The 72089-nt window shown below is 46.6% G+C and overlaps 1 protein-coding gene and 1 pseudogene across 2 annotated transcripts; one reads left to right on the top strand and one right to left on the bottom strand.

The window, feature by feature from the left end:
* Positions 1 to 21632: 21632 nt before the first annotated feature.
* On the bottom strand, positions 21633 to 55149 carry GALK1 (galactokinase 1; the record flags this gene model as incomplete). Its single annotated transcript, XM_082272386.1, is given in 9 exon segments — positions 21633 to 21756; positions 25456 to 25618; positions 34839 to 34989; positions 36918 to 37099; positions 38853 to 38988; positions 39370 to 39489; positions 48656 to 48845; positions 55010 to 55107; positions 55110 to 55149. Coding segments are annotated over 9 exon segments (1146 nt in total). The 3' UTR covers positions 21633 to 21690.
* LOC309566917 lies at positions 49435 to 52261 on the top strand (annotated as a pseudogene). Its single transcript has 3 exons — positions 49435 to 49460; positions 49744 to 49927; positions 50961 to 52261. The product of its transcript is annotated as an uncharacterized misc_RNA (transcript).
* Positions 55150 to 72089: the final 16940 nt, after the last annotated feature.

Raw genomic sequence — 72089 nt, 5'->3', positions numbered from 1 at the left:
TCTCACGCCATCTAGTGGAGAAAAACAGAAAACACTTTGCATCATCAAAAAAAACTTTTCAGTCCATGAGTTCCAAAAAAAATGCAGGTGAGAGACTTGCTGGTTTCCTATAGCACAGCATACCTGACTAACTAACTTATATTACAAGGTCTCTGTGACCCCAGAGTCCCAATAGTCTGCGCAGTTGTTTTGCTAGCGAAAATCAGTTCTTGCTGGCTCTGTTACATCAAAGTCCAGCAGGCACTTAACTTATTACATTTGTTTCAAAAATAGGAAAACACACTCCTTTCTAGGAAAGTTTGAGTCCAGTAGTTGTACCAAACTGATGATAGTGTTGCAAACAGGCAACACCAATAACTGAAAGATAGCATCAGCCATTTTCTCCAGGAGGCTGAGGCTAGTTTTCTTCGCACCTGGATGAGAAGCATGCTGGCCATTCAAAAGCATAAGCCAGCAGGTATTTAACTTGAGCTTGTTTGCATGGCTACTTCCAGGAGCAACACAGCCACACAAAATTGCAGAGGACTATCATCATCATGAACTTTGCTGATTCACTTCCATAGCAACAAAGTCCCACTGCACTTGTAATTACATCTCACCTTTTCCATAGCAAGACACACTGACAATGAAGAGCAACAGGTCAGCATGTCACTTTTCAGGGCACCTCCTGTAACTGCTGGCAATTCAGAGCACAGCCCAGCAGTAACATAGCACAGACAGGAGTGTCCCCAAAGCAACTTTTCAAAAGAGGAACAGCTTCTGGTGAGACAGATACAGCTTCAAACTTGACATCACACAGCTGTATTCCATAGGATTTTGACACAGAAATTCAAGCTTTATACATCACCAGTAGTATCGTGGATCAGGCAGTTGAATAGGCTTCCCAGAAGATCCAATAGTGGTGATGTACTTTATCTGGTCTTTGAGAAACACTTGCAGGACCAGATTCATGACTTGCAGGCAAAGGCAAGGTAGGCCTAATACTGGAGGTAATATTGGGTGAATGGACATCCTCCTTTGTAGGCTCAACTTGCGGTTCAGTCTCACTATCAGACCAATTTTCACATAATGACACAGTGTCAGAGAACAGTTCTGAGATTCGGTCAGACATTATATCAGAGTCTGACTCTGCGGAGAACTCTTCAGCTGGGAGCAGGTTAGGCCGGGAAATTATAGCAACAGACTCTCCTGACTCTGCTCCCAAGGAAGACACTGGTCTCACAGTCCCAACCGGTACGCCACCCTCACCCATATCAGGCTTACCAGGTTCAGGCGATTTCTTTTCCGGTGATCCCATCATTAAAGCAAGCAGGCGACCTCGACCGCGACCACGGCGGGAGGTCACTGGGATGTCCGGCATTGCAGCGGTCACTGTAGCTGAAGAAGTAGAAAGAACAGGAGCTTCAGCAAGCAGAGCAACAGTAGTAGTGACCACTGCAGCCGGTCCGGAATCGGCAGCTGCAACACATTTGAGCCAGTCCACTTGCAGCACCCGGGGTGATAAGGCCAGTGAGACTACCTCCAACAGCGATTCCCCGCAACTTCCGCAGGTGATCCAGGGCCGAATACTAGTAGCCAGTCCAGAACATTTCACACATGTCAGCCCGATCGCTTCGTAGCCTCCAGCCGTGTACAGCACCAGGTTCCCTTTAGGTGTGTACCGCACCCCGGTGTCAGTGATGACTTCCTTCAGCCCAGCGGGGCTAGAACCGATGCCGCGCACACAAGCGCGGTTTAATTTCCTCCGCGTGGGAACAGCGACCCCTCCCCCTGCCAAGGGATTGGTCCAGCCGTTCAGCAATATCTTCAGCGCCCGCCTCTTTTCCTTTGCGGCGCCAAAAATCTTCTGGAGTCTGCCTTAACCCCTTCAGCCCTGGCGTAAAGTGACAAAAGACCAGGCTGACACTCTCCCCAGAGCAAAGAGACAGTTAGGTTCTTCCCACGTTGTTAAAAGGACAAAACACAGTCTTTGAGGTACAAAAGATGTTACTTGCCACTCTCCCACGGAGCCAAACGGTGATTCCTGCGCGGTTGCTATAGGCGACCACCACAAAAATACCGCTTCGCCCCACGTTGGGCGCCAGATGTAGCGGACCCCCAGAACCCCCTAGGGCCTAGTGATGACCTTCAGAGGCAGAGAGGGCTACATACCTCCTGTGGGTGTGGATTGTCAGGCATGGTGGGTAGTGATGCAGGTAAAATAAATGCTGAGCGCCAGTCACTTTTATGCTGAAGTAAAGGAATAGTTTATTTCTTCTCAACAGGACAAGAATAAACCGGGGGAGAGAGGGGTAGGGTCCAGGACACCCTTTAAGAACAGTCTATTAGGCAGACTCCTATTGCAAAAGACAGGTTACTCAGACAGCGGTACAGGATAGCAGACCTTGAGAATTATTAGGTATCATTGAGCTTCAGATTGATCTGGGAGACATCTTCTCTTCACTAGACACAATCCCTTTTTGGTGGTCTGTACTGTCTGGACAGCTGTCCTCCATAAGATACAAGCAGGTTACTCACACAGGTTACTGGATGTCTGTGGATGATCTTTCCCTTGTGGGTCGCTGGCTCTCCTCAGCAGAATCCCAGGTATCTGACCAGGCCTCAGGCTTCAGGCCTAGTCAGCAGCAAACAGCAGCACACACCCTCCCCCAAGGGGGGTCCGGGCGGGAAGAGACCGATCATTGGACCTCCCATCCTTTAAATAAGATCCCCCACAATGCCGTAGTGACACTGTGATTGGCTGAGGGACACATGGACATTAACAGTTTGTTTAACTGTAATTCTCACTCTAGTGCCAGAGGCTACAGTGCCACCTACTGACGGAAGGGAGAAACACAGTCAAACCAGGTCAAGAAGGGAAGTCCAATTAATCACAGAATAATTACAACCAAGCTAGTTAAGGCTCAGCAAACTAAATTTAACAGCAACCTTGCATAAAGACAAGGGTGCTACAGTAGTAAGATTGTGGCCGGGCAGGGGCAGCAAATGTGCAGGTGCAGCATTGAGAGCAAAGTCTCCTGACTCCAGCCCCCTCATCATACCATACAGGGTTAATGTTCCTGCATGGTATGTGATGAGGCTGAGGTTTTGGTGGAGGAAGAGAGCAGTGAAGCTGGCTGGAGCATGGAAACAGGTAGGTTAAAGAGGCTATTCTCCCCCCATCCTCCCCTATCCCCCGCACACACACACATACATTGCAAGATTGGACTTTATTTTCATTTCCTGGAGTTGGGCTGTATTATGGCACCACATCCTTTGCTGGTAATGCTCAAATTACTGAATGTGTTAGGAATAGACTGGGATTTTTCAAGTGCTACATGGATATATTCTACATACACATGTGATATTAAAAAGAATGATTTTGTGAAATGCATTTCTGTAGCATATGAAATGTCCCAGTATATTCCTAACACATTCAGTCATTTTACTTTCACCTTCACCATACCTGTCCTGCTGAGGTACAGGGCAAGTTTACAGCACAGATTTGTACATTGTGAAAGGCAGAACAAGTGTGACTCCCAGGAGAAGAATGCAGTCTGCCATCGTCCTGTTATCTTCCTTAAGCCTTGAGGAGAGCTCTGATGATCAGGATTACACAAGCCTGGTGGAGATTGAGTTCTGGACATTCCTCTGCACATGGACCCGAGGGATGTCTTATCTGAACAGTGCTGCACTCCTCCTCCCTCCCTCAGTCAGTCCTGTGACATCTCAGTGTCCAATCCCGTGGTTGTCAGCGCTGACATTTCCCCCTGCTCACTCCTCCCCCTGCCAGCTCCTCTCCAGCTCAGGACTCAGAAATGGCGCCAAGATGCAGAGCTTCTCCAGGGCCAATGAGAGAGGAGGGGGTGTGGATTGGTGCGGATCAGTATGCCACAGAGAAGAGCGGCTGAACACAGACACAGTGAGTGACAGGCTCACCATCGCACAGGCACACACACTGAATAAATAAACACACAGGACTTTAATGGGAAAGGAAGTTGAGATTCCAGGGGGGGGGGGAAGTGTCCCCCCTTGTGGACGCCCATGCCCCACCCATTCCTATCCTCTCCCTTCATACCCCGCCCATTCCTATCCTCTCCCTTCATACCCCTCCCATTCCTATCCTCTCCCTTCATACCCCACCCACCCCATCATTCATACCCCATCCACCCCCTCTATTCCTACCCCACCCATTCCTATCCTCTCCCTTCATACCCCACCCACCCCATCATTCATACCCCATCCACCCCCTCTATTCCTACCCCACCCATTCCTATCCTCTCCCTTCATACCCCACCCATTCCTATCCTCTCCCTTCATACCCCGCCCATTCCTATCCTCTCCCTTCATACCCCGCCCATTCCTATCCTCTCCCTTCATACCCCACCCACCCCCTCCCCTTCATTCAAACCCCATCCATCCCCTCCATTCCTAACCCAGCCACTCCCATCCCCTTCATTCCTACCCCATCTATCCCCTCTATTCCTACCCCACCCTTTCCTATCCTCTCCCTTCATACCCCACCCATTCCTATCCTCTCCCTTCATACCCCACCCATTCCTATCCTCTCCCTTCATACCCCGCCCATTCCTATCCTCTCCCTTCATACCCCACCCATTCCTATCCTCTCCCTTCATACCCCACCCATCCCCATCATTCATACCCCATCCACCCCCTTTATTCCTACCCCACCCTTTCCTATCCTCTCCCTTCATACCCCACCCATTCCTATCCTCTCCCTTCATACCCCACCCATCCCCATCATTCATACCCCATCCACCCCCTCTATTCCTACCCCACCCTTTCCTATCCTCTCCCTTCATACCCCACCCATTCCTATCCTCTCCCTTCATACCCCACCCATTCCTATCCTCTCCCTTCATACCCCACCCATCCCCATCATTCATACCCCATCCACCCCCTCTATTCCTACCCCACCCATTCCTATCCTCTCCCTTCATACCCCACCCATTCCTATCCTCTCGCTTCATACCCCACCCATTCCTATCCTCTCCCTTCATACCCCACCCATCCCCTTCATTAATACCCCATCCACCCCCTCTATTCCTACCCCACCCATTCCTATCCTCTCCCTTCATACCCCACCCATCCCCTTCATTCATACCCCATCCACCCCCTCTATTCCTACCCCACCCATTCCTATCCTCTCCCTTCATACCCCGCCCATTCCTATCCTCTCCCTTCATACCCCACCCACCCCCCTCCCCTTCATTCAAACCCCATCCATCCCCTCCATTCCTAACCCAGCCACTCCCATCCCCTTCATTCCTACCCCATCTATCCCCTCTATTCCTACCTCACCCAGAGTTATGATCTCCACAATACCACAGCGGACCAATTATCAAAAACCCCAGGAAACCAAAGAAATCGTACAATGTCCTATTCTTTATACAACCTGTATGACCTTTGTGACATGTGTGTGACCTCTGTGTGTCTGTGACATGTTCTATGCCGTGTATTCAGCTTTTTCTAAATAAAAGAACTTACAATACAAATTTTGTATTTTGAGTTTCATCCAGCAGGTGGCGGTGCTGGCTCTCTGTACATGTATGTGTCCTGTACGTGTCATGTATGTGTCCTGTACGTGTCCTGTACATGTCCTGAATGTGTCCTGTATGTGGAATCTGAGTGCATTCAATGCATTGCAGCCCCAGAGAGACGCACATGACAAGGACATGAAGATTCCTCGGTTATGTCTCCGAAGAGAATAGACGCCATAAATGAGCTCTTATCGGGCCTTCCTCTCCATATAGGAGGGGGGAGGAGAGCGGTTAGTCTGGGCAGTCTGTATAGGAGGGGGGAGGAGAGTGGTGTGTCTGGGCAGCCTGTACAGGAGGGGGGAGGAGAACGGTGTGTCTGGGCAGTCTGTATAGGAGGGGGCAGGAGAGCGGTGTGTCCGGGCAGCCTGTATAGGAGGGGGGGGGGGAAGGAGAGCGGAGTGTTCGGGCAGCCTGTATAGGAGGGGGGGAGGAGAGCAGAGTGTCCAGGCAGCCTGTATAGGCGGCGTGGCATGGAGGCGATCAGCCTGTGGCACTGCTGAGGCTGATCGCCTAGCAGTGCACTAGCAGATGACACAACTCCCCAAATCATCACTGACTGGAAACTTCACATTGGACCTCATGTAACTTGGATTCTGTGCCTCTCCACTCCTCCTCCAGACTCTGGGACCATGAGATCTAGTGTGACGTCAGTGATGATTTGGGGAGTCATGTCATCTGCTGGTGTTGGTCCACCAAAGTCAGCACAGCCCTCTAGCCGTGAATTCTAGACTACTTCATGCTTCCCTCTGCTGACCAGCTTTATGGAGAAGCTGATTTCATTTTCCAGCAGGACTTGGCACCGCCCACACTGCCAAACCTACCAACACCTGATCACATGAACATGGGATCCCTGTGCTTAATTGGCCAGCAAACTCGCCTGACCTAAACCCCATAGAGAATCTGTGGGGGATTGTCAGGAGGAAGATGAGAGACACCAGACCCAACAATGCAGAGGAGCTGAAGGCCGCTATCGAAGAAACCTGGGCTTCCATAACACCTCAGCAGTGCCACAGGCTGATCGCCTCCATGCCACACCACATTGATGCAGTAATTCATGGAGAAGGACCCCCCCGACCAAGTATTGAGTGCATCCTATACTGTACATGGACAGACTTTTCACTAAGACAACATTTCTCTATTATAAATCCTATTTTTATTGGTTTTATGTAATATTCTAATTTTCTGAGATACTGGATTTTGGGTTGTCACTCGCTGGAAGCCATAATCATCAAAATTAAACAAAGAATTGTGTGAAATCTCTTACTCTGTGTGTAACATCTATAGAAAATATAGGAGATTACATTTCTGAATTCATTTACTGAAATAAATTCACTTTTTGATGATATTCTAATTTTATGAGATGCTCCTGTATATACCCCTCCCCCCTGTATATACACCGTACACAACACATACCATACAGACACACTATATATACACACACTCACATATATATATAGCAAAAAGAAGAAGGGCGCCAGGTCACAAAGGGTAGATGAACAGATAAAACTTAATGTAGCAACTTACATGTTAAAACAGATCTTCCAGTAGACAACCAATGTGGTGTGAATCGGTAATTCCCACAGTGAAGTCAGTGGGGAATGGTCAAATCAGGAGCCAGAATGGCGGTCCTGTGCTGGATGATGGTAAACAGTTCCAGATGCTGGGCTGTGCTGCAGATAGCGTAGGTTCCCTGGATGGGCAGCCTCACTGGTGTACGCCGTGCAGCAGGGAGATGGTGACCCGGAAGTGATGTGTGTAACCTGTCGGTTTCTCCACGGAATCCGACATGGATCGAGGCACTGGACCAAACGTGGAGGGCGGGCCGCAACGTCATTTCGGAGGTCCTCCTCCTTCCTTTGTGACCTGGCGCCCTTGTTCTTTTTTGCTGTACAATTGGAGGGATCCCCTACCTCTTGAGGAGCTGCCTGTCAAATATACATCTCAAGCACCCTGATTTGGACTTTAGGACTCTTCCATCAGAAGCATCTGTCACCTTCGTGATTATCACGACTTGAAAAAGGATTTCTTCACAGTCGAGGTTCATGCATTTATGTTTGCCCTGTTTTACCTTGATTTCTTCACATCATTGAGTTCATTTCTATTTTCATTTCTTTCATTTAATTTGATTTTAATTTTATTGTCAATTTATTTTGTTACCACCGTCCATGTGGTTCCTCTCATTGTGGAAAAGTGAGCGCTGACTGAGCCCCGGTTCACACTACTGCGTGTGCGGGGTTCGCATGTCATGTCGGAGCGCACTGCTCCGACATGACATGCGATCAGCTGTGCGGTGCGAGTTTAGCCATACAGTTTGTATGGCTAAATTCGCATCGCACCCGCAGCAAACACGCACAGGAGGCATTTTTGCTGCCGCATCAGGATCGGATCGCACAGCGGTTCACACTTGTGCGATCCGATCCTGTGCGAACTGCACGATCGCACTGCGATATGCGATCAAACTGGGGGTGTCGTTAAGATTACATTGACACCCCCAGCGGATCGCATATGGCAGTGTGAACTGCCGGGGGTGCGTGTGCGATGCGGGAACAGGCTGCGAATTCGCAGCCTTCCCGCATCGCATCAGTGTGAACCGAGCCTCACTGATTTAGGTCAGTATTTGTATATATATACACACACACATATATACATACACTCTCTCTCTATCTATATACAGTGCCTTGCGAAAGTATTCGGCCCCCTTGAACTTTTCAACCTTTTGTCACATTTCAGGCTTCAAACATAAAGATATAAAACTGTATAGAAAAAATATTTCAAAGAGTATCCACGAGGCGGGCGCGGACAGGATACCCTATGTCCATTGGTGGGAGACGCCAATCCACCATACGAAGGTGGGTAATCGCACTCGTAACGTGGAAAGTCAAAGAAATAGATAGGAGGGCTTGCAGGATGGAGGTGAGGAACAGAGGATTGATATATGGAATACTATGGGAATATACATCTATAGCACTGTCCCCGTAGGGCTTGATGGGTGATGACTTCTTGGGCCTCCTCTGATTACCTGCAGACAGCCACTTAGGGAAAGTTCAAACATCCATCCCTACTCCAGCGCTATGTAAGTACCTGAAATAATAATAATAATACTCCCAATGGCTCGTTACTCAATAAACTGTCCAGGGAATTTGGGTTTCTAGTATTTATTTAGGAACTTGGATGGGAGAAGGGAATAGCGGGATACTCCAACATGAACTATTTACAGTAGATAAGAACAACTCTCACTTGGCCTCACCAGGTTACCTGTGGAAGCAGTCACACTGCTTTGACCATACTGCCACTTGTATGGAGGAATTAAGTCCTCTTGCTTTCTCTACCAGCAGACTTGATGCAACTACTTTAGGACACTCTAGCATCCCCTTGACTGACACCAATCCACTGACAGGATGGCCCTCACAGGACTGGCCCCATGACACAGATCTGTACTCACTGTAGGCAGAATCAGATCCTTTCCAGTGTCTCCCTTCCAGTCAGCTCTGCAGGACTTCCGGGTTCAGCTCCTCTCTGACTTTCAGGCCCTCAGGTCAACTACCTGAGGCCGCATGGTAGCTTCTACAGAGGAGGGGCAGCCACCTCTCCCTCCGGGACCCCGCTCTTCAGCCGAACACCCCGAAACACATGTGCCCTTGGCCTATATACAGTCACCCAGCATGCACAAGGCACATTCCTCTGTCAATCACTAGGGCTGTAACAATGCGTGTGCCCTCACTTGTCAGGTTTCCTTCCACTGTCCAATATGCCTCCCTATTGGACCAGTGTGAAACATTCAGACAAGCTGAGCTGCACCTGAGCACCATGAGCAGACCCTACCAATAGATCCTGCTCTCTGGTAGGCAGAGAACACTATGAATTTACCTGGCAATCTTCTTGGTAAGCAGAAAGACCCAAAAACTATACTCTCTTCTAGCACCTACCTAGGAGGTGCTACACATCAGTTCACATGTCCTTATACCTTTCACGGGGGGCTGCCATTGCCAATCTCCTCCTGAAGATGCTAGTTCTCTGCACGGGAACTACCTCTGCTTCTCTTACAGCACTGCTGATAGGATCTGTTTTAAAGGACAGTACAGAGAGCAATGGTGATGTGCTAATAGTAGCAACTAACAGCCATCAGAAAGAGTGGTTACATCTTAAAAAAATTCTCATTGGTTGCTATGGGTTAATACACAATGCACTCATTGAATATAGTGGTTTTATTCAGATGTGTGTCCTCTGTTCATTAGTATTGAACACCCTGGTATTGCTGCTGTTTAACAAATCTAATAGAGAATGTGAGTAAAGAACAGCACACATGAGATTTAGCTTAGAGTTCACAGTACAATGTACATAGGGTGATGTATGCTGCCATCTTGTGGTGATAAAGGGTGGTGCATGTTTTTATCTAGTGATAAAAAGGCATTGCATGCTGCCATCTAGTGATGATAAATTGGTATACTTTTATTTACAGTGGGTACGGAAAGTATTCAGACCCCCTTAAATTTTTCACTCTTTGTTATATTGCAGCCATTTGCTAAAATCATTTAAGTTCATTCTTCTTCCTCATGAATGTACACATAGCACCCCATACTGACAGAAAAACACAGAATTGTTGACATTGTTGCAGATTTATTAAAAAAGAAAAACTGAAATATCACATGGTCCTAAGTATTCAGACCCTTTGCTCAGTATTTAGTAGAAGCCCCCTTTTGATCTAATACAGCCAGGAGTCTTTTTGGGAAAGATGCAACAAGTCTTTCACACCTGGATTTGGGGATCCTCTGCCATTCCTCCTTGCAGATCCTCTCCAGTTCTGTCAGGTTGGATGGTAAACGTTGGTGGACAGCCATTCTTAGGTCTCTCCAGAGATGCTCAATTGGGTTTAAGTCAGGGCTCTGGCTGGGCCATTCAAGAACAGTCACGGAGTTGTTGTGAAGCCACTCCTTCATTATTTTAGCTGTGTGCTTAGGGTCATTGTCTTGTTGGAAGGTAAACCTTCGGCCCAGTCTGAGGTCCAGAGCATTCTGGAGAAGGTTTTTGTCCAGGATATCTCTGTACTTGGCCGCATTCATCTTTCCCTCGATTGCAACCAGTCGTCCTGTCCCTGCAGCTGAAAAACACCCCCACAGCATGATGCTGCCACCACCATGCTTCACTGTTGGGACTGTATTGGACAGGTGATGAGCAGTGCCTGGTTTTCTCCACACATACCACTTAGAATTAAGGCCAAAAAGTTCTATTTTGGTCTCATCAGACCAGAGAATCTTATTTCTCACCATCTTGGAGTCCTTCAGGTGTTTTTTAGCAAACTCCATGCGGGCTTTCATGTGTCTTACACTGAGGAGAGGCTTCCGTCGGGCCACTCTGCCATAAAGCCCCGACTGGTGGAGGGCTGCAGTGATGGTTGACTTTCTACAACTTTCTCCCATCTCCTGACTGCATCTCTGGAGCTCAGCCACAGTGATCTTTGGGTTCTTCTTTACCTCTCTCACCAAGGCTCTTCTCTCCCGATAGCTCAGTTTGGCCGGACGGCCAGCTCTAGGAAGGGTTCTGGTCGTCCCAAACGTCTTCCATTTGAGGATTATGGAGGCCGCTGTGCTCTTAGGAACCTTAAGTGCAGCAGAAATCTTTTTGTAACCTTGCCACAATTCTGTCTCTGAGCTCTTCAGGCAGTTCCTTTGACCTCATGATTCTCATTTGCTCTGACATGCATTGTGATCTTGAAGGTCTTATATAGACAGGTGTGTGGCTTTCCTAATCAAGTCCAATCAGTATAATCAAACACAGCTGGACTCAAATGAAGGTGTAGAACCATCTCAAGGATGATCAGAAGAAATGGAAAGCACCTGAGTTAAATATATGAGTGTCACAGCAAAGGGTCTGAATACTTAGGACCATGTGATATTTCAGTTTTTCTTTTTTAATAAATCTGCAACAATGTCAACAATTTTGTGCTTTTCTGTCAGTATGGGGTGCTATGTGTACATTCATGAGGAAGAAGAATGAACTTAAATGATTTTAGCAAATGGCTGCAATATAACAAAGAGTGAAAAATGTAAGGGGGTCTGAATACTTTCCGTACCCACTGTATATAAAAATGTAATATGTTTGGTATAGCAATGTAGAATAATTACAGAAACCTTTTTTTGCTAATTTTTTTCTACTTTTGTATAACACTGCTAAAAGTTCTAGGTATTTACCATTTAATATATAGTATATACAAGGTACCATATAACACTGTCTACTGCTAACTCATGTTTTTTTTTTTTTAATTGCGGTTTCATACAGGAAACTTCTCTCAGTTTGGTACACAGCAGATCACACGGCGAGAGGTTTTCAATCTCCCATCAGAATTCAGTCAAACCAATGTCACTCACTCTACAATGTCAGAGCCTTTCTTCAAAGGTAAAATCTCATAGAACGGTGCATATCTAGGATGTTTCATTAAAAATACTAACATATCAGTGCTGTAGAGCAAGGTTTCTCAACTCCAGTCCTCAAGTACCCTCAACAGGTCATGTTTTCAGGATTTCCCTCCGATTAAACAACTGTGGTAATTACTAAGGCAGTGAAACTGATCAAATCACCTGTTCAAAATAATGGAAAACCTGAAAACATGACCTGTTGGGGGTACTTGAGGACTGGAGTTGAGAAACAATGCTGTAGAGAATATGTACATAATGAGAAAACCTAAAAGAAAATAGGACCTCCAATAACAGAGGATTAAATCACTAAAGTGTAAAACATGTAATCAATAACTGTGAATTATTTTATCATTTGATATATAAAAAAAAAAAAAGAAAAAAAACTGGTTAAGGCCTCATTCACATGAGCATATCTAGACAGCAAAGGGCTGCCTTCACCCGCACAGGATGCACAGGAGTTTAGTGCATTCTCATGCAGGCAGTCCCATCCACGTCCGTTGGGGACATTTCTGTGAATATGACCTTACTAAAGGTTTTGTTTTAAACAGGTGCCAAAAAATGCTGTAAATGAAGAATGCTTTGAGAAAATGTTAATAGTTTATTTTTATCAATTAACAAAATGGAAAATAAATGAACAGAAGAGAAACCCAAATCAAATCAACATTTGGTGTGATCGCCCCTTGCCTTCAAAACAGCACCAATTCTTCTAGGTACACTTGTGCACAGTTTTGAAGGAACTCAAGGTAGGAAGTTCCAAAATTTTTGAAGAACTGTAATCCAAGTTGGTGTAGTGCAACTCTCCTACAAATGCTGTATCTTGGCCTAGGCCAACAAGGCCCAGGCCTAGGGCAGCACTTTGCAGGGGGCAGCAAAAAAGCTGATGGGACTGCACTGATATGCTGCCCTGATGGGCACTGATATGTTGCACTGATGGGCACTAATAGACTGCACTGATGGCCACTGATGAGGCAGGACTGATAAGCTGCACTGATAGGGCTGCACTGATATGATGCACTGAGAGGCTGCACTGGTGGGGTTGTACTGATGGCCACTAATGAGGTTGCACTGATGGGCAGTAATGAGGCTGAACTGATGAGCACTGATAAGGCTGCACTGATGGGCACTGGTGAAGCTGAACTTATGGGAACTGATGAGGCTGCACTGATAGACTGTGGTTGTGGTCTATGGTTTACAGATGACAGGGCAGGTCATAAACAAGAAAGGGTGTGGCCTTTACAGGAAGGGGTGGGTCATATTTAAATTAGGGGTGCCCAAGTTTAGTCAGGCCTAGGGCAGCACAAAACCTAAATACACCACTGCACAGACATGACTAGGCTTGATGGGAATTGTAGTTCCTGAACAACTAGAGGGCAGTAGTTTGGGAATCCCTGCTTTAAATCAACAGTGTGAAATTACAAAACGTACTGTATGTAATAAAATGACCATCAAAAGCCATATTATAAGAAATCTCTTCCAAAATTATAGTCCAGCAAAAGTCCACTTGTGCAACTGATTTATGCAAAATCGATGAATCTTATCCAACTTCAGCCAACAAAAATCACAAATAAAGTGAATCTGCCACCCGTGTAGATTAGCCTCTCACTTCACTGTCATGACCCCTTCATTACCAGTAGGGCTCACCATGCAGTTTTCTTCCTCTGAAGTATTAGAAACACTAGCTGTTTGCTTCATCCCCAATGCCTCCTATTCAGATGGATGGATGGATCTCATATCCCAACAGCATACATGCAGGAAAAAAGCACACAACCCTATTGCTCTCTGTTTAAAACTCATTTTAATAAAAAAGGGTAAATATTGCACCTACAAGAAATAGCACTATAGGCAGTGCTGACCATGAATCGCTCGTCTCTCATAAGACATTGACAAGACAGCTTAATGCAGAGATGGCCCCGGGATGACGCCATATACAGGGTTCCTCATCCTATACGTTACGTCCAATAATCGGGAGAACCCCGTACATGACGTCATTCCGCGGCCATCTTTGCATTAAAGAGGTTGTAACTCTCCCCAAAAAAAAAAATGAAAAAAAATAAAAACCTGAAAGACGAAGGCATAATGAGCTAGTATATCCAAAATACAAAACAAACTTGCACTAAATAACTAATATGAAAATAGCAGCTAGCACAGGTCAATAGACAAACCTATACACATTATAAAAAACAAAGTGCAGCGCTAAAAATCAATGAACATAATTATACAGTGCAGAATGCATGTGTAAAAATAAATCAATGCACATTAATTAAATTCAAAAAGTGCATAATAATGTACAAATATGTGAATAAGTACATATAGAATAAATTCATATATCTAATTTGATCATAAAATTCAAAAAGGAAGTCCAGAAAAAAAGGAGAAAATGCCAAATAAAAGGCATATAGTATCCAAAGAATGATGTGAATAAGTACAGTATTTTGAACGGACAGATTCCATGACAAACGCCACCATGGATCCCAGATGTGCATGAAGAGAATTGGTGTTCACTGGTCCACCCACCTACTGTGCAACCACCAACATTCAATAGAAGAACCAGAAGAACTGTGGCCTCCAAATTAATGGAAAGGCCCACAGCGCAGCAGGGCCCGTTCCTGCGCCCAGTAAGAGTAACTGTGAGGGGTTATGGGGTTCAGGCACAACCAACAACCAAGGCCCAATTTTTCTGCACCTGGTGGAGAAGCCTGAAGTGATGCGGATGGCCTCTTCTGCTCCTCCAGCTCAGGGTTTCTGGTGAAGTGAATAGGTGGCACCAGGGCACAGAGTGGCACAAGTGCCGTGAAGGTCTTGCCAACAGCTGATATTGGTAGATAAGCTAAACATCATCAGAGTCAGGTCGAGTGGCAGGCAGAAAGATCAGCAGAGCTGGAGGAGCAAAAAACCCCCACAGTGTTGGAAATTCAGCAAAAGGAAGAGGTCAGGGCAGCCCTTTAGTCTAGGTTCACATCTATGCGGCTGCGCTTGATGCATTTTTCCAGTACCTTTTGCATTTTTAAACCCACGTTTTTTATGAATTTTTGCATGCAGTTTTCATGCATTTTGTGTTTTTTTCTCTTTAACAGTGAATAACTAATTGTTAAGGAGCATGATGAGAAGCCGGCCATCACATTCTTAACAACTGAGGAGCCGTCAGCTGTCAGCAGGCTTCCCTGCTGACAGCGGAATGTGAAAAAAAAAAAGAATTGCCAGGAAAAAACTGATCTGTAGCCCTTTGGGTCTGGTTTGGATTTGGAGGGGGACCCCATGCTAAAATGTGATAAAAAAAATGGTTTTGGGTCCCCCCAAAAAACATAATTTACCCTTATCTGAGCATGCAGCCCATGAGGGGCGAGGGATGCTTTGGGGCAGGTGTCCCTCCCACCCCAAAGTACCTTTTTCCCATGTTGATAGGGACAAGGGCCTCTTCCCCACAACCCTGGGCTGTGGTGGTCTGCAGGCAGGAGGCTTATCGGAATAAGAGCCCCCCCCCCATTTTGAGGATATTTTGCCTGGTATGGTTCAGAAGGAGGGGGGCTCTCGATGGTCCTCTCCCTTTCCTGACCTGCCGGGCTGCATGCTCAGATAAGGGTCTGGTATGGATTTTGGGGGAGACCCCACGCTATTTTTTTAAAAAAAGGGCCTGGTATGGATTGGGGGGGGAGCCCAACATCATTTTTCACTATCTTTTTTTTTTTTATATCAATTCTTTATGATCATCTTGATAAACAAGCCATTCAGTTTAAAACAGAAATGAAAGGCACAACATTTTTGTATAAACATAAAAATACATTATAAATACCTTTTTGCCTTTATTTTTAATAAGTGATCACACTCCTGTTCTCAGCTGCATAGGGGCTGGGGGGAGGAGAGGCAGCATCACACTGAGCTTCCCAGTGAATGGCTGTGCAGCGGGGGCGAGTCAGGACAAGTCTGATCCTTGGAGGAGAGAGCACACTGAATTCCCAGCACAGCTAGAGAACTGACCACGGTGTGCTCTCCTGGATAGTGTGGTCAGTATTTAATAGTAAAGCAGAGGGACTGGCAGGAACAGCAGAGATTTCACATAAAGGAAGCAATACGAAGAGAACAGGATATTTTCTCATACAAGTACATGGTACAGCAGCCACATATCAGGAATATGAAGTGTTGGGGTAACGAACGCTTTAAGGCAGCCCCTTCACTTCACTTGACTGGGCTGCCTAATCCACCAAAGGTACATGAAGCATTTTTGGCAGCACACTGCACATCCTTAGGCATGGTGCATTGGGGTATCATTCAGAATGAATAGCAATGCATTGCACAAACAAGCGTTACTGTGCAGTATAGTGAATGGGCCCTAAAAGAGGATATTATTCTAGGGATTTCTGTGGGTTCTTCATGCAGAGTCCAGACTCAAGTGATCAGCTGCGCACAGCAGAGGATTAACAATAAACTTTCTTTTACATTGTTTGTAAACTCTCCAACATCAAGGGCCATGCAAACAAGAGGTGAGAGCAGAAAGTTTACCTAATCAGTCTGTTGCTGCTCCTTCACTTGCCAGTCACAGGTTGGGGGCAGGGAGGTGATCTAGCGGTATTGCTAAAGCACAGTGGCAGGGCTGTATGAATTCCAGAAAAGAATGGACAGAAATCAATGTCATTGTAGAGGTAAAGCGGCTCTCTTTTTTTTTATACATCACCTTTCACTCAGCTATTCACGTTCAACAACTTTATATCATGACCTTAGTAAATCACATGTACCTCTGTGTTGTTGACCTGCATATCAGGTTTGGCCAATGATATTTACTCTTCCCATTTCCACCTGCAGATGGCATGTCTGTTGCCACCCACCGCACGGAAAGCTCCGGCACGGTCACACAACAGGTCACCAAAGAGTACGTCACACGAACAATGATGTCAGGAGGATCCCTCAGCAGACAGGTGGAGCGCCAGTTCTATGAAGCCTAAAAGATACGCCATGCTGGCTTCACCGGACAATATGCCGCGCTTGGGTGCCATTTATAAATGGCGCGTCGCTATGACTCCCTCTTTACGTCATGGGAGTTGCTTTCGTGCTTCTATGTGTAATCCTGTTTGGGAGATTCTGAACATTTTCCTTAGAAGTCAAAACTAAGCCAGGACAATGTAGAGGATGGAGAGATGACAGGTGTATTCTGACGCAGGTGCTAGCCAAGGTACCAAAGGGGTGACAATTTAATTTGCCCGAACTCTGCTTCATAACACAATGCTAAAATGACGGGGAGGAATCCATTGTAAAATGTCGTCCCAGCATCCTGCGCTCCATGGTATGCGTTAACCAAACTTTATTTAATTATCTTTTTTATGATTTGTATATAACTTTTTTTATTACAAAATATGCAGCAGAAAGGGAATCTATGTCTGTGTGACGTGTAATGGATGCTGGTGATGAACCTTTGTACTGGCCCACTATGGGTAATGGGCTAGGTGTATGGGGATGGATGAGGCTGTATTGTCCGGTGTACTGGATGGTGTAGAGGACCTTAGTACTGGCCCACTATGGGTAATACGCTAGGTGTTTGGGGATGGATGAGGCTGTAATGTCAGATGTACTGGATGGTGTAGAGGAACTTAGTACTGTTCTGGGGTCGGTAATGAGCTAGGTGTATGGGGATGGATAAAACTGTAATGTCAGGTGTACTGGATGCTGTAGAGGGGACCTTTGTACTGGCCCACTATAGGTAATGGGGGTCAGTAATGGGATAAGTGTATGGGGTTGCCTGAAGCAGTAATGTGAGGACAGTATTACAAAGTGGAAACCTTTTGGAAGGAAAAGGGAGTTATTCAACTGAGAGCATCCAAAATGTCTAGAAACCTCACTGGGGATCCTTAAAGAACTCAGACAAAAACTCTTGCAAATAGAGCGAGACCAATAAATATAACCTATTAAAGCTGAACTCCAGCCTTCCCTTCATTCTTGCAGTTGGACAGGCGCCTCCTTTGTACTGATATAGCTTACACAAATTTCACTGCACACTGTGAGCTTCAGTGTGCATTAGTAGTTGCATTATGTCACATATAGCCCCCCTCATTTCTTGGCTGCAGGATATCCAGCCTCATCTGTCCCTTTCCTCTTCAGCCTGGCTGCCCCTTTCATTCTTTGGATTTCAGTTCTTTCATTTATTGAGGCTCAGCATCCAAATGCAGCCAGCCTAGGTTTATTACCGATTCCTCCAGACTGAAACCCGTTTATCAGTGCATTTTGATATTTGAACAACTCCCCCCAGGAGCCAGCCAAAAGACTTGTGAGATAAGTACACGCACAGGTGGTAGTAATGTTTTTCGGAAGCTATGTACTGCACCCTGCCAAACCTATTAGCCATGATCTGCTTCCATCGCATGGAGAAGCCCAGAGATCTGGTTTGTAATAAAAATTGGAAAACTTTATCTGAAAATGTGATTGGTATGGTGATGGAGGTAAATTATAAACAGGTTGAACTTCAGATTTAACATATTTGTCCCAGCTTTTAGAGTGAATAGCTACTAATACATATTAATAGGCTGAAATCCTCAGACTACCACCTAAAGGATTATCAGGGGTCACTGGAAGTCATGTTGTATCCGTGCAAACCCTCCCCCATTGACAGCTATGATGCTCTTATAATAGAACTTCTGTGCACACACATCCTGATATCTATTAATTCTTCCACATATGCCTGACTGTTAGAGCTGTGGGGACCCCATTACCTGTATGCAAAGCGAAGCTACAGTGCTACTACCCATACAACTCACCGATGAAAGCGCTCCCGGGTGCCTGATTCACAGCCGTTCCACTGAGTGCATATATAGAAAGATGATCGCACACAGGTAGTTGCTCTTAAAAAAATCTTCATCTTTATTCAGAAATCACAGAACACAACTGCTGATAAGATCAGTTGACACGTTTCAGCCTATAAGGCCTTAGTCATAAATTATGACTAAGGCCTTATAGGCTGAAACACATCAACTGGTCTGATCAGCAGTTGTGTTCTGTGGTTTTTGAATAAAAATTAAGATGAAGATAACTACCAGTGTTCGGATCATCTTTTCTACCCATTAAATGTATGTCTTCTTCCTCATAGATCATTAGGTACTCTGGCCTCCTCCTATAACCCAAAACTATCCTAGTAACTGGCATTTGACTACTTACCTGCTGTGCCCATGCTGAGCATAGAAGGCCTGGGTATAGAGATAGAAATTCAGTACTACAAAAAAACTGCACATTACAATTAGATTGTGCAATCTTCTATAGATCTAGCAGCAAAGGAGGGTCCTGACTGACTAGATATGCACGTTGAATGAATGGTTTTGGTAGGTCCTCATTAGATTTTGGTAAGTGTATATGAAATTTTCTGTACAGTCAGACTGTTAAAAGTAAAAGAGATCCTAACCAGCTAAAAGCAGCCACCCTGATGTCCCTAGTAGTACAGAAAGGACCTGTGTAGTAGTATGTGATGTTACAATAGGGGGGTAAATAGCCCCAATGAAAATTCCTTAATAAGTGATGTTGTAGGAAACACGTTTCATTAGATTACTACAGACATAACAATCAGATACCTGCAGACTGGTCACTCTGATCTCTGTTTACTCCCATCAAACATATTATACTGTATCATTTAATAAAATCTGTACATGTAAAAATGTCCTCTTGATTTTCAACGTCAAACCCAAAATGTTTTATATTGTATCTTACCAATCATTACATGTGGTGGCTGCATTACTTTACCTTTTTCAGGATTACTTTCCTTTTATTCCACCTGGTGATCCGGCCAGTAACTCACCTCCCATCTTAAATCCAGTACACACGATGAGATTATCGGATAAATGATCGGCCATTTTTTTTTTTTTGCATGCTAGTCTCATATTGAAAACGAAGAGATTAGTAAAGTACGAAAATTTTCATACGACAAACTAAAAATCTGGAAATGATTTAATATATTGTGTGTGTGTGTATATAAATAAATAAAACTGTACTATCTGGTATTGTAGGAGGAAAATTTTCAGGTTTGTCCCTTCGGAAAAATTTCAGACGAAAGCTATATGTGAACGATCAGATTAGCGTATGATCGCTTCAAAAGCGTTATTTTTGATACAATGTTCTGATCGTGTGTACGGGGCTTTAGGTTGTCTGCACTCTGTACAAAGTACTAAAGAAGACAAATTGAAGTTGAAATCCATCTAACACTTTGGGCTTTATTTACTAAAGGCAAAATCCACTGTGCACTACAACTGCACCCGCTAGATCTGAAATAAGGGGAAGTTCTGCTGATTTATATCATCCAATCATGTGCAAGCTAAAAGGCAGTTTTTTATTTTTCTTGCATGTCCCCCTCAGATCTACAGCGACTGCACTTCTAACTGCACTTGCAGTGCACAGTGGATTTGCCTTTAAGAAATTAGCCCTTTTATATGCAGTTACAGCAAACTATTTCTAGCCTTTGGAATAAAGGTTTTACTTAACCCTCTGACACTTTTCCTGGGCAGCTTGGTCTGTTTATGGGCATGTTCACACTAGGGATCGACCGATATAGTTTTTTCATTGCCGATATTGATATTTTGGTCATCGCGTATCGGTATCGGGCAATATTTTCGTACATTGAAAAAAAATTATTTATTTATTTTATTGGACAGGTACTCTTGTGGAGGGATCTGGGGGTCTAAAAGACCTCAAACCCCTCCTCTGCACTTAAAAGCATTCAAAAACGCCAAGTTTGGCTGTTTTGAATGCTGTAATTTTTTTGAATTTGGCGCCGAGTACCCAGAAGTGATGTCATGACATCACTTCCGGGTTTTTGCATGGAGACCAAATCAAAGCCGAATGCGGCATTGATCGGGCCTTCGGGGGCCGTGCAGGCTGGTTGCCTGGGTCTCCCCGTGGGACGGGAGACCCGGGTGAGCCGCAACAGGCGGCGGGAGGGTGGGGATCCTTGTAATGACAGCCGAGTGGCTTCTCAGCCACATCGGTTGTCATTACAAGTCAGCTGACCGTCGGCCATGGACGCCGGTACCGGGGGGATGCCTCTAGCTGCAGGCATCGCTCCGGTACAGCACTTTCCCGAAATATCGGCAACCTCAGGGGCCGATTCCAATATATTGGCTTTGCCGATAATCGGTCAATCTCTAGTTCACACCATGGTGCAGAGACGTCAATTTTTTTTTCTACACGCGTTCTGCAAGCGCTCAAAGAAAACAATGGTTCGCTATGTGCCCTGTTCACACCACAATGTGCAGATTTTTTCTGCGCAGGAATCTGCAACGTGTATGTAGTTTCCTGTACAGGAGAAAAAAAACTGACATTACATCAACATTGGTGTGAACACGGCACATAACTGAATAGCATGAAATTAAAAATGGATGTCAACGAGCATAAAAAAATGACTGAAACGCACATTAAAAACTGATGTCTCTGCAAGTGAAATCTGCACGGTTTTCCCATCAGTTTTCATGCATGCATGGAGTGAACGAGCTCTAAAAGAAGTATAAAAATAACAGACTTACTGGCCAGATCACCAGGTGAAAATAAAGGGGAAAAAAAACCCCCAAAAAAAAGAAACTAATGCAGCCACCACTAAAAACTGGTAAGCTGCAATGTATAATTTTTCTTTTCATTTTTGGGTTCAATACTCCATTAAAGAGAGAGAACTAAAGCCCTCCACTTGGCCAAAAATGATACATTAATAAGAGAATGCAGATAAAAATAAAAATTGCTTTATTAAAGTAGAAAGGTATATTCACTACACTCCCGTAAGGTTACAAGACGCCGCATCCGGCAGATGGCTTGGTGATATAGAAGGTCGGTGTTCCTTGGAATTTCTCCTGAGAAAAGAAATAAAAGACAGTGACCCATCTCATACACACATTTACACATTTTACATAACCCTTGTATGCTAAGCTGCTTCATACTAACCAATCACAATTTCCTGCCATGTGGTCAACAAAAAAGGTGCAGCATGCAAATCCCATCCCTGTATGCACACTAGGATGACCTCTTCACAAGGAAATACATGAAGAGTTGGAAGCAACCCAATTCTAAGCTAAGGAGACCCTGTCACCAACCTTAAAATGAAGGGAAAAGCACTGAAAAATGACCTATTTAAAGGCTTACTTGTAATATTTTCCCTTGACTTCTGCCATTTTATAGCCCTCTCCTTTTCTGGGGGTGTCTAATTATTGTCTGTGCTGGCCCAGCACCTCCATCCCTCACCTACCTACATAAGCTTTTATGTAAGTGCTGGGGGGTGACTAAGGAGAATATTACAATGTGACAACTCTAAGACTGCTGGCATCACATTCTAGATGGTGGCACCCATCAGCAGTCTTGTGCTTCTAGATGTCTACACTAGGGGGCTTTTTATCAGCAAAGAACATGCATAACCTTATGGGAAGCTGGCTATTAAAATGAAAAGTCTGGCAACAGAGTCTCATTAAGGTACAAATTACTTTTGGGACTCATTCTGCAGCCCTTGCTGCCCCTCTGAAAAGCGATCGTTGGTGGTGAAAAAAACTATAGGACAGCCATGTCCCGTTTTAATCCTGAAAATGCCAACCCACCACAAACATGTGCCCTGCACGCAGTTGTGGGCGCTGCTCAATTCACTTGAATGGGTTGTGTGCTGCGGAGGTAGCGCATGCTGTATGCGACATACTGTTTATATTTTGCTGCAATCATGGCAAGTGTGCAGTCCTCAGGGGTTGTAGCTAGTTGTTCAGGTGGGTGGTTGAGGGATGATAAAACTGGCTCAACCACCTGCTTTTACCAACCCCCAGGGCTGCAAGTCCAAACAATCCCTTAGGGAGGCATCAGCAACAGATAAGAAAGCACTGCCCAGATGGCTTAGTTTTAGATGGGTAGGACCCTTGGTGTGGAGCTCATGGTCTGCTAGGGTGAGGATCATTCCTTGCTTTGATGAATCCCCATTGGCTACTAATTCGGGGCCTGTGATGTCCAAAAAGGGAAGACAAAGACAGCAATAAAAACCATTGTCAAAAAGTTCTAACCCTTCCCCCACATTATTAAATGCGTTTTTTTTGGCTGATTCCCCATTGGAGATGGCCTGACAGGAAATGAGGGTGAATCGCCCCAACAATGACCTAGACGGCAATAAAGTCCTGACAACGGTTCCAAGTCTTCTTTCCCATCAGAAGAAAATGGTATGTATTGGCCAGGGCTGGGATTGAACTATGATGGCACACCATATGTCCTACTCTCCCATCAACTACAACTAAGGCAATACATTTACAATGAAGTCCTTTAAATATGTTACCGAAATAGACAAGTATTTCTCAGTTCATAGGAATTCTATTATCCCTGTGAATGAATGGAAGCAGCATCTGGGAGATGGGAATATAGAATGTATAGACAGCTGTCCGAACAGCAACACGTTCTGCTTTGTTTTGTACTGTTATCTTCAAAGCTGGTTTAACTTTTGTGATAATAAAGTCATTTTTTCATAAAACGCATCAATTTGCACAATTTGTATATTTTTTGTTCTGCTGGTCGAAGAAAACTGCAATAAACCCCAACCCTCCCTCCTCTCCACTTCTATAGAGTCTTCAGGGGTTTCATTTTTTTTTTTTCTTACATTCTTCAGGGATATATCTCTTAGTCCTTGTAATTTCACATGGCTGAAAACTCTTATGGTTGCTATAGGTGGAAGAAGGGATCCTCAGAGTGCGCGACATGACTTCCTACTGACATTCAGTGTTCTACAGAACTACCTTTATTATTAGAACTCCCTCTCCTCATTGGGATCCACATGGCCACACTATCGATGCACTATCGCTTTATATATATATATATATATATATATATATATATTCTGTCGGTGAGAACGAGTACCAATACTTTTGGTCAAGTACTTGCTGATACCGAGTACTGACACTGATGCAATTTGCGTCCAAACAAAATGAAAGGGCGTAAATTTCACTGTGTGTGTGAACCCAGTAAAGAAAGCAAAGCGCCATGTAGTGAAGCAATAATGGGATTTTTTCATCGACGGACGCAGCACTCCATAAATCATAACTACTGGGTTATATTGCCTCCTCCAGCAGTAGGACTAGGCAGAATAAAAGACACCTGGCTATGCCCATGGGCCATCCCCAGCTGGTGTATAACCCCCCCTCTCTGCTCTAGGTAATCAGTTTAGTAGCAAGCAATATCAGAACTCCATAGAGGGGTGGGTGCTGTGTTCGTCGATGAACTCAGAGAAATTGATTTTACGGTAAGTAAAAAAAAAAAAAAATCCTATCTTCTCTTTGGTTCATTGACGGACACAGCACTCCATAAATCATAACTAGTGGGACGTCCAAAAGCAGCGTCAAAAAGAAAATGAAGGGTGGTGAAAATAACCCAAGGCTAAACATAAGAGCCCTTAACTAGGTCACAGGACCCCCTGTCTGAAAAATAAAGGTTTATAGAAAAAAAACAAACAGCCCCTCTTAAACAGCAGCCTGCAAAACTTTGCGGCCAAAAGAACCATCCGCAGATGCCAAAGTATCCATCTTATAGAATTTTGTGAAGGTATGCACCGACGACCAAGTGGCCGCCTTGCAAACTTGCGATATTGAAGCCTGATAATGGAAGGCCCAAGAAGCACTCAGTGCCGGAGAAGAATGGGCCATGACAGGGAAAGTTGGAACCTGACCTTTAATGGAATAGGCCTGAGTCACCGTCTGTCTGTTCATCTAGAGATGGTAGCCAAAGAAGCGGCCAGCCCTGTTCTTGGTCCGTCCGTAACCATAGAAAGCGAGTCTGATCTCCAAAAAGACTCAGTAACTGCCAGGTACAGCCGAATCGCACAAACCACATCCAAGGTATGCAAAGCAAATTCCTTGGGATGAGCCAGCTTGGGACTGGAAGGAAGGCAACACATTATCCTCATTCAAATGGAAGCCAGAGACAACTTTGGAATGATGGAGAGGGACAAAGAACTACTTTATCCCTATAGACCACTAAATAGGAACTGGGACAGGATAATGCCGCAAATTCCGATACCCTGCAGGTGATACTAGCAGTATGGTTTCATAGCTGCCACCAGTATAGGGATCCCCACTGGAAGACCCCCCCCCCCCAGTTCCAATGATAACTGGAACACTTTGGATTTCCATTACTTTCAGTGCTGGTCAGCTGAACAAATAGAGGGGGTGAATCTCCCTAGCAGGGACACCATAATAAAAACCTGACAGGGGCTGTAATCTTTCCTTGCTTGATCACAAACTAAAAATCAGATTTGGATGTGCTTTAATTACATGCAGGATTAGTAACACTTGTATTACTCAGCGTCACATGCTAATTTAACTGTGGAATGCAACACTGAGCGTTTATTACAGCCTTACTTTAACGCTGACATTAGTGCAAAAGGCTAAGAAGAGGAGAGATCTTGGCCTTCTCACATCATTGATAAGGATGGATGCTGTATGATGTGTACACAGGTGACTGCAGCATGCTGCCATGACAGGTTGGTACCCTGTATAGGGGGATGACAGAAATGATCATCTCTTGGTGTGACCTCTTACCTGAATTCTCCGCTTGGCTTGCTCAGCAGCTGAAGTCTCTAACAAGGTCACTGTGCATCCTCCGAAACCACCTCCTGTCATCCTACTGCCATACACGCCAGGAACCTCCAGGGCGATTGAAACCAGTTCATCCAATTCCGGACAGCTAACTTCATAGTCATCCCTGGGAAGAAAGAGATGGAAGACAGAATGAGTCATCATAGAGGGAGAACCCCAAAATCTGTCCTTTCATTCCCAGTGCAGGATTGATCCCCCTCAGTCAAGCATCTGAATCCACCTCTGAAATACATTTATGGTTACAGTTTACATTCCAAATATAGTCGTTTTGTACAGCTAGTGTTGCGATTTATACATACTGTCCACATTGCACTTCAGACAGGTGACACACATTTTGGTTCCATAGATCAGCCCCTGGTTCAGGTTGTAGTTTCCCTTGTCACCTCTCTACCTCCAGCATCATCATTTATTTTTATCAATATTTAGGTTTCAGTCACATGGTAAATACGTGCCAGCTGCGACAAAGATCCAGTGTATTTTTGTGGCTGGATTCACAGGTGGATGTGGGAAATTGTGGCTGTTCAGCTTGTACAAAGAAATGACAGGCTGAGAGCAGCCGCAGCTGTCCACCGGTATTTGGATGGAATCACACATGGAGTGAGGACCTGCAATTAGGGCGTCCAGAGATAATCTGTCGCTAATTGCTGGTAATTGCTCTATGTGCAACAATATCCAAACACCTGTGGGTAACTGCAACCAGTATCAGCCTGTCATTGCTTCAGGCCAGATTCACACTAGCTGTGGCTGCGGCTCACAGCAGGGGGTTCGGTGCGTCTCTCCATTTCAGGTGTGAATCAGGTCCGATCTTTTGCCTGAATTCGGACCTGAAACTGAGCCAAAGACGCACAGGACCCTTTTCCAATGCGGACCGCGGCTGCCCTGGGGCTGTGTGAACCGGTTCCATTGAGGGCCGGTCACACTTTGCTGTCATGCGAATTGGATGCGGGGAAACTCGCATCCAATTCACATAAGTGTGAACCCAGCCTTATACAGGCTGAGAAGTAGTAATTATCAACATCCACCTGTGAATCCATATACAGGAATACTCTGGATTCTTGCTGCATCTAGCACATATTTGCCGTGTGAGTGCACTGTTACAGTTTGAAAGCCAATCCTCTCTTCCACCCAACAACCAGCCTCATCATTGGAAATAAACTAGCACGATCACCTCAATCCAATGAGAAGGGAGCTGAATAAGGAAGCAGTAAAGCTAACAGTTCACAAGGTATTAGCAGAGCGATCTTACAGACTGGAAGAGCTATGTGTATGGTAAAAATTGCCAGCCAAGGTTAACATTCCTTGGCAATGAACCAAAAAAATCGATGTATTTAAACAGTTAATGTAGCCCATTGGGCGACAGCGCCACTTTAACCAGCTCCCCTCTTTAATCTTTATATTAACCACTTAAGCCCCGGAAGATTTGACTCCCTTCCTGACCAGGCCCTATTTTGCGAATCGGCACTGCTTGACTTTAACAGACAATTGCGTGGTCGTGCGACGCTGTACCTAAACTAATTTGACGTCCTTTTTTTCCCACAAACAGAGCTTTCTTTTGGTGGTATTTGATCACCTGTGCGATGCACTATAAACAAAAAAAGATAGGGATGCACCGAATATTCGGCGGCCGAACATTATTCGGCCGAAAATAGAGAAAATAGCACTTTCGGCGTTCGGCCGAATAAGTCAAAAGGCCGAATAATTTTGAGCCGAACAATGTCAGCTTCCGCCCTGACCGCTCACCTTCCTCATTGCGGCTCGCGGCTCCCTTCTCACACGCCGCGGGTGTCCTGTCCGGCCGCGAGTAGGGGGTGTGAGGTCACGCGCGCGTCCCGCCCCCTGCTCCTGACTGCGGCTCCTTCACACTAGGTCCACGCCCCGCCCCCCCTGTTCGCGGCTTTTGGCTCTGGCTGCAGTTCAGGTATGTGATGTGGAGCTGAGCACATTTGGGGGAGAATACGGTAGCTGGCAGCTGCACAAGCATTAGTGTGCAGACTGCCATATGTTGTTGCCACTTGCCATGCTCATTACATTAGAGTGCCCTATAAAGTGCCCCTTAAAAAAAAAAAAAGAAAAAAAATGTGCCCAACAGAGTGCTCCCTTGACATAAAATGTGGCCATCAGCGTGCCCCTTATTTTATGCTAAGGGACATGCTGATGAGCATATTTTATGTTAAGGGGCACTCTGATGAGCATATTTTATGTTAAGGGGCACTCTGATGGGCATATTTTATTGTAACGGTGAGCGCTCCGGTCCCTGCTTCTGGACCGGAGCGCTCGCAGCGTTCGTTCCAGATCCACTCACCTGTGCCCGCTCCGGCTCCCTCCTCCGCTCCCCGCTCACATGGTTCCCGGAGCGCGCGCCCCTGCACCATAGGGCACGCGCGCGCAGGTCGTTTGAAATTTAAGGGGCCTGTGCACCAGTAATTGGTGCCTGGTCCAAACCTCCCTTCCTGCTTCCTGTGACCTGTTTCCTGTGACCTGTTTCCTGTGACCTGTGACCTGTTTCCTATATAAGTGACCTGCCCCTTCCAGCCATTGCCGGATCTTTGTTGCCTTAGTGAAAGCGTTATTTGTGTAATCCTTTGCCTGTTGCCGAACCCTTTGCTAACGACTATCGCCTCTGAACCTGTGCTGCCTGCCCTGACCTTTGCTACGTCTGACTACGCCTCTGCCTGTCCCTTTTGTACTACGCCTATATCAGCAGTCGGTGAGGTTGAGCCGCTACCAGAGGACACGACCTGGTAGTTACCGCCGCAGCAAGCCCATCCCGCCTTGCGGCGGGCTCTGGTGAAAACCAGTAACTACTTAGAACCGATCCTCCGGTACGGTCCACGCCAATCCCTCACTGACACAGCGGATCCACTCCCTGCACCGCTCCTGCTACCAGTCCAGACCCTGACAGTAAGATCCGGCCATGGATCCCGCTGATGTGCCTCTGCCTAGTATCGCGGACCTTACTACAGTTGTGGCCCAGCAGTCGCAGCAGATCGCTCAGCAAGGTCAACAGCTGGCACAGTTGACCGCCATGCTGCAGCAGCTTCTTCCAGCACAGCAGCAGCCGCCTCCACCGCCTGCATCTGCTTCACCACCGCAGCCTGTGGCCGCCGCCACTTCTAGAGTCCGTCTGTCCATGCCGGCCAAGTACGACGGTGATCCCAAGTTGTGCCGCGGATTCTTATCCCAATGCTCCCTTCACCTGGAGATGTCGGCTGACCAGTTCCCCTCGGAGCGAGCCAAGGTGGCATTTGTCGTTAGCCTGCTTTCGGGGAAGGCCCTGGCCTGGGCTACACCACTTTGGGACCGCAACGATCCTGCCACTGCCAGTGTCCAGAGTTTCTTTGTGGAATTCCGGAGTGTTTTTGAGGAGCCAGCCCGGGCTGCCTCAGCAGAGACTGCGTTATTGAACTTGTCCCAGGGGAGTTCCTCTGTCGGAGACTATGCTATCCGTTTCCGCACCCTGGCTTCGGAACTCTCCTGGAATAACGAGGCGCTCTGTGCTACCTTTAAGAAAGGCTTGTCCAGCGCCATAAAGGACGTCCTGGCCGCACGAGAAGTCCCTACCAACCTGAGTGACCTCATCCATTTGGCCACCAGGATTGACCTGCGTTTTGCTGAGCGACGAGAGGAACTGCTACAGGAAAAGGGAAGTGCTCGTCCCAGACGCTTTCCTCGTCTGGCGCCTATCTTCCAGCCTCCACCGCAACCCTCTTCTGGGCCTCCCGCCGAGGAAGCCATGCAGGTGGATCGGTCTCGCCTGACCACGCAAGAAAGGAACCGCCGTAGAGACGAGAACCTCTGTTTGTACTGTGCCAGTACTGAGCACTTTCTAAAGGACTGTCCTCTCCGTCCACCGCGTCAGGGAAACGCTCGCACCTAGTCAACGTGGGAGAGGCGTTGCTAGGTGTGAATACCTCCTCTCCACGCATTACGGTACCCGTGCGGATTTCCGTGTCCACCAAGATCTCCTTTGCTGCCTCTGCCTTTCTGGATTCCGGTTCAGCCGGTAACTTCATTGACGCCTCGCTGGTGAACAAGTTCCACATCCCTGTGGTTCGTTGACTGAAGCCCATCTTCATCTCCACAGTTAATGGAGAGAGACTCGACGGTATGGTGCAGTTCCGTACAGAACCCCTCCAGATGGACATCGGAGTCCTGCATTCTGAGCGATTGGAGTTTTTTGTGTTACCCCATTGCACCTCAGAACTCCTCTTGGGTCTGCCCTGGCTCCAGCGCCATTGTCCCGTTCTGGATTGGACCTCCGGAGAGGTTCGAAGCTGGGGTTCGGCTTGTTTCGGCAGATGTCTCAAGTCGGTACGAGTCAAGTCTGCACCTGTTATTTCTCCTCCTCACGGTCTGCCTGAACCATATGCGGATTTTACAGACGTTTTTTGCAAGAAACAGGCGGAGGTGTTGCCTCCACATAGGCCATATGACTGCCCCATTGACTTGCAACCTGGCACTACGCCGCCTAGGGGAGGAATCTATCCTCTCTCCCCTCCAGAGACTCTAGCCATGTCAGAGTATATCCAGGAGAACCTGCAGAGAGGGTTTATCAGGAAATCCTCTTCTCCTGCCGGAGCAGGATTCTTCTTTGTTGCGAAGAAGGACGGTACCCTTAGGCCTTGCATAGACTTTCGGGGTCTCAACAGCATTACTGTAAAGAACCGTTACCCTCTTCCCCTGATTACGGAACTCTTTGACTGGTTACAAGGCGCCAAGTACTTCACCAAGTTGGATCTCAGAGGGGCCTATAACCTTATTCGCATCCGAGAGGGTGACGAGTAGAAGACGGCTTTTAACACCCGAGATGGGCATTTTGAGTACTTAGTCATGCCTTTCGGGCTCTGTAACGCTCCAGCGGTCTTCCAGGAGTTCGTTAACGACATTTTCCGAGACCTGCTCTATACCTGTGTCGTGGTCTATTTGAATGACATCCTCATCTTCTCTACTAACTTGGATCAACACCGTGCTCATGTCCGCTTAGTACTCTCCCGTCTCAGAAAGAACCGTCTCTACGCTAAATTTGAAAAGTGTTTGTTCGACCGTACCAGCCTTCCCTTCCTGGGCTACATCATTTCTGCCAAGGGACTACAAATGGATCCTGCCAAACTGTCTGCCATCCTGGACTGGCCTCGTCCCTCTGGCCTTAAGGCCATCCAGCGATTCCTCGGATTCGCAAACTATTATAGACAGTTCATCCCTCATTACTCCACCCTTGTGGCACCAATTGTAGCCCTAACCAAGAAGGGGGCTAACCCGAAATCTTGGCCGCCCCAGGCCGAGAAGGCCTTCAGCGCTCTTAAGTCTGCCTTTGCCACCGCCCCAGTTCTGTCCAGACCGGATCCTACTAAGCCGTTCTACCTGGAAGTAGACGCTTCCTCTGTTGGTGCTGGTGCTTTGCTCATGCAAAAGACTACGAGAGGCAAGTCGGTTACTTGCGGGTTTTTCTCTAAGACTTTCTCTCCCGCTGAAAGAAATTATTCTATTGGGGATAGAGAATTACTCGCCATCAAGCTGGCCTTGGAAGAGTGGCGGCATTTACTGGAAGGATCGGTACATCCCGTGAACATCTACAAGGATCATAAAAATTTATCTTACCTCCAGTCTGCTCAGAGACTAAATCCCCGCCAAGCTCGCTGGTCTCTATTTTTTGCCAGATTTAACTTCCGGATCCACTTTCGTCCAGCGAGTAAGAACCTCAGGGCCGATGCCCTCTCTCGTTCGTCTGATGTCACAGGAGAGGAAGTCAAGCCACAGCACATTGTGCCCCCGGAATGTCTGGTCACCATGGCACCTATAGACTTGCGTAACCTCCCTCCCGGAAAGACCTATGTTTCTCCCCGTCTTCGCCTAAAGGTTCTTAAGTGGGGACATTCTTCTCTTCTCGCAGGACATCCTGGCGTCCGAAAGACTCTACAACTTATCTCCAGGAGATATTGGTGGTCATCCTTGGAGAAGGACATCTCTGAATTTGTACAGTCCTGCTCTGTATGTGCCAGAGACAAAACCCCTCGCCAAAGACCCGCCGGCTTTCTCCAGCCACTTCCCATACCAGAGACCCCTTGGTCCAATATCGCGATGGACTTTGTTACGGACCTACCACCATCTCACGGGAAAACGATAATTTGGGTCGTCGTAGATCGCTTCTCGAAGATGGCGCACTTCATCCCGTTGCCAGCCTTACCATCCGCACCTCAGTTGGCCAAGCATTTCCTCCGACACATCTCCCGGTTACACGGCCTGCCTTCACATATTGTCTCCGATAGAGGAGTCCAGTTTGTGTCCAAGTTCTGGAGGGCTCTCTGTGGACGGCTTAAAATCAAGCTGGATTTCTCTTCTTCATACCACCCCCAAACCAACAGACAAGTAGAGCGGGTCAATCAAATCTTGGGCGACTACCTTCGCCACTTAGTTTCCTCCCGTCAAGACGATTGGGTCGACCTCCTCCCGTGGGCGGGGTTCTCCTATAACCACAAAGACTCTTCTGCCACCAACAAGTCTCCCTTCTTCGTGGTTTACGGTCGTCATCCTCTGCCTCCTCTGCCGTTATCCTCCTCCTCCGGTGTACCTGCAGTGGATGATCTGGTGCAAGACTTTTCTGCCATCTGGCGTGAGACGCGCCTGTCCCTCTTACAGGCCTCATCCCACATGAAAATCCAAGCGGACAAGAAACGTCGGTCTCCTCCTGTCCTGGTTCCTGGGGACAGAGTTTGGCTCTCCTCCAAGTACGTCCGCTTCAGGGTTCCTAGTTACAAGCTTGGTCCTCGTTATTTGGGACCCTACAAGGTCAAGAAGAGGATCAATCCTGTGTGTTACCAACTCCATCTCCCTCCCTCCCTTAAAATTCCCAACTGTTTTCATGTCTCCCTCCTCAAGCCTGCGGTCTTTAATCGCTTTTCCCCCAAGAATCTCCCTCCCACGCCTGTATCCGGTACCTCGGATGTCTTCTCCGTTCAAGAGATATTGGCCTCTAAATTGGTCAGGGGGAGAAGATATTTTTTGGTGGACTGGGAGGGCTGCGGTCCTGAAGAGAGAGATCCTGGGAGCCAGAGGAGAATATCTTGGACCGTAACCTCATCCTCAGGTTTCTGGGTACCAAAAAGAGGGGGAGACCAAAGGTGGGGGGGGTACTGTAACGCTGAGCGCTCCGGTCCCTGCTTCTGGACCGGAGCGCTCGCAGCGTTCGTTCCAGATCCACTCACCTGTGCCCGCTCCGGCTCCCTCCTCCGCTCCCCGCTCACATGGTTCCCGGAGCGCGCGCCCCTGCACCATAGGGCGCGCGCGCGCAGGTCGTTTGAAATTTAAGGGGCCTGTGCACCAGTAATTGGTGCCTGGTCCAAACCTCCCTTCCTGCTTCCTGTGACCTGTTTCCTGTGACCTGTTTCCTGTTTCCTGTTTCCTATATAAGTGACCTGCCCCTTCCAGCCATTGCCGGATCTTTGTTGCCTTGTTGCCTTAGTGAAAGCGTTATTTGTGTAATCCTTTGCCTGTTGCCGAACCCTTTGCTAACGACTATCGCCTCTGAACCTGTGCTGCCTGCCCTGACCTTTGCTACGTCTGACTACGCCTCTGCCTGTCCCTTTTGTACTACGCCTATATCAGCAGTCGGTGAGGTTGAGCCGCTACCAGAGGACACGACCTGGTAGTTACCGCCGCAGCAAGCCCATCCCGCCTTGCGGCGGGCTCTGGTGAAAACCAGTAACTACTTAGAACCGATCCTTCGGTACGGTCCACGCCAATCCCTCACTGACACAGCGGATCCACTCCCTGCACCGCTCCTGCTACCAGTCCAGACCCTGACATTTATTTTAAGGGGCACGCTAATGGGCATATTTTATGTTAAGAGCAACGCTGATTTAAATGTTTTGTTTTGCCCATCAGAGTGCCCCCTAACATAAAATGTGCCCATCTGCGTGCCCCTAACATAAAATGTGCCCATCAGCGTGCCCCCTAAAAATTGGCAAAATAAATGGAAAAAATGCGAAACACCGCGTTCGGTATTCGGCCTTCGGCCAAGCATTTCATTATTATTCGGCTTCGGCCAAGAATTTCATTTCGGTGCATCCCTAAAAAAAGAGCGTCAATTTTGCAAAAATAACAATATGTTTCACATTTTTTTATATGAAATTCCCCCAAATAAATGTAAAAATCAAAATTTTTTAACGTTTTAGGCCAATTTGTTTTCTGCTACCTATGTTTGGTAAAAAAAAAAAATCACAATAAGCGTATTTTGATTGGTTTGCGCAAAAGTTATTGCGTTTACTAACTACGGGAAAGATTTTAGTCATTTTTGTTGTTTTTTTTTTAACGAGTAATGGCGGCGATCTTTTTTGCGGGACTGCGACATTACGGCGGACAGATCGGACCCTTGACTGACATTTTTGACACTTTTGGGGGTACCAGTGACATTACTACAGTAATCAGTGCTATACATATGCACTGTTACTGTAAAAATGACACTGGCAGGGAAGGGGTTAAGTTTATTTGAGAGGGAGGGGTTAAGCGTGTCCCTAGGGGCGTGCTTCTAACTGTGATTGGATGTGTCTTGAGGTGTAAGAACAGAGATCAACGGTCCTACATAGCAGAACCGTATGATCTCCATTCTTACACAGGGAAGAATGACAGATGGCTTTGTTTACATTAGCCGCCTGCCTTTCTCCCGCTGTAACAGACAATCGCGAGTACCCGGCAGACATCGGGTCCGCCGGGAACACGCGCGGGGGGGGGGGGGGGGGTCCGTGAGCGAGCGGGAGCGCGCCTCTGGCGGTGCGCGCTCGCTCCCTAGAGCCTCACAGGCTAGCGACGTAGACCTACGTCGCTTTGCCTGTGAGGGGCTGACCGCCGCCGTAAATAGTCGTGCAGCGGTCGGCAAGTGGTTAAGGTTTCCCCCATGCCCCATGCTGAGGCTACAGTGACGCCCTATGGGAGAACTAGCAGAGAGTTGTCAGTATCTCTGCTCCCGTGCACAGCCAGGGGTGACCATAGTGGAACTACTTTCCTCATGCTGACACTCTATGTTATTATGGTGCACAACCCCACTATTGTTCAAGTAAACCCACCACTTTACCAAGACATCATGGTGGTTACAGAACTTTCCACCAATGACACAGGAATGGAGCAGGTTTAGAAAGGCTTGCTTCCTGGTAGGACCTCCAGGTCACACATCTGCTCCAGAATTTCTTGAAAAGGTGCCAATAATCTCTCTTACTCTATTGTGTTATTTTCAGCACCACCCCCTTCTCTGTTGTTCTGTGATTGGTAAACTATGCCAACAGACAACTCAGTCGGCCAATCACGGTCATAGAAATGTAGTCAGTCCATCCTACCTCAGAGAGTTGTGGCTATCCACCATTAATTTGCCAAACAATTTGTAATCGCCTTTCTCCAAAGCTTGTGCCGCTTTAGCAGTGCGCTCAATCTCAGTGATGACATGACGTGCCCGCTTATAGCACACCTCGCTCAGCTTTTCTTTTTTGGCTGTCAAGAAAAAAAAAAAAACAACATGTTTAAAGAAAAGACCATATTTATGACCATAGTTTGCCTATATTTAGGGTGTAACATTAAACATGGTCATAGCTTGCAGCCCCTTACAGAATCCAGGGTTCCTCTCCCCGCTGGCTCCTGTCTTTTTTAATTTGGCATGGCTCTGCCTGCACTGTTGCATCATTCGTTCACAGGAATCTGTGAATGTAAAAACTACAAGTCCTGCCTTCCACTGTGGCGTGGCAGAGGGGCCTGCATTCTCAATGAAGGCTTTGGAACAGACATCACAGCACTTGTAGTCCATTAATAATCACTCCAGTCCCATAAACAAGTTACACACTTGGGGCTGGAGGAGTGGTCTGCAGAAGTCAAAGCATTGCACCCTCAACTGACCATAGTTGCAATGCTTTGCATATATATATATATATATATATATATATATTTTTTTTTTTTTTATTTTAATAGTCAATAAAGGTGAATTTTTTTTTTTTTCTTGCAAAACGTTGAGTTAGCCTTAAAGTGAATGTAAAGGCTAAATGTTTTTTTTTTTTTTTACCGTTATACATCCTGTGCATAAGGGGCAAATACGGTCCGTTTGCTGCTCCCCCTAATACTCCCCTGGGCCCTCTCTCGATCCAGAGATGTGCATGGGAGGCTCGACTGTCCTGGGTCTCTCTCTCCTCCTTGGCTGAGACAGCAGCAGGAGCCATTGGCTCCCACTGCTGTTAATCACAGCCAGTGCACCAATGAGGAGAGAGCAGGGGGCGGGCCAAGCCGCAGCTCTATGTGTCTTATGGATGCATAGAGCGGGGCTCAGGTGCAAGCACACACCAGTGCTCCCATAGCAAGCGGCTTGCTATTGGGGCACTGGTCAAGAGGGAGGAGCCAGGAGCACCGGCAGGCAGGTAAGTATGACAGGTTTGTTAATTTACAAAAAAACAAACTTTTAATATTAATTTACACCCTTTCAAAGCCACAGCTGTTTTTGCATTTTTTTGCACATATATATCCCATTTATTTGGTAAAGGATGAGGTTGCATACGCTCGTCAAACAACAACAAATTTTAATGCCCTACATGGCAGCGCCATATACATTCCCCTCATTTCCATACTTCTATCTTTTCTATTGGCAATGCTTTAAAAGTCCTAAGGGTTATCATGCCCCTGATGCATGCATTTTCTTTTGTACATGCATCTATGTAGGGCGGGCTCAAAAATGTTTTTTTTCTGAGGGGGCTGGGGGTTTAGAGAGTTTGAGTGTAACACATTTTTTACATTACATAGGGGACAAAAGTGATGCATTTTTTGGTGACAGGCTCTCTTTAATGAGACACCAGGGGTCTAAAAGACTTGATGTCGCATCTGATCTTCCAATGAAGCTAATGAAAACACAGATCATGCTCCAATAGCTTCTTCCTTAGCCAAACTAGCAAGGAAAAGTGACACCAGGACCTGGTAGTGAGGTTTTACACGTCCCTTCCAGGTCATTAGCAGGAAGGGAAGATCAGTGAACGGATGCCATACTGGTACCATGGAGCCTGGGAAACATGGCAGGGGAGCGTGGAGGGGATGGAAGAACCTACACATACAGGTTTAGACATTTTGCTTGTTTAAGCCCTTGCTCACACTGCCGTGACTTTAAATTCAACATCCTTGCACAGCTTCATCATGGCTTGCATATGACTTCTTTAACAGAAGTCAATGCAAGTCGTATTGAAGTCGCCCCATAGTAGGCCAGGAACCTTTTTCTAAGTCAGAGCGACTTGAGTCACTCCGATTAGAACTGTTCCATTGCTGTTAATGGGGTGCAATTTGTCATGAGACTTTGAACTCTCAAGTCCCATGACAAGTCACAGCAATGTGAACCGGGGCTTAGCTGTTAAGAGAACGTTTTTTCCTGCTAGGCTTTAGAACAGACTCACCCTCCAACTCTTTCATACTGGCATCCCTCAAAGACTCTTTTTCGAGGGCCCTGGCAGCCTCCTCACACTGTTTCCTGCGTGTTGGGTACTCGCTCCCTGTTAGCTCATGCCGCACATTGGAATTAGTAATAAGCACAGACAGTTCAGGGTCTGTCAGGGGAAACGGTGTCGCCTCTAAAGATCTAAATAGATAGAAAACATACAACAAAAAGGTGATTATTGCACAGAGATCAATTATTCACAATGCTGACCTTTACCAAATGACTGAAAGGGCAATGATCTGCTTCTGGGTGCAATAACCAATTAGATTAAAGCTGTTAATACTACCTATGAAAAAATAATCTAACTGGCTGCTATTAAAACATAAACAGGGCTTCTTTCAGATTGGACTATTATATGTAGGAAAAGCATTTGGGTGGCCCTGTCTGCATATCAGGGGGGCCTGATCATTTAGTTAGGCTGTCACATGCTTCCAGGGGTGACCTGTTGAGCCTGGGGAGTATCCCCACTGTGTCCAATGAGGGCTCTTATTGGACAGTGGAGGAAACCTAGCCAATAGCACACCAGGGCTTGTAGCTATCCCAGTGGGCGGAGTTTGGCGCACTGCACCCTGGGATGAGTTATAAGTCTGAGGGAAGCATGTGACAGGGCGTCTTTGGTGGGAAGCAGAGTCCCAGGAGGAGGGTGACGGCTGTCTCTTCTCCTGTCAGAGCAAGTGAGAGTGTCCTGGGCAGTCGGCCTAGAGGACGAAGGTTGAGCTGAGCTGCAGAGAGGGATCCAGTGTGCTGTGGACCGAGTGGATCTGCTGGGCAGAAGTTTCCAGGAAAACAGTGTCGTGAGTACTTTAAACTGCCCAGGGGTCTGCCTAGGATAGGGGACCACTCCAGAAGATCAGAGGGATCCAGGAGCCAGCTAACCAGTAGAGAAGGTGTAGAGAAAGGAGGTGCCAGTGTTTAAAGCCCTGAAGATAAGAGAGAGAGAGAGAGAGGGTGCCAGTGCGGGCCCTGAAGTGTTCAGCAGTGCAGCAGTCATACAAGAAGCTACCTCAGCAAGAAGTGCTTAAGGGAGCTCAAAGAGGACTTCTTTATGTGAGAAAGCAGTCCAAAGTCAGTTTGCAGTTAACAGACAGCAAGCCAGCGTTAACCAGCGCCAACCGGCACTGGCCGGCATTTAGCCAGCGTCAAGTCAGTGCCAAACGGCATTTTCAGTTATCCCTAGCAAATTGTGCACAGTTGAGCCAAAGGAGAATCCCACTCATTCCTTTCTCCCATCCAAGTTCTCAATAAATGCAAAAAAAAAAAAACAAAGATACTGGACTGGTCATTGTCCCAGTGCTCACACTTATATGCACAAAGGTACTTTTGTTGCCCCCGGTGATCCAGGGGGACCCATATCCAGAAAAACGGCTGTGAATCCTGCTACATATACAATGAGTAGCAAAATATGTTTAAAGTGTATCTAAAACCAAAGCTTATTTAGCCTGGGATAGAGTGAGGAAAAGTTAAAAAAATATATAATTCCAAGTATGAACATTTTTCTATAGTTACATTAATCCAGCTTGAACCATTGTAACAACAATGTGCCATATCTGTAGGATCCCCCTGGAAGTTGGAAATCACTACTCCAGTGAGCTCTACTAGCTTCTGGATCCCATGCCAAGAACCTGCCCTGCTGTTTACTGAACACGGGGTTGGCCGCTCAGGACAGGCGCCATTCAAGGGACACTTTGCAGTGCTTTACACTGAAGTATTTTCGCAGTGTGTTCCAAAGGCTCCAAGGCAGTTGTGAATGGTCACACATAGTTCAGCAAACACTTCTTCCCAGAGAAAAAAATAAAACCCAGCCAGCATTCCTCGTAATGGTAGGTATGAAGGTATCTGGGGAAAATGTTCTACATTACAAGGTCCCTGCAGTGTCCGATCTGTCCCTACTGACCTGCAGTCAATGAGTAGAGCGTGTCCCTCTCTCCCCATCACTGAAATAAACTGGTCCATGATCCCGCAGGGTACTCCAGGGAATGTATGTTCAGCTTTTTGACATGTCAAGGCTTTTTGGACAACATCACCGTCATCTGAGGACATAAAGACACAATTCACACGACATGGAACCTGCAGAACATCAGATCTGGGTGCTGTGTACACACTAAATGGATGACCATTTCTTCTAATAGTCTACTGTTCGAGGCAGACTGCATTAGTGAAATATCTGGTCTGTGCATTGCTAAACTGGGGAAAATGCTATTTGCCTGGCTGTAATACTAACCTACTAGCTTTTATACTGACCAAGAACAAGTATGTACATAGGTTAATTCAGATCGAGGCCTAAAATAGTTTTTTTTTAACCTTGATGCATTCTATGTTGGAGCTGAACGGGTTAAATTGACACTAAACTAAATCCTTATTCTCCAAATATAATCCATTCTTACCATGGAGGGGGGGGGGGGTATTCTTACCTGGGCACAGCTGCTGCAAAAAGGTGTAAGTAGCCACTTCCAGAGACGCAGAGCTGGATAGGCCACCGCCTAATGGAACACTGGTGGCAATCACTGCATTAAACCCAGGGACTGGCCCAGCTGTCAGAAGACAATAGAAGAGGACAATGTAATGAACATATACTGAGGTCTTCTCAGGTTTCTCCAACACAGGAAAGGGAAAGATGACACAGCTTTATGTATCCTCTGGAAGTATGTATGAGAAGGTGACAACACACACCACAATCGGGTAACAGAACAGAGCATTGTCACCGTTGTCAGAAAGTACCTAAACAAGGACCTTCATGGATCCCCAGGTATTATTTTATTATAAGCTGCAGATTTACAGTCTAAAAATAAAAGGCCGTGGGCTTCTGTGTAAGGGTACCACATACAAAGTGATTACTAAAGAACAGAAAGAGGCTAGAACAGACTTTTGAGGTACCCCAATGATGCATCAGATCAGTTAGTGTTTGTTACCCCAACATCTCATATTCCTGATATGTGGCTGCTGTACCATATACTTGAGGATTTAGTCCCACCATATGGCCATATCGTGCTCAAGCCCACCACTGCGTCAAAGTACCCCATTATCAGTGGGTCCTACACTATCCATAAAAAAGGGGTGAGTCCAGCCTCTCTAACCCTTGGAGATAACACTCCTTGCTGGGAGAGATGTGCTAATGCACTACAAAGGACTCCTCCTATATCTACTTGATAGTGGACTCTGATAGAGTACAGGTGTGTGTGGGGGGTGGGATGCTCAACCTCAGAAGTCTGGTCAGACCGAATACATAATAAACAAGAAAAAATGGGGGAGAAAACCCTGAACATGTATATCTAAAGCCAGTGCAGCTATGGACCAGGCAACATGTATGTTACATGTGACCAGACTTCTGAGGTTGAGCATCCCACCCCCCACACACACCTGTACTCTATCAGAGTCCACTATCAAGTAGATATAGGAGGAGTCCCTTGTAGTGCATTAGCACATCTATACCAGCAAGGAGTGTTGTCTCCAAGGGTTAGAGAGGCTGGACTCACCCCTTTTTCATGGATAGTGTAGGACCCACTGATAATGGGGTACTTTGACGCAGTGGTGGGCTTGAGCACGATATGGCCATATGGTGGGACCAAATCCCCATTTTTATTTATGGATTGTCTCCATATTTGATAGTCATTTCTTTTGCATGTGTGCGCTATTCTTTTTTAATATACATGTTGCCTGGTCCATAGCTGCACTGGCTTTAGATATACATGTTTAGGGTTTGCTCCCCCATTTTTTTCTTGTACCATATACTTGTCTGAAAAAATATCCTGTTCTCTTTGTATTGCTTCCTTTCTGTGAAATCCCTGATGTTCCTGCTAGTCCCTCTGCTTTCTTATTAAAAACTGACCATACTAAGCAGAACACCACATCGTGGTCAGTTTTCTAGCTATGCTGGGAAAACTGGGAACTCAGCCTGCTTCTCCAATGATATGACTTGTCCTGATTCCCCCCCGTGCAAAGCCTTTCACTGGGAAGATCAGTGTGCTGCTGCTTCTCCTCCCCCAAGCTCTTACTCAGCTAAGAACAACGGGAATGTGATCATTTATTATTTTTAAAAAACGTATTCTAATGTATTTTTTTATATCTATATCTATACACAAATGTTTTGCAAATTTATGTTTTAAACTGCATGGGTTGTTTTACAAGGTGATCATTTACAATCAATCCCTTTCAGATTTTTTTTTTTTAGAAGTACCATTTAAAAGTACAGAGACACTAAAATGTAAAAGACAATCATTTCAATACACAACTATTCCCTTAAAGTTCACTTTTTAGAAAAAAATAAAAAATAACAACCAAAATAAAAACTAAAGCCACATTTTTTTGCAGGTAAAAAAAAAACGGAATTTTTGTAAAATCTTACCTGTAAAATTCCTTTCTCGAGTCCTCCGACAGTCGCCGCCGCCTCCAAGTCATCACTATTGGGTATTGACTTCCGCTCCGCAGGAGTAGCTAGGCATAAAGACTTAGTCAAAAGAACAAAGGCATTTGCATATACACACCCATGGGGGCTGTCCCATCTGGTCAATACCCCCCTGCAGTGACCACTCCCAACTCAGTTTGGTAGCATAGCAGTAGGTAATAAGAACACAACCCCAAAAGAGGGGCGGGGGCGGCGACTGTCTGAGGACTCAGAGAAAGGAATTTTACAGGTAAGATTTTACAAAAATTCAGTTTTCTCTTACGTCCTCCGACAGTCACCGCCGCCTCTAAGTCATCACTGTTGGGATGTCCCAAAGCAGTATAGACATGAGGGGTGGGAGACGCAACCGTAGAAAAGGCAACGCAGTACCCACATCAGAGAAAGAAACCTTACACGCACAGTAAGAGAACCTTCTGGGCAACAGTAAACAATGCTCAACAGGAGCAACAGCCCAGGAAGCAAACACCAACAGCCAGGGACCCATAAAAAAAACAAGGGTCCTTCATGGCACTGCCGCACTAAGAACCTTGCGGCCAAAGGAGGCATCAGCTGATGCCAGAACATCTACCTAGTAGAATTTGGAAAAAGTGTGCACCGACGACCAAGTCGCAGCCTTGCACACCTGGACCACCGAGGCCCGATGCCAATAGGCAGAAAGAAACTGAGTTGGGAGTGGTCACTGCAGGGGGGTATTGACCAGATGGGACAGCCCCCATGGGTGTGTATATGCAAATGCCTTTGTTCTTTTGACTAAGTCTTTATGCCTAGCTACTCCTGCGGAGCGGAAGTCAATACCCAACAGTGATGACTTAGAGGTGGCGGCGACTGTCGGAGGACGTAAGAGAAATGTGCATTTATTTATTTTTGGAGCCTGTAAAGCATTGCACCAGTGATCCACAGATTGCTGGTGCCATGCAGGTCTCCTGCAGATCGGTCAGTGTATCTGTACCATACATCCCAGACAGGCAAGTAGATACAATCTGACAGGAAGAAGATGACAATCGCAAAGGAGTTTGTGTGCTTGTAGTTCATTTACGCACAGAGTAGTGTGAATAAATGAAGCGGCTGTGTGGGTGGAGCCCCGCACAGCCACGTTGATTTTAGAAAGTGACAGCTAGTATGGGGAAACTCTCCCTGTGCTGCTGTCACGGGGGGTAAATCGGAAAGCGGCTGCAGCATTGGGAATATGCAACACGTTCCCAAAGGTGAACTTATCCTTTAAAGCCTAAAACCACAGTTTGCAAAAACAATAATGCAGATATACATACAGCATTTGCAGGAAAAATATTTGCATTTATTCTTTTTTTTTTTTTTTTGTTTAGCCTGAAAAGCATTTCAACCTCAATTGGTGGATCAGAGGGGCAATGCCAGGCTCCTGCAGACTTTTCCTACAGCCCCCAGTCTATACTGAGGCGCAAGCTTCCTGAGGACATGTAGCACGTAAAATGCATTGAGGCTTAGCCGTTGATGTCATATCTGGTCCGTCACTGATCCTACTCCGCCAAGCTTGGAATGCACGCCGGTTCCGTGGCCACGAATGGCGGAGCAATACCGCTGATCTGATTGTGTTGGTGCCTTACAGACACCCACAATATGGGAGTAGTATTTGAATGTTTGTGTGAGCAAATCTTTCTAATAAAACCTACTACACTATGTTACACTCTCTGGTATCCTTTTAACACCACTATATTGAAGAGAAAGTACTGTGGTGATTACAAGATTGGGATAAGAAATGAAAGAGGATCACAGTGTATAGGATGCTTGTTTAACACTTGTGTCTGTGTAAGTGTACACTTCACCTGGGTTGTGGAAAGAGCACCTATTTACTGGATAAGAAGAAGTCAGTATTTCACCTATATCGTCTCGTGGTGGACCAAGGGAACTTTATCACAAGATTGATTGGAACTGGTCTCATTTTTCTATCTCAGCCTTTCTCAATTGGTGTGCTGCGGCACACTAGGGTGCCGCGGGATCATGGTAGAGAAGGGCTGTCAGATGAGCCCGATCTCCCACCGAACTGTACATCGGCACTGTGATGGAGCTCTGTCAGCCTCTCAAAGTGAAAGTAAAGGGAGGGGGAATGTGCCGTGCTCTCTGCTTCCCCCTACACTGCATACCTGGCTGTGTGAGGAAAGGTACTGTACTAGAACTTTTAAAAGGGCTTTATACTTGTGTGTGTATATATATGTCTGTGTATGTACGTGTGTGTATATACTATATATATATATATATATATATATATATATATACACACATATACACACACACACACACACACATACATACATACATACATACATACATACACACACACACACACACACACACACGCAGGATCTCACACAAAAGTGAGTACACCCCTCAGATTTTTGTAAATATTTTATTATATCTTTTCATGAAGAAATAACACTTTTGTACAATGTAAAGTAATGAGTGTACAGCTTGTATAACAGTGTAACTTTGCTGTCCCCTGCTGTCTAAATGGCTTGTAACAAAAATGAGTACACCCTTAAGTGAAAATGTCTAAACTGGGCCCAAAGTGTCAATATTTTGTTTGTCCGTTATTTTCCAGCACTGCCTTAACCCTCTTAGGCATGGAGTTCACCAGAGCTTCACAGGTTGCCACTGGAGTCCTCTTCAACTCCTCCATGACGACATCACGGAGCTGGTGGATATTAGAGACCTTGCGCTCCTCCACCTTTCGTTTAAGGATACCCCGCAGATGCTCAATAGGGTTTAGGTCTGGCCAGTTTATCACCTTTACCCTCAGCTTCTTTAGCAAGATAGTGATCATCTTGGAGATGTGTTTGGGGTCATTATGTTGGAATACTGCCCTGCGGCCCAGTCTCTGAAGGGAGGGGATCATGCTCTGCTTCAGTATGTCACAGTACATGTTGGCATTCATGGTTCCCTCAATGAACTGTAGCTCCCCAGTGCAGGCAGCACTCATGCAGCCCCAGACCATGACACTCCCACCACCATGCTTGACTGTAGGCAAGACACACTTGTCTTTATAATTCTCACCTGGTTGCCGCCACACACAATTGATATCATCTGAACCAATTAAGTTTATCTTGGCCTTATCAGACCACAGGACATGGTTCCAGTAATCCATGTACTTAATCTGCTTGTCTTCAGCAAACTGTTTGAGGGCTTTCTTGTGTGTCATCTTTAGAAGAGGCTTACTTCTGGGATGACAGCTATGCAGACCAATTTGATGTAGTGTGTGGTGTATGGTCTGAGCATTGACAGGCTGACACCCCCCCCCCCCCCCCCCACCACCCTTTCAACCTCTGCAGCAATACTGGCAGCACTCATACGTCTATTTCCCAAAGACAACCTCTGGATATGACGCGGAGCACATGCACACAACTTCTTTGGTCGACCATGGCGAGGCCTGTTCTGAGTGGAACCTGTCCTCTTAAACCACTGTATGGTCTTGGCCACCATACTGCAGCTCAGTTTCAGGGTCTTGGCAATCTTCTTATAGCTTAGGCCATCTTTGTGTAGAGCAACAATTATTTTTTGTAGATCCTCAGAAAGTTCTTTGCCATGAGGTGCCATGATGAACTTCCAGTGATCAGTATGAGAGAGTGAGAGCGATAACACCAAATTTACACACCTGCTCCCTGTTCACACCTGAGACCTTGTAACACTAATGAGTCACATGACACCAGGGAGGAAAATGGCTAATGGGGCCCAATTTGGACTTTTTACTTATGGGGTGTACTCACTTTTGTTGCCAGTGGCGTAGACATTAATGGCTGTGTGTTGAGTTATTTTGAGGGGACAGTAAATTTACACTGGGATAAAAAGTTGGAAACTGCGCTACCTAAAAAGTATGTTCAGTGTGTGTAGATAGTGGTTTGGAGGAAAGAAGTGCTTAGTGCTGAGAAATAAATAGGCGCAGGAAAAAATGCAATTAGTTCCTGTGATAAGAAGTGAGCTGTAAAAACTGGCCCACTCTCAGTAAAAAGGTGCACATATAAAATAGTGTATACATAAAAGGCAGAAAAAAATATGTGCAAAATTGCTGTAATAAGGTTTTTAAAAACTGACCCACATATAAAATCAGATGGTAAAACGAGCAAGGTATGGTATGAATAAAAAATGTGGTGTAATAAATATTAAAATAAGCCCTAATGAGGGAATGAGAATAACAGTCACGATAAAGAAAATGCCGTGAGGCTACTGGTGAGTTCCTTTTTGTGTGATATTCCAAATTGACCACAAGAGGTCGCACTTACCCTGCAGCTAGATAATACTCACTGGCTGTATAGGGTAGGTAAAAAAGAGCTCTCAGACCTGTCCCCAATCTATCTTTGCAGACCGATGGATCCTCATCTGATTAATAAGAAAATGGCATTGAACTGGAGTGAATTCATTTTCTCTGGTCTAGCTGCCTCTGCTATTTCCATTTATTAAAATTAACTCCTGTTTTTCCTTGAATAATAAAAAAGCATTCATTTGCACTAATCCTTAGTTTCCTGGGTGTGCCTGGGTTGGCTTCTGGAGTTTCTGATCCATAGCGCTGGTTACCCCCCTCTTTTATAGTAAATTTACACTGTTATACAAGCTGTACACTCACTACTTTACATTGTAGCAAAGTGTCATTTCTTCAGTGTTGTCACATGAAAAGATATAATAAAATATTTACAAAAAATGTGAGGGATGTACTCACTTTTGTGAGATACTGTGTATATGTTACATAACTAAGCTCTATTTCACAGGTGTCAAACACAAGGCCCGGGGGCCGAATGCGGCCCCCCAGGCCATTTCATGTGGCCCTCGCACCTCTCCTGCAGCTGCAGAACCCCCTTGTCTGTGCACTCACCTTGGCTCAGTAGGTCGGCAGCAGAGAGGACAGAACTCCTTTGCCAGATCCTGTCCTTCTCTGTGCTGCTGCAGAAAGGCTAGTCTTTGCCCCCCCCCCCCTTTTTAGCAGTCTGCAGCAGAGAGGAGGGCAGAATTCCTCCTACAGATCCTGCACCTCTCTCTGCAGCCACAACATCACCTTGTCTCTGCCTCCCCTGGTCTCAGCATTCAGCAGACTCTGTCAGCTGACTCCAGCCCTCCTCTGGTCGTCCTCCAGACCTTGCAATTTCTTCTTCCCTGATCCACCGCATCTTCTTTCTGGCAGTAGCACAAGGTAAGGGGGTGCATTGTGATGTAAGAAAGGGTGGGGGACTCTTGACTTCTGATGGTGTGGAGTCTTGACATATCATGAAAGGGTGTAAGGGGGCGTGGGGTGCTCTGGACATCTAATCTTACAGATATAACCGGCCTTTTGGGGGGCAACCATAATGCTGATGCGGCCCACAATGAAATTGAGTTTGACACCCCTGCTCTATTTCATGCTGAATAAACTAAATTAATAATGTAGCTTAAAATAGAAAACTATCTTTAGATAGACTTTAACTTCAAAAGCATTTTATTAAAATAATTTGATTAAAAAAAAAAAAAAAATATCGGACTTATTTTTTTTTTAAAAAGCATTGATTTCGGTCCACCTTTGTGTGTTACCAACATAGGAAGGTATAAGCTACCTAGTATATAAAGAGTAAAGTGCAGTCTTTCATAGAAACTGACCATCTGAATACACCATTCATGAAAAACAAATCTGCATGGTTGATATAGATAACTGCGCTCTACATACCATACAGCAACACATTCTGTCACACTAATGACTGACTTCTCCTATTTACTCCCTTGTTGCTCTATTAAAGTGGAACTAAACCCATCAATCTAACAGTTTCCCAAAACAGTTGCATTCAAGGCATGCCATCAAATGAGAACTGTCAGTTGCTTGTTGTCTCAACCGAACTATCAAGCCATTAAATGACTGGTGGCATAACTGATCACATGTGCAGCACTGTGTTTAGCACTTCTGGATGCTGGGTTTTCTACCTCCTGATTAACCAGCGGGGTTGGGAGGACTGATGTCATCCCATGCATTCGCACTGGAGTCAGTCATTCGGGCACAGCTAGATTGTGGCAGGAATGCATGTGGAACTGTACATGCATTCAGTATGCATTCTATAGCACACTACAAAAAACACACATGCATTCCAGTAATTGCGCTAAAGTCTATGTGAAACTTTGGGGAAAAAGTTCCAATAATGTTCTATTATAATCCATCACGGTAATAGCAGACTACAAACAGGCAGGTGTGTGCTACTGCAGAAGAGACAACAACTCATTGTCATAAGGATCCCCCGCCGGCACATTATTTCCTATTCTAGGCCAGGATGATGTCATGGCTTGTCCACATGTGCAGACACAGGTGTCCTTTTATGAAACGGAGATGAGCAGTGATCCTGCTGATCACAGCTCATTTCCGATCATTCTCAGTTTATGAAACAGAAATGATCGCAGGAGAACATGTTCTCCGCTGATCATCTCTTCACACGGGAATCTGTCATTGACTGACACAGAAATGGCCAGGCTATGAAGCTGTGATCCCCGCACTTCACTGGCGATCTGGGCCAGAATTCACACTCCCGGGTCCACCAGCCTGGAGCTTGTGAAGCGGGGAGTGAAGACAGAATCGGGGGAGAACTGAGGGGGAAAAAGGAAGATTATCGACTTCCTTCTTCCTCGTTCAGACCCCCCAACACAGTAATCATGTCCCCCTGCCATATTTATGTATATATACACATGTATATATATATACACACATACATATAGATATATATTTAATGTGTATATATATATACACAATGTATGTGTATGTGTATTCAGTGTATATATATATATATATTTATGTAAGGGGACTATTATTTATAACCTCGTGTACTCAGCAGTGATAATTTATCTCTGCTTGTTAAAGCGCGCCAGGGATTTTCATACTACTGTAATCTCGCTTTGTCTCACGAGATTACAGGCATTCCATTGACTTCTACACAGATCTCCGAGAAAACCGTTCTCCTCTGATCACCCTGGGCGAACTGAAGTTCTCCGATTCATAAAATGGGTGCCAGATGTGATCATTTTCCCCGGAGAACTGTAGAGAAGCCAGCGGAGAAAAAAATTCACCCGTTCATAAAAGGACACCATAGTACTCTAGCAAAGACCCCTGCAGTGTGTCTGAGCAGGTGTGACATCTTGTAAACTGTGATGTAACACCCCAGAAGTGAGAGTCTGTGAGAGGTCAGGTATGTGCAGAGTACTGGCGGAGGATCTCAAGGTGAGCCTATCCATGTGTATGGGGATCCGGCAGGTATGGCTGCTTTTCCATCAATGAGAAAAGGTCAGATAGTAAGCACTTGTTGGAGCTCCTGCTGCCATTCTCTCACCTCTGTAGTGCTGGATTACCCCCTTGGTATAGTTGGCCCATTTGGGTGTCCCGGGGACCAGCGGATTGTCTCTACTCGGGGCCACAAATTCCACCTTATGGGGTTCATCCGCCCCCTCAGCCGTGGTCACAAGACAAATCTTCCCATCATCACGCCGAGATCCCACAATCACAGTGATGAGGGGTAAGGCCTGAAAGACAGTACAATATACATGTTATCAATGTACTACAACCCCCTCCCTCCCCATACACACAGCACACCATGACAGTGCTGGGAGGTAAGGCCTGAAAGACAATACAATATACAAGTTACCAATGTACTACAACCCCCTCCCTCCCCATACACACAGCACACCCTGACAGTGATGAGGGGTAAGGCCTGAGAGACAATACAATATACATGTTACCAATGTACTACAACCCCCTCCCTCCCCATACACACAGATGTTTTTTTTTTTTTTTTAATGAAAATAATTACAGTGCCGCCATCCCCATACAGAAAGAGAAGGGACAATGTAAATTGGACAGTGTGTGTTTAGTATCCCTTTGATTATTGCATTCAATGTTTTCTTATATCTGTAGGATAAGATCCAAAAATACCTGGAGATCCTGGCAGAAATCTTGTGTGCTGAGAACTTCCTGTGCTCTCTGCCTCTGCACACCCTTATCAGTTAAATTGTTCTCTGAGGACTACAGACACCCACCCCCCCCCCAACCCCATGACTGGCAATGGCAGAATCCTGTAGTTCTCTCTTCTTCATATTGTCAGCCTAGGACAGGATGTGTGTTACTGGCAGGATCACCAGGTGATAAGAAAGAGAAAACCAACACAGACACCTCATCTAAGGATGAATAAGATAAAAACAGGTGGCATGTCTGACTTTAATCACGGGAATCACATACTGGGGACAGGTATTCATGATACTCATCAGGGCTGTGGAGTCGGAGTCGAGGAGTCGGAGGAAATTTTGGGTACCTGGAGTCGGAGTCGGCAAACAATGCACCGGCTCCTACTAAATTTAGACTGGAATTTAAAAAAAAGCAAGTTTAAATGTCCCAATTCACAAAAAGTTATAATTAATGACTTAGTGTAAGGAAACTTATAATTGAGGAGGCCAAATGTAAAAAGGAAGAACTACAGAAAGTACTGAAAGGACGTTTTGTCTTGCTTAAAATGGATGCATGCACACGTCATAGAGTCAATTATTTTGCTATTAATGTTAGATTTGTGGATGAAAATAACAAAACATTAACACGGACCTTCGGATTAACCACTTAAGCCCCGGAAGATTTTACCCCCATTCCGACCAGGGGGTATTTTGCGATTCGGCACTACGTGACTTTAACGGAGAATTGCGCGGTCGTGCGACGCTGTACCTAAACGAATTTGGCGTCCTTTTTTTCCCACAAACAGAGCTTTCTTTTGGCGGTATTTGATCACCTGTGCGATTTTTTGATCACGCGCTATAAACAAAAAAAGAGCGTCCATTTTGCAAAAATAGCAATATTTTTCCCTTTTTTTTATATGAAATTCCCCCAAAAAAAAAATGTAAAAATCAAAATTTTTTAAAATTTTCGGCCAATTTGTTTTATGCTACATATGTTTGGTAAAAAAAAAAAAATCGCAAAAAGCGTATTTTGATTGGTTTGCGCAAAAGTTATTGTGTTTACTAACTAAGGGAAAGATTTTTGTCATTTTTGTTGTTTTTTTTTTTAACGCGTAATGGCGGCGATCTGTGATTTTTTTTGCGGTACTGCGACATTGCGGCGGACAGATCGGACCCTTGACTGACATTTTTGACACTTTTGGGGTTACCAGTGACATTTCTACAGTAATCAGTGCTATATATATGCACTGTTACTGTAAAAATACACTGGTAGTGAAGGGGTTAACTTTATTTGAGAGGGAGGGGCTGTGTGTGTCCCTAGGGGCGTGATTCTAACTGTGATTGGCTGGGGCTTCAGCTGTATGCAGACTGATCAACGGATCTACATAGTAGATCCAGATGATCAGCTCTCATACAGCGAGGAGAATGACAGGCAGCTTGTTTACACAAGCTGCCTGACATTCTCCCTCTCCCCCGCCGATCGCAGAGTGGCCGGCGGACATCGGGTCCGCCGGTCACACGCGCGGGGGGGGTCCGTGACCACTCGGGCGCGGGGGGGGTCCGTGACCACTCGGGAGCGGGGGCGCGCGCTCGCTCCCTAGACCCTCACAAGCTAGTGACGTAGCCCTACGTCACTTTGCCTGTGAGGGGCTGACCGCCGACGTAGATAGTCGTGCGGCGGTCGGCAAGTGGTTAAAGGACACTCAGGCACATGACACCAGTGATTACCTTCAGAAGTTAGTGGAGGGTGTTCTAGAAGATTTTGAAATTACAAAGGAACAGATTTTATGTGATGTGACAGATAATGCTTCTAACATGTTGAGCACAATTGAGAAGATGAACGCAGATGAAGAAGGTAACAAACAGATATTAGAGTTAGAGGAAGACAGCTCTGCAAGTATTGGAGAAAGTTTAGAAACTGAAGAGAATGCTGACATTTTTTTAGACAACTTTGTTGAAGAAGCATTGAAGCTTGCTACTATTCATCATATGCGATGTGCTGTTCATACACTGCAACTTGCCATAAGAGATGGATTAAAAGATCGCCATGCAGCTACACTAATTGGCAAATTACGGCAAGTAACTGTTGCAGCCAGGGCCCTGAAAACAGATGCAATTTTGAAAAGATGTGCAGGAAAAGGAGCAATTTTGGATCAAACAACTCGCTGGGGAAGCACTTATTTAATGGTGAAGCGTTTGCTTGAACTTAAAGACTTCATAGAAGAAATGGACAATGAAAATCTTGCATTAACTGAAAGCCAGTGGACACAAACAAAAGAGCTGGAGAACCTTCTTTCTCACCCCTTCACTGTCACCAAGAGGTTGCAATGTGATGATCTAAGCCCGGGTAAATTCCTCTTGGAATGGAAGAGCCTGTTATATCGCCTGAACAAAAATGGAGGGTTAATAGCTGAGGGCATTGCATCTTCAATGATGAAAAGAGAGTCTTTTGCTGGAGAATGAAATCTTGTTAGCGGCTATTTATGTCGACTTTTGTTGAACAGTGAACAGACTGCTACTGGGGAAAAAGGCCCTCTATGATGTAGCAGTTCGCATGAAGGGATTACGACCTGAAATACCTCCACAGGATGAAGTTCTTTTAAGCAATAGTGGTAACTCAGGATCATCTTCTTCAAACGAAGAATTAGACTTTGATTCCTTCTTAGACAAAATGGAAGTTGCTAAAGGAAAGCGATGTCGCATAAGCGTTACAGAACCAGTAAATGTCCAAATAAAAAAAATTCCAACAGGAGTTTTATAAAGCACTAAAAGAAGTTGAAAAGTATGATCGCTCATCAAAACTTACTGTTGAAGAAGCCATCCTTGTTTATCCAGAGATCGTTAGTGATGTGGCCAGAATAGTTACTGCAATGCCACCCACCCAAGTCAGTGTCGAAAGATTATTTTCAGCCCTAAAAATAATAAATTCTGACTTAAGAGCCTCTATGAAAGAGGATCTGGCAGAGGCAATTCTCTTCCTTAACTCTACATTGAATTGATTTGCATTTGCTAAGCCTATAACTACATTTCAAGATTAATATAAACCATTTCTAGGTTTTACAGATTTTGTTTTTGGTTCACATAGATAAGCTTTGTTTTTGTTCTAAAACAACCAAATAATGTGGTTTGTATTTTTGAACTGGTAAAGTTCCTGTTCCTGATGTTTATGCCTGCTGCTACTATCCAGCCACTTGATTAATTAATAAAAAAAAAAATGAATAAAACTTTGTTGTTTTTATTGTGTTTGTCTTTTGCTTAAACTGTTCAATACAGTAGACAGTTGGCTTCCCAGCCAGTAGTCCTGTGGTAATGACATGTATGTTGCCTTTCTTTCCTTCAAGGAATGGATAAAATACATTTGCATATTAATACAGAGGAGTCGGAGTCGGAAGTACAAAAAACTGAGGAGTCGGAACATTTATCTACCGACTCCACAACACTGATATCACACCTGGCACCGACAACACACCCCACACTGACAATACACACAAAGCATACCATCCCTCCATTGTATACTGACATATCACATGACCACTTCCCTACCCATACACAGCATGTGATTGTATGAGTCAGGATCTGTGCAGCACAGCAAGGACATCACACCCTGCACTGACATCATACCGATATCTCACCCAGCACTAATGACACACCTAAACAATGATATCACACCCAGGACTGATACCAAACCCTGCACTGGTATTGCACCCAGCACTGATACCACACCCCAAACGTTTATTGAACCCGACACTGGAATCTCATCCTGCGCTGCTACTGCACCAAGCACTGAGATCTCATCCTGTAATGTTATTGCACCCGGCACTGAGATCTCATCCTGCACTGTTATTGCACCTGACACTGAGATCTCATCCTGCACTGTTATTGCACCCGGCACTAAGATCTCATCCTGTACTGTTATTGCACCCGGCACTGAGATCTCATCCTGTACTGTTATTGCACCCAGCACTGAGATCTCATCCTACACTCTTATTGCATCTGGCACCGAGATCTCATCCTGTACTGTTATTGCACCCGACACTGAGATCTCATCCTGAAATGACACCACACCCTGCACTGAGATCTCATCCTGTAATGTTATTGCACCCGGCACTGAGATCTCATCCTGTACTGTTATTGCACCCGACACTGAGATCTCATCCTGTAATGTTATTGCACCCGGCACTGAGATCTCATCCTGAAATGACACCACACCCTGCACTGAGATGTCATCCTGTAATGTTATTGCACCCGGCACTGAGATCTCATCCTGTAATGTTATTGCACCCAGCACTGAGATCTCATCCTGCACTCCTGTTGCATCTGGCACTGAGATCTCATCCTGTGCTGTTATTGCACCCGGCACTGAGATCTCATCCTGCACTCTTATTGCACCCGGCACTGAGATCTCATCCTGCACTCTTATTGCACCCGGCACTGAGATCTCATCCTGCACTCTTATTGCACCCGGCACTGAGATCTCATCCTGCACTCGGCACCGAGATCTCATCCTGTACTGTTATTGCACCCGGCACTGAGATCTCATCCTGAAATGACACCACACCCTGCACTGAGATCTCATCCTGTAATGTTATTGCACCCTGCACTGAGATCTCATCCTGAAATTACACCACACCCTGCACTGAGATGTCATCCTGTAATGTTATTGCACCCGGCACTGAGATCTCATCCTGTAATGTTATTGCACCCGGCACTGAGATCTCATCCTGTAATGTTATTGCACCCGGCACTGAGATCTCATCCTGTACTGTTATTGCACCCGGCACTGAGATCTCATCCTGTGCTGTTATTGCACCCGGCACTGAGATCTCATCCTGTGCTGTTATTGCACCCGGCACTGAGATCTCATCCTGTGCTGTTATTGCACCCGGCACTGAGATCTCATCCTGAAATGACACCACACCCTGCACTGAGATCTCATCCTGTAATGTTATTGCACCCTGCACTGAGATCTCATCCTGAAATGACACCACACCCTGCACTGAGATCTCATCCTGTGCTGTTATTGCACCCGGCACTGAGATCTCATCCTGAAATTACACCACACCCTGCACTGAGATGTCATCCTGTACTGTTATTGCACCCGGCACTGAGATCTCATCCTGTGCTGTTATTGCACCCGGCACTGAGATCTCATCCTGAAATGTCACCACACCCTGCACTGATTTTTATTCCTGAGCCCGCAGTGCAGTGTGCAAAAAGCAAACACCAACAATGAAGTGATAAGAGTGTACATGGACACACACAGAGCACTTAGACCCCAGTCACATGTGTGTGCTATGCTAATGTGAGCTGTCATTGTGTACAATGCTGGAACATTGTGCTGTGTGTGTAACAGGGTTCCCACCTCATCCCTTTACACCCAAACCCATAATAATTACACAGGTTCTGAGGCTGATATACATATTAAGGCACTAAGTGAGTTTATTCACCACCTTAATCTGCCTCAGAACCTGTGTAATTATTATGGGTTTGGGTGTAAAGGGAAGAGGTGGCAATCCTACTGTCCCCAGTCACATCAGGGGTGTCACTAACAATGGCTGGCAGTGATAGGATGACAACACAGAGGTGCTGCTCCCCTCCTGAGGAGGAAGGACCACACATCCCTGACAGGGACTAGAATCCACACACAGCCCATTCATTACAGGAGCACTGTCTGTCCTCTCTGTGTCATGTGACCAGGGGGAGGACACGTGACCCGTCCTGTCATGGTGTAGAGAGGGGGATCTCACCATAGGCAGTACATAGCCAGCATTGTAATCGGTGTGTTCTCCGATCAGATTAACCCGTCCAGGGGAGAACACCGCGATCTCCGGATCTCCTCCAAACTCTCCGAGAACACCCGGCGAGCCTCCTTCTCTGGAGCCGACATACTGTACACTGCGCCGCCCCGCCCACACCGGTCATGTGACAGCCCTCAGACTTTCTACTGGACTTCCTGGTTGTGCTGTCAATCATGTACCTGTAATACCGAGTGTAGGCAGCAGGGGGGAGCAGTTCTGGCTGCTCTCTCACCATAGAGAAGCTGAATTGTACACACACACTAGTTGTACTGCTGAATTGTGTGTGATATCCCCTCTCTCTCCCCTCCCTCTCTCTCTTCCCTCCTCTCTACCCCCATCCCTCCACCCTCTCCCACCCTCTTCTCCTCTCCCTCCACCCCTCTCTCTCCCCTGCCCCCTCACCCTCTCTTCTCCCTCCACCCCTCTCTCTCTCCCTGCCCCCTCACCCTCTCTCTCCTCCACCCCTCTCTCCTCCTCTCTCTCTCCCGTCACTCTCTCCCCTCCATCCCTCTCTCTCTCTCCCCCCTCTCTCTCTCTCTCCCCTCCCTCCTTCTCTCTCCCCTCACTCTCTCTCTCTCCCCTCCCTCCCTCTCTCCCCTCCCTCCCTCTCTCCCCCTCCCACTCCCCCTCTCCCTCCACCCTCTCTCCTCCTCTCTCTCTCCCCCTCACTCTCCCCCCCTCCCTCTCTCTCCCCCCCCCTCCTCTCCCTACCTCTCTCTCTCCCCTCCCCCTCTCTCTCTCCCTCCCCCTCTCTCTCTCCCCTCCCTCCCTCTCTCTGCCCTCCTCTCTCTCTCCCCCTCCCTCTCTCTCTCTCCCCTCCCTCCTTCTCTATCCCCTCCCTCTCTATCTCCCCTCCCTCTTTCTCTCTCCCCTCCCTCCTTCTCTCTCCCCTCACTCTCTCTCCCCTCCCTCCCTCTCCCCTCCCTCCTTCTCTCTCCCCCCTCCTTCTCTCTCTCTCCCTCCCTCTCTCTTCCCTCCCTCTCTCCCTCCCTCCCTCTCTCTCTCCCTCCCCCCTCCCACTCTCCTCCCTCCCACTCCCCCTCTCCCTCCACCCCTCTCTCCTCCTCTCTCTCCCCCTCACTCTCTCCCCCCTCCCTCTCTCCCCTCCATCCCTCTCCCCTACCTCTCTCTCTCCCCTCCCCCTCTCTCTCTCCCCTCCCTCCCTCTCTCTCTCTCCCCTCCCTCTCTCTCTCTCCCCTCCCTCCTCTCTCCCCTCCCCTCTCCTCCCCTCCCTCTCTCTTCCCTCCCTCTCTCCCATCCCTCCCTCTCTCCTCCCTCTCTCCTCTCTCTCTACCCCTCCCCCCTCCCACTCCCCCCTCTCCCTCCACCCCTCTCTCCTCCTCTCTCTCTCCCCCTCACTCTCTCCCCCCTCCCTCTCTCTCCCTCCATCCCTCTCCCCTACCTCTCTCTCTCCCCTCACTCCCTCTCTCGCCCCTCCCCCCTCTCTCCCTTCCCCCTCTCTCTCTCCCCTCCCTCCCTCTCTCTCCCCTCCCTCTCTCTCTCTCCCCTCCCTCTCTCTCTCTCCCCTCCCTCCTTCTCTCTCCCCTCCCTCCTTCTCTCTCCCCTCCCTCTCTCTCTCCCCTCACTCTCTCTCTCTCCCCCCCCTCTCCCCTCCCTCTCTCTTCCCTCCCTCTCTCCCATCCCTCCCTCTCTCCTTCCTCTCTCCCCTTCCCCCTCCCTCTCTCCCCTCCCACTCCCCCTCTCTCTCCCTCTCTCTCTCTCTCCTCCCATTAGCCCTCTCTCTCCCCCTCCCTCTCTTCCCCTCCCTCTCTCCTCTCTCTCTCTCTCTCCCCTCCCTCTCTCTCTCCCCTCCCTCCCTCTCTCCTCCCACTATCCCTCCCTCTCTCCCCCCTCCCTCTCTCCCCTCCCTCTCTCTCTTTCCCCTCCCTCTCTCTCCCCTCCCTCTCTCTCTCTCTCTCTCTCTCTCTCTCCCCTCCCTCTCTCTCTCCCCCTCCCTCTCTCCCCCTCCCTCTCTCCCCCTCCCTCTCTCTCCCCTCTCTCCTCTCCCTCCCCTTCCCCTCTCTCCCCTCGCTCTCTCTATCCCCCCTCACCCTCTCTCTCCCTCTCTTCCTCCCTATCTCCCTTCCCTCTCTCTCTCTCTCCCCCCTCTCTCTCCCCTCCCTCTCTCTCCTCTCCCTCCCCTTCCCCTCTCTCCACTCCCTCTCTCTATCCCCTCCCTCTCTCTCTCCCCTCCCTCCCTCTCTCTCTCCCTTCCCTCTCTCTCTCCCTCACCCCCCCTCTCTCTTTCCCTCATCCCCCCTCTCCCTCTCTCTCCCTCATCCCCTCCCTCTCTCCCCCCTCCCCTGTTACTGTATAACTGACACTGGCAGGGAAGGGGTTAACACTAGAGGTGATCAAGGGGTTAGCTGAAACACAAGATCTCGATCTGTCTCTGTCTCAGAACAGATGTCTGCCTGCTGTTCTGTCATTCCCCTGCACGATTACGAATGGCCTGCGGCCATTGCGGCCACCAGACCCGCTGATTGGCTCCCGCTGTGTCTGATCACAGCAGTAGCGTGGCTCTGGCAGCACGCGCGCGCCTGAGAACCCCTGCACAAAATCATGTACCTATATGTGATTTTGTGCAGCTGGGCCGGTGGGCAGTCCAGAAATGGTTAATGAAGGATCTGATACCTGACATATCTTCACATTGTTTGGAGCTGGACTGTTTTCATCGGCCTTACAGCTCCAAGATCTGATGGCCTGCCCCGAGATATCATTGTCAAACCCCATTTTTACAGTATCAAAGAGAAGATTATGATGATATCTCAATCTAGGCAGGACATCTCCCTATTGGGACTCCCAATCCAAATATTTGCTGATATCTCCCAATTAACAATCAAAAAGCGCCGATTGCTGAAACCATTACTGATGCATTTGACGAATCGCCAGATCAAATACCGATGGTCATTTCCATTCCGGCTTTTATTTACATATAAGAGAAAGACGCATTCCTTTACAAGTTTCCACGATGGAGAAGAAGTGCTGCTTGGCTTAGGTCTAATTTCCAGGGACTGCCCACCGACCAGATCAGTCTCACCACCAAAACGATCAGCACCCGCGAAGACCCAACCACCAAATTGAATTGACTGAGAGGAGAATCGCTCTTTCCTACCTTAGCGACACTTGATGGTGTGGAGAGGCACTTCTGGCCACTGAAGACTTTGACTTGCTGTCCCAGCGGCAGCCCTAATTGTTTTCTAGTTAGGCACGATACTGCAGTATCCAAGCAGAATCCACAGGATGGGGTGGGGGGAGGGTCGGAATGAAGGAGTATTGTTTGCCCCTCCATTCCAAATTCCCCCCTCCCCTATACCTCCACCGTGCCAGAGGTTCTCCTAAGACATCTCCCCCCCCCCCTATTCCCTCTCCTCTACCGAGCAGCGTTCTAGAATTTACACTCCCCAAGGAGTCTCCCTACTCTTTCCCTTCTCTGTCAACCCCTGTCCACCAGGAGCCTTGAGTCACACCAGAGGCTTCCGGTGAAGGGATTTCTGTTGAGGGGACCTGATAGTTAAACCAATTGAAGTTATAAATTGTTGCAATTTTGTTTTTGCTTTTAGGCCCCTTTCACACAGGCAGACCATTCAGATCCGCCTGTCCGTTTTTTTGGCGGATCTGAACGGTCCCCCCATGAATTCCTATGGGGCATCGGATGTCAGCGGAGACATGTCCGCTGACATCCAACCCGATCCGATCCGTCAAATCTGGACGGATGGAAACCCTATTTTCCATCCGTCCAGCGGATCGGATCGGATGGGATCGGGTGAGAACGGACTGACGGTCCGTTGACATCCGATTTCCCCCATAGAGATGCATGGGGAACTGTCAGCTGTGTCTCCGCACACAGCGCGGAGACACAGCTGTCCTCCTGCTGCTCAGCGGGGGATCGGCGGCTCGAAAACGGACTCCGTCCAACGGACGGAGTGTGTGAAAGGAGCCTAAGAGTTACAAAAGTTAGAAGAAAATGAGAGTGGCAGATCAGCCCCCCATAGGGGCCTATGGAGACACTCAATCTCTCTCACTCTTCCACTTTACTCCCTTTTGAACACAAGTACAACATTTTAAAAAGGGATTGGCTGAGACGGAACAGCATGCCACTTACTGCTAACTTGCCTTTAGCTGTTTGCTGCTGGCAACTTTGCCATAACCAAAGGGGTGCTGGTCCCCAAAACCAGCCTTACGTATACGAAATGTGTGTGATTATATTGCTGGCGTCCTACCTCTTGGCTGCTGGCAGACAGGAGGTGGAGGTCAATGCTTCTATTATCGATACTTCTCTTTTTTTTTTTTTGTCTACTCTTTAGTGTCTTTTCTGTACTGGTACACTCTCTCCTTCCAAATCGCAGGAACCAGGAATCCCCACCTGTGGGATTTGCAGAAAAAGATTTGTGTTGTCTACAGGCGAGTACAGGCTACCAAACCACAATGACTAAAATAACACCAACTAAACTTAAAATCCTGACTTGTAATGTGCAAGGCCTCAATTCCCCTACCAAACGTACATCGGCTTTTCATTACTATCACAAATTAGGGATAGATGTCCTACTGTTGCAGGAGACCCATTTCTCTTGGTCTTCGTCCCCTAATTACTTAAATGCCAAATATCCCACTAATTATTTATCTAGCGGCCCAGATAAAAAGAGGGATGTGGCAGTGTGCATAGCCAAGAGAGTACCCTTCACACCCAAAGGGGTAATACGTGATAAGGAGGGCAGATACATCCTGGTTAATGGTAAAATTAATGCGCACGAGGTCACTTTTATCTCGTATTATGCCACCAACGTTGGACAGGTGACCTCCTTTCAGGAAATGTTAGGTGTGTTGATGCCTCACGCGACGGGTCACATAATTCTTGGGGGAGACAGCAACACATCACTGGATCCAATTTTAGACAAATCTAACTCCCTTAAAGCGGTAGTATCCCGCTTTTTGACACTTTTACCTACAGGTAAGCCTATAATAAGGCTTACCTGTAGATACCATTAAAATCTCCTAAACCGGCACGGTTTAGGAGATATTTGCAGTGCATGCAGCCGCTCACGCGAGCGGCGCATGCACTCTGAAGGTCCGGGGGGACCTTCAGTTTTCCTTGCCGAGAGCTTGACGGAAAATCACGTCATCGCAGCTCCGGCCAATCACAGCGCCGGAGCCGACGAACCCGGAAGAGACGCCGAGGGATCATGGCAGCGCCTGCAGCGATGTCTGGGGGTCCATGTCGGGGCTTTGTTCTAAGGTAAGTAATACATAATGAGCTAGTATGCTATGCATACTAGCTCATTATGCCTTTGTCTTGCAGGTTTTTTTTTTTTTTTTCATTTTCGGGTTTACAACCGCTTTAAGACCGCATTAAAACACATACTCAAACAGAGCAAACAAATTGGCATGCTTACTACACTCCTATGGTCTCACTGACATCTGGAGAGACAATCACCCCATTATGAGAGATTACACGCATTGCTCACATGTTCACAAAACATACTCCCATATAGACCACCACTTATTTACCCTGTCCCCACTTCTCCCGTTCATAACAAAAGCCCAGATAATGGTAACATCATGGTCAGACCACTCACCAGTGGAGATGACAGTCTCAGAGCTGTGGATGAAAGCCAGGCCTGTAGCGTGGTGTCTCAATGCCTCATTATTAAATGACCCCACAGTATTCAGGTAGGTAAAAAATTCCCTACGCCAGTATTTTGCAGAGAACACCCCTGGGGATACATCTCCCACTGTTACCTGGGCAGCACATAAGGCGATGATTTGGGACAAACTAGTTCAAATAGCTTCCTGAGCAAAACGGGAGAGGGAAATGATGATCATTCAACAGGAAGGGGAAGTATGTGAGTTACTAAGGGAACAGAAGAAAAATTCCAATGTAGACTTTAGACATAAGATAGATGCAGCAAGGATGGCACTTAATCTTAGTCTAACTACAAAGGCTGAAAAATACATCCAATGGTCTAAGAATCGTTATTATACCCTAGGGGACAGACCACACACTTTGTTAGCTTGAAAACTCTCCCCACGACTTTATTCTCCAGCCCTCCCAAAGCTGCAGTTAAGTAATATACATCAGTGGCAGAACCCCATGTTGATAGTGAGGGAGTTCTTCAACTTTTATTCTAAGCTATATGCCCAGGCCAACCCACAAAAAAAAAAAAAAAAAACCTGATCGACAGATTTTTCCAAAACATCCCCTTCCTCAGGTTACAGCCGAACATGCAGAGATGATGGAGCAGGAATTCACAGAAGCAGAAGTGGCGGCAGCCATTAAAAGCTCCAGGTCTGGATGGCTTTTCCAGCCACCATTACAAATAAAATTCAGAAATCCTGTCACCTCATCTTTGTTCCCTTTTTAATACCATCAGAAGGGACAAACCACTGCCTAGATACGAAAATAATGCCTTCATTCAGGTCATTCCCAAACCAGGCAAGAATCACTGTGATTGCACAAACTACCGCCCGATATCGCTTATTAATGTTGATCTAAAATACTGGCAACTAGGATGAATACTTTCCTCTAAGGATATATTCACCTGGATCAGGTGGGGTTTGTCCCGCACAGGCAGGCGCCTGATCAAACTAGGCGATAGGTGGACATTATCTCGGCACTCAAATCAAATTGGGACAAGATGGGCAAGAGGAAAGGCATGCTACTATCCCTTGACCTACATAAAGCTTTAGATTCCCTGTCCTGGGAATACCTGTTCTATACATTAGAATGCTATGGATTTGGAGAGAGCTTTCTCACAATCATTCACAAATTATATAGTGAACCCTTAGCTAGACTGTTGGTCAAGGGATACAGTTCGGATTACCTCACTATACATAGAGGTACCTGGCAGGGTTGCCCCCTGTCCCCATCCTATTTATTTTAGCATTAGAACCCCTAGCCATCAAAATTCGGCACAACACGGATATTCGGGGGATATCTTGCAGAGACAGGGAGCACAAGTGCGCCCTGTTCGCCGATGACATCCTGATGCTTATGTCATTCCCGACTACCTTCATTCCTAATCTAAACTGGGAGTTAGAGCTATTTGCTATGATCGATGGACTGAGAATAAACGATACTAAGTGTCAGGCCCTAAATTTAACTATAGAAGATGGCACAGTAAACCCTGTCCAACAAAATTTCCCCTTCAAATGGCAGACGACTGCACTTCTTGGGCATACATCTCTCCCCCTCTATAGATTCTTTATACTATAAAATGTATCCCCCCTATATAAGAAACTACAAGAGGACCTCACCAGATGGACGTCTAGCCCCCCTCGTGGTTCGTTAGTCTGAACATTCTACCTAGAATTCTATACTTATTCCATACCTTACCGATAATGATTAACATGTCTGATTTGCGCATTTTTCAGCAGAAGGTCTTGAAATTCATTTGGGGGGACGAGAGAACTAGAGTGAACAGGCGTACGCTATTTACCCTTAAACTGATGGGAGGACTGGGGGTCCCAGATTTGACTAAATATTATTATGCGGCACAACTGGCACAATTGATCTGCTTCCATTCCAGCAAGTTAACTCATTATGGATACAGTTGGAATCCTCCCACCTCCCCTCTACTCCAATTAGTCAACTGATGTGTCTGAAAGCTAGAGACAGACCGGGTATACTATGCCTGACGCTGTCATTTTCTTTGGGACTATGGGACAGATTTGCCAAAAGACCCAGATTTAAATCTTCCCATGCCCCAATGGCCCCTTTGCTGGGCAATCCAATGTTCCTCCGGGTCTTAGTCCCTCCATGTTTGAGTGGGGGACGAACAAAGATTTTCTCCTGCTTGCAGATTTATGCGATCACAGAGGAATGCTATCTAGAAGCACATTACAGGAAAAATAACCCCCCCCCCACAGAGGAGCTATTTAGATATTCCCAAAATACGTATTTTCTGAACACTCTCAAACGCACAAGTGACTTAACTTCATCAACCCCAATGGAATATTAGTGTGGCACAGTGGATAAACACACTGGCCCTCATACAGTATCTATGATATACAATATACTATATGAAGGGTTCACTAAACTGCCTTACATGGGGGAAGAGTTGGAAGCAGCAGAATGGAAGAAATTGGCCCAACTCAATTTAAAGTCTTATATTAATAGCTCCCTGAATGAGGCAAACTATAAAGTTTTCTTGAGATGGTATCTAGTTCCAGTCAGATTGGCGTCCGCTGTCCAGGGAACCCCCTCCAGGTGCTTTCGAGGTTTCCGGCAAGGAGGGAACGGTCCTCCATACCTGGTGGCCGTGCAGCAAAGTAAGGCTGTTTTGGATTCACACATACAATTTTATCTATTCCCTCACTCAGGTCAATCAAAGTCTTTTCACAGCAGGCTCTCTTGGGGAGGCCGTTGGAAGGGATTCTGGGATATGTGAGACACCTAATCGCATTTATTTTCACGGCACCTAAGATATCCATCACCCGATCCTGGAAGGTCACCCATGGTCCCTTTCAATCTCCTAAAGGCAAAATTGACATGGATCATGATTAATGAAGGAATGGAAGCTATCCTTCGGGACAAGCTGGCCTACTTTGGGAAAACATGGAATCCCTGGATGAAATACTTGTCAGAATCCACCTGATCTGGATGAAGAGACACCGACCCCTGGTGTAGGAGGGCCACAGTCTGGTACTTAGACACTAACACTTTTTTCTTATCTTTTCTAATTCCCCCCCCCCCCTCTTTTTTTTTTTCTCTATAATCACCCCCTCCCCTCTTAATTTCTCCTTTTTCTCTTCCACAAGATGGATTTAAGTAAAAGCTACTCTTGGTCCTGAGGGACCTAGCCACTTAATAAACCTTTGAAGGGCTAGAAAGTCTACATAAGTGAACAGGATACAAGTAAGAATATGTTTAACAGATTCCTCAGTATGTATTATTATTTCTCTCCTGATTTTTTTTTTTTTGTGTTGTTAATTTTTTAGCAGTTCTCCCTGTTGGAAGTGATAAACATGACATTCAGGTATATTGTCTACTGTTCGGCCTTTAGGTCATCAGAGACCTAACTACTTTAGCAGCCCGTGAGTAGTTAGGTTGATTAATGCTAACTTTGCCTTCTTTCTAATTTTTTTGTCGTAATTATTTGGTATGTACCTAGTTCTTTCTAATATGATGGACCAAAGAATGGTTTCTGTACTGTACTACACTTTTATTATGTTGAAAATTCAAATAAAACTTCATATGTGTGTACTGAGCCTTAGACAGATGTCACCAGTTGACCCAGCACCTCTTGTTCCAGAGAGATCTGCAAAAAAAAAAAAATGTTTAGTTTGTTTCGATTCAGTATTTGCATAAATTTGTTTAATTCCTTTTTGGAATTTGTTTCGTTTATTCAAATCGATTATACTGTATATATATATATATATATATATATATATATATATATATATACACACACACAGTATCTCACAAAAGTGAGTACACCCCTCACATTTTTGTAAATATTTTATTCTATCTTTTCATGTGACAACACTGAAGAAATGACACTTTGCTACAATGTAAAGTAGTGAGTGCACAGCTTGTATAACAGTGTAAATTTGCTGTCCCATCAAGATAACTCAACACAGCCATTAATGTCTAAACCACTGGCAACAAAAGTGAGTACACCCCTAAGTGAAAATTTCCAAATTAGGACCAAAGTGTCAATATTTTGTGTGGCCACCATTATTTTCCAGCACTGCCTTAACCCTCTTGGGCATGGAGTTCACCAGAGCTTCACAGGTTACCACTGGAGTCCTCTTCCACTTCTCCATGATGACATCACAGAGCTGGTGGATGTTAGAGACCTTGCGCTCCTCCACCTTCTGTTTGAGGATGCCCCACAGATGCACAATAGGGTTTAGGTCTGAGGACATGCTTGGCCAGTCCATCACCTTTACCCTCAGCTTCTTTAGCAAGGCAGTGGTCGTCCTGCAGGTGTGTTTGGGGTCGTTATCATGTTGGAATACTGCCCTGCAACCCAGTCTCCGAAGGGAGGGGATCATGCCCTGCTTCAGTATGTCACAGCACGTGTTGTCATTCATTGTTTACATTACGTGATCAGTTGTCATTGGCCGACAGCTAATCACGTAGTAAGGGGCCGGGACATTGACTCGTTGATCACAGAGCGAACCGGGGGGGGTTGCGGGGGGGCGCGCAGACAGCTCATACACAGAAGGGCGTACATGGACGCATACCCAGCAATTTAGGTCCGTGCTGTAGCCGTGTTTCGGCTATAGCACAGGGATGAAAAGATTAATGTGAAAAAACACCATAGATAACCCAATTTATTCTTGTACAATATAAAAGATGGTGTTACGCCGAGTAAATAGATACCTAGCATGTCATGCTTTAAAGTGATTGTAAAGTCTTGTTTTAGAAAAATAAATAAATAACAAGCCTGTTAGCCCCCGTTCACACTGGGGCGACGCTACTTCCCGGGGCGACCTGTGAAGTCGCGGTGCGCAGCTCGCACCGCGACCTCGGAGCGTCTGGCACAGACTTCATATCATTGAAGTCAATGCAGGTCGCTCCAGGTCGCCCCAAAGAAGCTCCGGACCCTTTTTCTAAGTCAGAGCGACTTGTGTCGCTCCTATTAGAACTGGTCCACAGCTTCTCTATGGAAGGCGACCTACAGGGACCTGTCAGGCGACCAGGTCGCCTGACAGGTTGCCCCAGTGTGAACGTGCTCTTATACTTCCCTCCTCTGTGCGGTTGGTTTTGTACAGGGCAGCCCACATCCTCCTCTTCTCAGGTCCCTCGTTCCTGGTTTTTGGCCCCTTCCTCCTATCGAGTGCCCGAGCTGAGTCACAGCTCAGTGTGTCCATTCAGACACAGAGCTGCCCTTCAGCCCGCCCCCTCTCTCTCCTGATTGGCTCACTGACTTTGATTGACATTGACAGCCGCGGGAGCCAATGGTGCCGCGTCTCTATCTCAGCTAATCAGGAGGGAGAATCCTGGACGGCTGAGGGACTCGTGGACATTGCTGGACAGAGAGGGGGCTCAGGTAAGTGCTGGGGCGGTTACTGCACACAGAAGGCTTTTTATCTTAATGCAAAAGAATGCATTAAAATAAAAAACCTTCTGCCTTTACAACTCCTTTAAAGCTGCGCAGGGTCATGGAATGGTGACAAACTATGGTACTTAAAAATCTCCATAGGCGACACTTTAAAAATGTTTACAGGTTACCTGTTTAGAGTCCTGCACTAGAATTATTGCTCTCACTCTAACGTTCACAGTAATACCTCACATGTGTGGTTTGATTTTACATATGCTTGTTGGACTTACATATGCCTTTAATTCTGAGCGCAAGCACCGAGGGATAGGATGCTTTAATTTTTTTTTTCTTACTTTTTTTAATTTTTTATTATTATTTTTTTTGAAATCTGGGTGATCTCTGTACATTGCAAGGATTAAAACAAACTTTGTTGCATAATCCGACTTTTTGTTATTCTGAAGAAATCATTGTTTGTTCCTCTGTGCTGAGTGGGTCTAATGGGAGTGGATTCATAATTATCTATCAGCTGTGCAGCTGCATGGCACTAATGAGGGAAGCTGCTGGGCCTGCATCCCTTTAGACGTGTTTCTATTGGGAGTATCTCACCTAAAATGACATTTTTGTTGCAGGGGATCCCTGAAATGTGACTTGTATCTTAGTGCAAACTTCTGGGAAAATCAATGAGCCAATCACACAAGCAGGAAATTATGTTTCTGGGGTGTGGTCAGTATACATTCTGTGTACAGAACACCTCCAGGCAGCCATATTGCATTTTTAGAAAATTACTGTAGATTGAAAAGAAAAGGTATTTTTTAATAACAGTCATTATAACAATATGATTTATACTATTTTTTCTTTATTAGCTTTTTTTCCCCTTGAAAGTGGAGTTACCCTTTAACAAAAATTGTTTACTATGGCTGGGAACCAGAAGTGACGTTGTGACGTCATGACGTCGCTCTGGTCCTTCAAGGGCATAGAGACGAGTGGTGGCTTCACTTTTCTCCATACCCAGCTACAGCCAGCATCGAATCTCTCCTGGGCTTCCCTGATTGGTTAGGTAAGCCCGGGAACAACCGGGAAGTGGGGATCAATCAAATGACGTATTTTTACTATAGGCCGGTCGGCAAGTGGTTAGCTGATCCAGACATTGCTGTTGTGTCTTTGTGGATACCTGCTTAGCAGGGAAAGTGATAACCTGTCATCTGACATGGAGGCAGCTATTGCTGTCACCTACTTCTGAAAATGCCAGCTGTCTGGCTGTCATGCTGGCCCCTGGCTTCAATACTTTGAGTGATCAGCACAGAACAAGAATGTAAATAAGGATTTTTTTTTTACATTTATGATCTGCATACTTGTTAAGTGATTTTGCTTGTCAGCATAACAGCCAAGAGATTAGCATTAACAGTAGGAGCCGGTAATGGCAGCCTCCATGTTTCTTTCCTAAAAGTTTTCCTTTAAGACGCCTGTCAAAAGTCTGTTCTGTGCTCCCCTCTGATCTTATGTGTACTTGTTTTTAAGGCCCCTTTCACACAGGCGGACCGTTCAGGCGGATCTGAACGGTCCCCCCATGCATTCCTATGGGGCATCGGATGTCAGCGGAGACATGTCCGCTGACATCCGACCCGATCTGGTCCGTTCCCATCCGATTTTCCCCATAGAGATGCATGGGGAACTGACAGCTGTGTCTCCGCACACAGCGCGGAGACACAGCTGTCATCCTCCTGCTCAGCGGGGGATCGGCGGCTCGATCCCCCGCTGAGAAAAGCGGAGTCCGTTTGACGGACATAGTGTGTGAAAGAGCCCTAAGGGTGTTGGGTTCAGTTTCTTCCTGCAGGTCCATTCTGTGATCATTGCTGGTGGAGAAGCTAGCTCCATGTACTCCCTATGAGCTGCCATGGCCAGCTGTGGTGCTGTCAGCGTGGCACCCTGGACAAATCAATGGCCGGTGCTGCCACTGTTGGCATCTATCTGCTATCTGTGTGGTCACTGCTGTTTACAGTAGAACTCCGCAGTCCCCTGTCCCCGGATACCCCCACAGAGGTGATCTTCTGGTTCTGTTGGGGTTAACCAAAGTGGCTGCGACAGGCCCTCATCTAAAGTGCTGACTATGCCCATCAGTGACAGATCGCCTAGCACCCAGCCTGGGTGCCTGTCAAGGTCTTACCTTGCCTTCCTGTTGGCAGCCATCTTGGACATGTGCAGCAGGCATCATCACTTGCCTGCTGCCTGGGCTATGCTCAGTGATGATGTTGCACACCTGACTATATATATCACCTGATGGGTTGCAGTAATTGCACTTGTGTTTGTACTCCAAGGTGCATCACTGCTAGCAGTCGTCTGTTCGCCGTGTTCCTCTGTGCATGACCTGGCTTGGCTGATGACTTTAATGGCTCTCGATCCCGCACTGGCAGACGATCCGGCATCAGCAGACTACCCACTACTGGACTCTTGGATGACTACCTGCTTCTAGACTCGATCCCGGCTTGGATGACTATCTGCTTCTGGACTTGACCCGGGCTGTTCCTGATTTTGCTCCTCACTCTTGCTGTGCATTTATTGTTGTTGCCCTAATAAATTGCTTTATTTTACTTGCATCTGTATAAGGTCTGGTTTCCTGGCACCCTGACAGTGCCTCCGTCAAGATACAGCTTCCTCCACTCTAGAACCAGGTAATATAGCTGAATCTTGCATCCAAGAACTAGACTACATTAGCTTAGGTGCAAACTGGAACTGACTTTTTTGTAAACTCGCACAGAATTTATACCACACAAAATCAAGTAAGAGCTGGATCGTATTATCCTAAACAATGCAAACTGTAAACAGTAATACCAGTACATCTAATGAACAGCAAACATAAACAGTAAGCTAAATAAACAGTATGCTAATTAACCACTAGTCACCTAGACAAGCCTAGGTGACTCAGGTCAGTGGCCACCCAGACAGTTCAGCACCAGTATTCAATTCAAGTCAACTTAAATGCCTGGGCCCTTAGTCAGTAGGCAAGAGGCTACCCTGCAGTCCCTTCCAAACAATCTTCCAGAAGCGTATTTTTGAGGTCAGGCAGTGATGTTGGACGAGAAGGTCTGGCTCGAAGTCTCCGCTCTAATTCATCCCAAAGGTATTCTATAAGGGTTGAGGTCAGAACTCTGTACAGGCAAGTTAAGTTCCTCCACCCCAAACTCGCTCATCTGTGTCTTTATGGACCTTGCTTTGTGCACTGATGCGCATTCATGTTGGAACAAGAAGAGGCCATCACCAAACTGTTCCCACAAAGGTGGGAGCATGAAATTGTCCAAAATGTCTTGGTATGCTGACACCTTAAGAGTTCCCTTCACTGGAACAAAGGGGCCAAGCCCAAACCCTGAAAAACAACCCCCTCCATAATCCTCCCTCCACCAAATGATTTGGACCAGTGCACAAAGCAAGGTCCATAAAGAGCATTGAGATACTAATGCTCTACCAAGTGAGTGTGATAAAGAAACGTGAATAAAACCATGTAAAAAAAAACATTGCAGTGATAAATCAATTAAAGGGAGGGCAGCCAATCCCTATAGTGTCACCACATAACTATAAACCCATAGGTGTGTGCAGCCTATTGCACCCCAAAGCTCAAACACACGAGTATGTGTATACAGTGTATATATATTTATATATATATATATATACAGGGCTGGACCAAAACATTGTGCTGCCTGGGTCCGAGAATGAAATGCTGCCCCCCCCCCCCAAGAAAAAATTCACGCCCTCCAAGAGGCCCCCACATTCTATAGGGCTATGAAAGCAGTCAGAGGGGTGTGAGTGTGTACGGAGTGACAGCAGGAGCAGGACAGAGCAGTAGACACTGGGCAGATGAGCGCACCAGGCTTTCTACTGTCTATAGTGCCACAGTGCCCTGCATGGTACAGGAGAATGCAGGGCTGCGGGCATGGTGCAGGAGAATGCAGGGCTGCAGGCATATTGCAGGAGAATGCGGGGCTGCGGGCATGTTACAGGCGAATGCAGTGCTGCGAGCATGGTACAGGAGAATGCAGGGCTGCGGGCATGGTACAGGAGAATGCAGTGCTCCGGGTATGGTACAGAAGAATGCAGTGCTGCGGGCATGGTACAGGAGAATGCAGGGCTGCGGGCATGGTACAGGAGAATGCAGTGCTTCGGGCATGGTACAGGAGAATGCGGGGCTGCGGGCATGGTACAGAAGAATGCGGGGCTGCGGGCATGGTACAGAAGAATGGGGGGCTGTAGGCATGGTAGAGGAGAATGCAGGGCTGCGGGAATGGTACAGGAGAATGCAAGGCTGCGGGCATGGTACAGGAGAAAGCGGGGCTGCGGGCATGGTACAGGAGAATGCGGGGCTGCGGGCATGGTACAGGAGAATGCAGGGCTGCTGGCATGGTACAGGATGCGGGGCTGCGGGCATGGGTCAGGAGAATGCAGGGCTGCGGGCATGGTACATGAGAATGCAAGGCTGCGGGCATGTTACAGGAGAATGCAAGGCTGCAGGCATGGTACAGAAGAATGCGGGGCTGCGGGCATGGTACAGGAGAATGCGGGGCTGCGGGCATGGTACAGGAGAATGCGGGGCTGCGGGCATGGTGCAGGAGAATGCGGGGCTGTGGGCATGGTGCATGAGAATGCGGGGCTGCGGGCATGGTGCAGGAGAATGCGGGGCTGCGGGCATGGTGCATGAGAATGCGGGGCTGTGGGCATGGTGCAGGAGAATGCGGGGCTGCGGACATGGTACAGGAGAATGCAGGGCTGCGGGCATGGTACAGGAGAATGCAGAGCTGCGGGCATGGTGCATGAGAATGCAGGGCTGTGGGTATGGTAGAGGAGAATGCGGGTCTGCGGGCATGGTACAAGAGAATGCGGGGCTGCGGGCAATGCCGGGCATACTACAGGAGATGCAGTGTTGTGGGCATGGCAGAGGATAATGTGGGTCTGCGGGAATGGTACAAGAGAATGTGGAGCTGCGGGAATACTACAGGAGATGCAGTGCTGTGGGCATGTAGCATGCCCGCAGCACTGCATCTTCTGTAGTATGCCTGCAGACCCGCATAATGGCAGGTAGTGTGGCTGTGGAGCAGTCTCACTTACCTCTTCCTAAAGGCGCCTTAGGATTTAAAAATGGCGCCGCCCGGCGCCAGACGTCAACATGTCCGCGGCCAGCCTGACATGCACACTGCGCATGCGCCGCCGCCGCTCGGGAAAGCTAATACATGTTTGGCTATTCCCGGAAATAGCCGAACGTTTACGGGCTTTGCCGAGCGGCGCATGCGCAGTGTGCATGTCAGGCCGGCTGCGGACCTTTTTTTTTTTTTTTAACCGATAGCCGAAGAAGAGAAGAGGCGGCCGGGGGCCGCCCCTCTCTAGTGCCGCCTGGGTCCCATGGTCCCACCGTGACCCATGGTAGGGCCGGCCCTGTATATATATATATATATATATATATATATATACACACACACACACACACACACTCTTATGACAGATATCAGTGGGAGATCTTTCCAATCTCCCTGCCAGCACACACAGTGCTAATGCGATTGCACACAGAGGATATGAATTAGGGTGTGCCCAGGCACACCCAACACACCCCCTGCGCACACCTATGTATAAACCAAAATACAGATAGATAGGATGGCACTCAATCTAGTGAGATAATAGAGTAAATAATAATAATAAATGTCAAACCACAAACATAAGAATTCCTGATATCATTAATCATTTGTAGATAATCATCAAACTAAAAAATAAAGATCCAATTAACTTATATGTGCTAATATCCGACTTTGTTAACGCTGTATCATTGTGTGACCCCTTGGTTACGATCTGCTGCACGCATTGCCGTAATTTTAAGTGTAAGTGATGACATTGTTTTAATAAAATAGTTTATTATTCACTATGAAGATCCTTATTTTTATTCCATGTGTGAGTCGAAAATCACCTGTTACAGAGTAACATTCATCATACCAGGATTGGTTGACTCTATTGAAGCGCATTATCCTTTGCTTAAGGTTCTTTTCACAATTGTGCGACCTAAAAGT

The sequence above is a fragment of the Pelophylax lessonae genome (assembly GCF_965119305.1).
Source record: "Pelophylax lessonae genome assembly, chromosome: 11".
NCBI lineage: Eukaryota > Metazoa > Chordata > Amphibia > Anura > Ranidae > Pelophylax > Pelophylax lessonae.
This window is presented reverse-complemented; position numbering and strand designations above follow the sequence as displayed.